General features: G+C 43.7%; 1 protein-coding gene across 3 annotated transcripts; it reads left to right on the top strand.

Annotated features, from left to right (window-relative positions):
- Positions 1 to 24,926: 24,926 nt before the first annotated feature.
- Positions 24,927 to 56,919, top strand: CD276 (CD276 molecule). Of its 3 annotated transcripts, none has more exons than XM_082254698.1 (8): positions 24,927 to 25,184; positions 34,598 to 34,658; positions 39,563 to 39,910; positions 42,560 to 42,856; positions 47,318 to 47,464; positions 47,647 to 47,685; positions 47,998 to 48,030; positions 56,787 to 56,919. In XM_082254698.1, exons 2-8 carry the CDS (start codon positions 34,616 to 34,618, stop codon positions 56,810 to 56,812), a joined length of 933 nt encoding a protein of 310 aa, XP_082110824.1. In that variant the 5' UTR covers positions 24,927 to 25,184; positions 34,598 to 34,615; the 3' UTR covers positions 56,813 to 56,919. The 3 variants fall into 3 exon arrangements, with proteins under 3 accessions (XP_082110824.1, XP_082110825.1, XP_082110823.1); XM_082254697.1 differs by having other exon boundaries at positions 24,929 to 25,184; positions 47,644 to 47,685; positions 56,787 to 56,918; XM_082254699.1 differs by lacking the exon at positions 47,647 to 47,685.
- The last annotated feature ends 15,170 nt before the right edge of the window (positions 56,920 to 72,089 follow it).

Below are 72,089 nucleotides of genomic sequence, written 5' to 3'. Positions count from 1 at the left end.
TTCCTCATTCTGAGAGATTGGGAATTTTCATTGTTGCAGAATATTTCAGCCATCTGATATATTCTTAGCTTTTGCAAAGTTGCATGAAACATGAAAGAAATCAAATAAAGAGAAAAGAGATTAATACTTTGAAGCCATTTTGTACAAGCAGCCATATTTGCCACCTCAACAACATGGCTGTTTGCTACAGCTTTTTGTCCAGTACGTGATATCATTACAATGCCCACCAGGTGGAACTTGATTTTGGCAATGATGCAGCGGCTGCACATGCAGCAGAGGGCCATCAACAAGTACAGTACCTGTGGGAGTATGACACAATGATAGGCTCAGGACGGCTTGTCTTTTTCCCCACGCCAATGGCTGCTAATAAAGGATGCATACACTGTACTGTCACCATTTGAGGAGGCAACAATGATGGTGAGCCGTGAGAATGCATGGATCAGTGACACAATCCCTGTTTTTTACCTGCTTGAGCAGGCTCTGCATGGCATTATGGACAGGGCACTCGAGGCAGAGCAGCGGGAGGAATAGGGGGACTTCCTTTCCTCTCAAGGCCAGATTTATGCAGACATCATTCTTGCCATGCCGCAGAACACACAAGAGGAGAGGGAGGAGGAGGAGGATTCTGTCAGTTTAGGAGGCATTGAAACAGAGAAAGACATACATCAGCCCTTAACAGATGGTTATTCATCCCCAGAACCTTTGGGGGTAGTACATGGCTGGAAGGAGGCAGTTCAAGATACTGTAATCCTCAGTGACCCAAAGGAATTTGCTTCTCATGCTTCCGCAAACTTGCATTGCATGGGCTCCCTCATTCTCCAAAGGACCCAAGAATACATGGCATCAAGGAGAAGGATCATTATTGGTTGGCAACCCTCCTTGACCACCGTTACAGGGGGAAAGTCTCGGAACTCATCCTGTCACTACAGAGGGAGCAGAAGATAAAATCTTTGAGGACACCTTAACCACTTAAGCCCCGGAAGATTTTACCCCCTTCCTGACCAGACCCCTTTTTTCAACTTGGCACTTCGTGAATTTAACTGACAATTGTGCGGTCATGCAATGTGGTACCCAAACGAAATTTACGTCCTTTTTTTCCCACAAACAGAGCTTTCTTTTGATGGTATTTGATCACCTCTGCGCTTTTTATTTTTTGCGATATTAATAAAAAAAGAGCGAAAATTTTGCAACAAAATTACATTTTCAACTTTGTCTTTTAAAAAATATCCAATATATTCAACTTATGTCATTTTTTTTGGCCAAAATATATTTAGCTATATGTCTTTGACAAAAAAAAATTCAATGAGCTTATTTTTATTGGTTTGCGCAAAAGTTATAGCGTCTACAAACTATGGTGTAAATACTGAAATTTACACAGCTTTAATTTCTGACTGCCTATCTCATTTCATGAAGTGCTATAATGGCAGGGCAGTACAAACCCCCCCCCCCCCCCCAAACTACCACTTTTTGGAAAGTAGACATCCTAAGGAATGTTCTGAGAGGCATGTTGAGCTTTTTTTTTTTACACAAAGTGGTCATTGAAATTATATATTGCTCACACATGCCATGGGTATATGTGTAATTACACCCCAACATATATTCTTCTGCTGCTCCTGAGTACAGGGATACCACATATGTGAGACTTTTTGGGAGCCTAGCTGTGTACGGGAGCCCGAAAACAAGTCACCACCATCAGAATTTCGAAGGGCGTACATTTTTCATTGCATTTTCTCACTACCTATAACGGTTTAGGAGGCCCTGAAATGTGAAGATACCACAAAACCCCCCAAAATTACCCCATTTTGGAAAGTAGACACCCCAAGCTGTTTGCTGAGAGGCATGGTGAGTCCATGGAATATTTTATATTTTGCCACAAGTTTTGGGAAAATTACAATTTTTTTTTTTTTTTTTTTTTTACACAACGTTGTCACTAAAAGATAAATTTCTCACACATGACATGGGTATATGTGGAATGGCACCCCAAAATACATTCTGCCACTTCTCCGGAGTATGGGGATGCCCCATTTGTGAGACTTTTTGGGAGCCTAGCTGTGTACAGGACCGCGAAAACTAATCAACACTCTCAGGTTTTCTAATGGCTTAAATTGTGCATGTCACCTCTGCACTACCTGTCACATTTTCGGAGGCCCTAAAATTCCAAGATGGCACAAACCCCCCCCAAATGACCCCATTTTGGAAAGTAGACACCCCAAGCTATTTGTTGAGAGGCATGGTGAATGCATGGAATATTTCATATTTTGCCATAAGTTCCGGGAAATATATATATATATATATTTTTTTTTTTTACACAAAGTTGTCAGTAAATGATATATTGCTCACACATGCCATGGGTAGATGTGAAATGACACCCCAAAATACATTCTGCTGCTTCACCTGAGTACAGGGATACCCCATGTGTGAGACTTTTTTGCAGTCTAACCGAGTACAGGACCCTGAAAACCAACCCCCACTTTCAGGCTTTCCAAGGGCGTAAATTGTTGATTTCACTCCTGACTACCTATCACAGTTTCGGAGGCCATGAAATGCCAAGACAGCACAAACCCCCCCCCCCCCCCAAATGACCCCTTTTCGGAAAGTAGACACCCTAAGCTATTTGCAGAGAGGCATGTTGAGTGTTTTGCAGATCTCACTTTTTGTCACAAAGTTTTGGAATTTGAAAAAAGAGGTAAGAAAATGCATTTTCCTGTTTTTCTTCATTTTCCCAAAAAAATGAGAGCTGCAAAATACTCACCATGCCTCTCAGCAAATAGATTGGAGTGTCTAATTTGCAAAATGGGGTCATTTGGGGGGGTTTTGTGCCATCTTGACTTTTTATGGGCTTCAAAAGTGTGATAGGTAGTAAGGAGTGAGATCAACAATTTACGCCCTTAGAAAGCCAGAAGGTGCGGATTGGTTTTCCGGGTCCTGTACGCGGCTAGACTGCCAAAAAGTCTCACACATGGGGTATCCCTGTACTCAGGAGAAGCAGCAGAATGTATTTTGGGGTGTCATTTCACATATACACATGGCATGTGTGAGCATTATATCATTTACTGACAACTTTGTTTAAAAAAAAAAAAATTCCCGAAACTTGTGGCAAAATATAAACTATTCCATGGACTCACCATGCTTCTCAGCCAATAGCTTGGAGTGTCTACTTTGCAAAATGGGGTCATTTGGGGGGGGTTTTTGCTATCTTGAAATTTCAGGGCCTCTGAAGATGTGACAGGTAGTCAGGGGTAAAATCAGCAATTTACGCCATAAGAAAACCTGAAGATGTGGATTGGTTTTCGGGGTCGAGTACACAGCTAGGCTGCCAAAAAGTCTCACACATGTGGTATCCCTGTACTCAGGAGAGGCAGCAGAATGTATTTTGGGGTGTCTTTTCACATATACCCATGGCATGTGTGAGTAATATATCATTTAGTGACAACTTTCTGTAAAAAAAACAACAAAAAAAAAAAGAAATAATAATTTTCCCGACACTTGTGGCAAAATATAAAATATTCCATGGACTCACCATGCCTCTCAGCAAATAGCTTTGGGTGTCTACTTTTCAAAAAGGGGTCATTTGGGGGGTGTTTGAACTGTCCCGGCATTTTATGCTCAATCTTATCCACACATCACCCACTCTTCTAACCACTTGAAAACCAAGCCTTTTCTGTGACTTTTTGTTTACATGAAAAAATATATTTTTTTTTACTAGAAAATTACTTTGAACCCCCAAACATTATATATTTCTTTAAAACAGAGGCCCTATAGAATAAAATGGGGGATGTTGCAAATTTTTTTGTCACACGGTATTTGCGCACAGATTTTCCAAACGCAATTTCTGAGAAAAAAATACATTTTTTTTAAATTTATTGCACAAATACACTGTATAATTCCAATTTGTTTAAAATGTAAAAGATGATCTTATGCCGAGTACATAGATACCAAACATGACATGCTTTAAAAATTGCGCACGCCTCTGCAGCGGCAACAAATTACGTACATTTTTAAAAACCTTTAAAAGTCTTTACAGGTTACCACTTTAGACTTAGAGGAGGCAAGAATTACTGCACTCGACCTGGCGTTCGCAGCAATACCTCACATGCATGCTGCAATTGCGGTTTACATATGTCACTAGACCAAAGCTTGCGTGCGCCATTGCGCGCAAGCACGGGGGGACAGGGGGGGCTTGATTTTTTTTTTTCTTTTTTATGTTATTTTGACACCTTTCCTTTCATTTTTTTTTTTAAATCATTTTTATTGTTATCACAGTGAATTTAAATATCCCCTATGATAGCAATCTGTAGTGACAGGTACTCTTTTTTTAAAAAATTGGGGTCTTTTAGACTCTAGATCTCTCCTCTGACCTTAACGCATCTGACCACACCAAAATTGGTGTGATAAAATACTTTCCCAATTTTTCCAATGGCCCTGTTTATTTCTGGCGAAACAGAAGTCATGAAATGCTCGTAGCTTCCGGTATCTTAGGCCATAGAGATGATTGGAGCCATTCTCATCTCCAATTAGCTCTATGGTTAGATAATTGAACCACCGGCTGCACTCTCGGGTTAACCGGTGGGACAGGAGAGCCAGAGAAAAAATACGGAAGGCTGCGGAAGGCGCCGGTGGGGGGGGGAGTCCCCTCCCACTGCATGTAAAAGCAGTCTAGCGGCCAATTACCTGCTAGGATTGCTTTTACATGTAAGCCGACCGCTGGCTGGAAAACACTATACCAAGATGATGCCTAAATCTGCAGGCATCATCCTGGTATAACCACTCAAAGTCCAGCAACGTACCAGTACATTGCTGGTCCTTGTTTGGCATATAGGTTTTTTTTTTTTTTTCATGCAGCCTGTGGGCTGAACGAAAAAAAAAAGAGAACCTATCAGAAATCAGCACAGGAATAATGTGTAGTATTACTCATCATTAACCGCCCAAACAACCACCCACTGAATTTAATGATGGGTATACACGACACTATCCACGTATACCAAAATAGGATTTTAACTGCAGTGCTGAAATCAGAAAATCACCACAGCTGCTGCCAGCAAAGGTATCCATATATGCTGAGCGCAAACGCTGTTTGTGTCAGAATATATAAAATCAATATCGTGGCAGCCGACGAGTACCTGCAAGAGAAACAGGTCACAAAAGAATGAAAAAACAAACAAAGTACATTAAACGTACAGTAGGAAGAGTAGAAGAACATATAAAATGACTGACACAACAACAGTTTTTGGATCCTTTTATTTTTCTTTCTAACTGTTATTCCTTGATTTGAGACTGCGATCTTCCAGCTTGGGTCTCTCAAAATGTCGATGGACATCCAACATCTTTCGAGACCCTGTGTTTGTGTGCCCTACACTGTGTCGTGCTGTATCCTACACTAAAACTCCACTAGTGTATGGTAGCGCTCAAAACATTCCCCGATGCAGAGACCAGGTTGGTCAGGACATTTGGGACAATAATAACGGGTGTCACGCCTACATCCGCGCCTGCTACAGACACGACATCGTCTTTGGGTAGGGGTACTCGGGAGGACATAAGGAAAATGTCTCTCATGCAGCCGGCTCACTGCATCTGGAAGGGGAAGTTGGGCAGGCATGCCTCCTGGGTACAGGTAGGCAAGGATGATCGCTTCCTGGAATTCCCGGAAGGATCCAGTTCGTCCTGACGCCCTGTATAGGACAAAGGCGTTCAGCATAGCCAATTGGTAAAGGTAAACAGACACTTTTTTGTACCAGCGTCTGGCTTTACGGGCAACTAAATACGGCGCCAAAAGCTGGTCGTTAAGGTCCACCCCTCCCATATTAAGGTTATATTCGTGGACACAGAGGGGTTTCTCCATAACGCCAGTTGCCGTAGGGATTTGGATCGTCGTGTCTGCGTGAAGGGAGGACAGAACATAAACATCCCGTGTATCCTTCCACTTCACCGCAAGCAATTTTGTCAGTTTTCAAGCAGGCTCTCGCCCCCCGACTAAGACGGGAATTTACAAGCCGTTGGGGGAAGCCCCGGCGATTAGGTCGCATGGTGCCACATACGCCAATTTGTAATTCAGAAAGATGACTAAATAGTGGCACGCTTGTGTAAAAGTTGTCCACGTACAAATGGTACCCCAAACAATCTTGCCGCTGCTCCCTATGTAGTCTGGGCAGTTGGGGGGCTCCACACAGCTATCTTTTCCCTCATAGACCCGGAAACGAACTGTATAACCTGTGGCCCTGTCACACAATTTATACAGCTTGACCCCGTACTTGGCACGCTTGCTGGGGAGGTACTGTTTCATAGCAAGGCGGCCAGTAAATTTAATCAGGGACTCGTCAACGCAGACAACTTGTTCAGGGGCGAATTTGGGTTGGCGGCGATTAATTGTCGTGCATATAAATTTGATTGATCCACAATAGATCTGTAAAGATCTTCCGTGAAGAACAGCTCAAAAAAGTTCAGGGGCGTAAAACCAGCTGTCTCCACGTGGATTCCAGGTTGAGCAGTGAATGGGGGAAGTACTGGCGCTGTAGAATCAGTGGGTTGCCAATTGGGATATGCCAGCGCATCAGGGAGGGCACTATGGGCTCTACGGGCCTGTCTACGAATACGCGGTGGCTGCGGGCCACTACTTGTGCTAGCCACCGCACCAGCTTCAACTGCACTTAGGGGACTCGCCACGTCACCAGGTGATACTGCAGTGCTGGTTGTACTAGGTCCAGGGTGTACTAGGCCGCTGGACTTTAGAGGCAGTAGAGTGAGGCCTCGGATGGAAGTACAATTTACAGGAAGGGCAGGGATAACTCCTGGACTTCTCAGGTCTATTCACACATAATTTTTTTTACAGCAAACAGGCTAGAAAAGGATCCATAACTCCACTGGTGGTACCTTTGGGAGCGCCTTTTTCCTCCCAGGTTGATTCTGGCCTGCTGCACCGGGCTTGTGCCCGGTTCTTGACAAGGCTCTTCCTAAGTTTTCTAATTTCTAATGCCTTTCTGGTGAGGATTGAGCTGCACTGGTCTGAGTGAGGGCTAGGCTGTGAAAGAAGCTTGAGGTGTATGTGGCCCTGGAGTGGCAGTCCAGAGGTGCCATAATTCTCACAGTGGGGGAGCTCACCTTGGGCTTTTGGTTCCATGGCCATTGCACCCTGCACACACTTTGTTTATACATATCCATAGGGCTTGGATTTTTGGCTAGGACCAGAAGAAGTTTTTATTCCTGGCCAAAAGGCCTGCCATGGTATTTCACTATGGCACAAATGCACTTATGTGGGACTTCTAACAGAAATCTACTTTCAAAGAAACCTGTACATTTGGCAACCCAAAGCCTTTATATTTATGTAGTGCTAGAAGGTTTCTTTGCCCTGAGAGCAATAGGTCATGCATGCACATCTGTTCAGCAACAGGAGAAATCATCTGAGAATTCTTCTGACAGAAGGGGTATTTTGCTCACCATGGAAACACCCTTTGTTGTGAGTGTGATGTTTCCATAGCGGGTCTGCCCACTTTCTGGAGCCAGTTAATTTGGTGTGTGTTAACTGCAGCAGGTCAGATATCCATTAAATTGTATGAGTAGGCATACAGCAGCTGGACAGGGGTCTGAGAGGGCATATCCATGCCATTTAGATTAGTTCCCCATTCAGTATATGATTGTTAAAAATGGTGTATGTGGACAGATATCTCTCTACTGTCATAAAAGAGTAAGATGTAGCTTAGCCCAAATAGAATTCCACAGATACGGACCAGAAAAAAAGCTTACAAAGCGTCTTCTTTTATATATATATATATATATATATATATATATATATATATATATATATATATATATATATATATATATATATATACACACAGTCAATTCAATCAGTGAAGTGGTTAATCAAGGCGTATACACGTTTCCTTTCTGCAGGGCCTGCTGAATACTCAGCAAATCCATCCTGTGACTCACAGATGTGGTCACTGTCTTTTCCTGCTCATGTAAATGTGCCAGATGCACTTTTAGTGGTGAACTCCACATAAAAAGGGTCAAGTAAGGCTATGGGACTCTGCCCTTATGTGTAGGTGTCCTCTCTAAAAGCAGGAATTCTCAGTGTTTGAAGCCACTAATGCACAAATGTCAAATATTTGTATTAACTCTATATACAGTATATATATATATATTTAGATAGAATCTGACTAATAGATATTTCCCTATTATTTTGTTCTGTATTGTTGCAATCCGACATCCTGTATGTTAACAAGTCACTCAGTTATGAGTCACTTAGCTGCCTGTGGGAAGAGATGACTAAGCCATCCTTATTTGTGTGTATCTAAATATATGATATATGGAATACTAAGTGAAATTATTTACAAACTTAGAGACACTATACTAAATCCTTATTTTTCAAAAACCATCCATATACATCCACTACTTAATGGCCTTGTAATCTATTTTTAGTTAAATAGTTTCCTACTGTGTTTTTCTGCCTCCGTGTAATGCCCTCCAAAAGTTTTGTTTTGCCCCTCACTTCTGTTTGTTAGTAGCAAGTAGTGCACGTTAGTTGTAGTCACATGCATTGCTATATGCACACTACAAATCCCAAAGTCTATAGTCCCAAGTCCATCTCGGGAACGAGCAAGAAAGGGTGGCTACTAGGTTCCTACTTACATTGGGACCAAGGAGAAGGAACATAAGCACCCTCTAACTGGAAGTCAGACCCCTGCAGCAAGAAAAAAGTTAGGAATACATATTTTAATTGTTTTTCTTTTCTTTTTTTTTTTTTTTTTTTAAGCCAAGGTTGCATTTACTGTAGTTTGACTCAGAAGGAAAAGCCTACTAGTTGAATACTTATTATCCTTCTATTATTCTTTTGCACATACAGGTGCATTTAAAAAAATAGAATATCATCAAAAAGGTTATTAATTTCAGTAATTCAATTAAAAAAAGTGAAACTCACATACACTGTAACTGTCCTACCAGCTGAAATCCTATAAATGCTGGCATGCTCATCTTCTAAATAGTTCAGAATCTGCACCTATGAAAATGCATGCTAATGGTTTAACTACACTACAGCTTTCCCCAACCTTCATTGCTGCACTTTCTTGCTGATCGCACCCCACCATCCACACTGTGTTCTTTGGTCATTTTCTCCCCCACCATCCATACCAAATACTATCTGATTTATTTAGCACTACACACTCTACAATCTCCTTGTGCTTTGTATGGTACTTCAACCAAATCCTGTCACTGATGTTTTGTGTTCTTGTGTCTTTGGCATTCTATGCTCTCTTTTCTCCACAATACTACGGTATTTTTTTTTTTTTGTGATATGCTGTCTGCAAACACCTTCTTCACTGTCCACTGGCTACCATAGCAGAGCTTAACCCTCAAGCAGATAATACATGCTATCTGAAATCTCATAAATACAATAAGCAGCTCCTCTCTCCCCTCAGCAACAATAGGTTGATATTCTGCCTTCTCTTCTCATCCCACTATCAGTTCCTGTTATTCCACCCCACCTCAACCCCCAACCATCTACTCATCTGCCCTCCAACAATGTTCAGACCCATATACATATTCTCTCAATGGTCCATGATCAGGCTCCCTAAAGTGTTACTAGACCCACAACAGTAAAATCAGTCTGTACAGTATATGCAGTAAAGCATGCTTGTTATACTTGCTGTGGAACCTAAGGGGTTAACCCTGCGCATTGTGTAAAAAGGCTGGCTGATTGTGTCTTCTCTGATACCCCCCTTCCACAGTCCCCAATCCATCTCCTGATAGTACAGAGCCTTGAGTGCATTCTGCACATGCTCAGTTTGGTGTGTATTCCTAGGGAGTTTTTTTTCCCCTGGGAGTGTACATGTGATTATCACAAGGCCAATTAGCAGTGTCCAGAAAGAGGGTCAGGGGTCACGCAGCCTCATAGGACAGTCAGAGGAGAATAGAAACTCCTCCTACAAGCTTTAACCAGTGCTCGACCAGACACCGATAGAAGTCACAAGACTGCTATATACTGCCGATTAGAAAAGGTATTTTGCAGTTTATATTTACTTACATTATTGAATTTCCATGTTGTGTGTACTGTGGGAGACCAGATATAGTGAATGCAGGGTCCTAGGTTTAGTAACACTTTAAACCCCCCTTTGCATGACTATAGTGCACCATCTTCTCTCCTTTCACAATCCATGACAGTCTCCTCAACTTTTACCTTGGCTTCTCCTTGACTAGCTCACTGTCTACCACCTCTCTATTTCCTTCATCCATGATTATCTACTTGGGGAACTAATACAACCAAATTCTGATTCCCAGTATCTCACATAGTGGTGAATTTGAGGTTGCACTAAAGTCAAGATACAGCAGAGGGTATGCATTTCTGGAATTACACATAAGGCCTTTTTGATACATGTTTTGCGTAGCACAAACAAGCCTTCTTAGAAGAGAAGGTATTCACAGATTTCATTCCATGCAATGATTTAGGTTAGTAGGCAGAGTCATGCAAACCATTCCTTTATTCACCATGGCTAACTCTACTTCCAAAATGATTGGTGTTTAGCACAAATGCAGTTTAATATTATGGAACAGTTTATTCCAAACGGCATACAACTGTTTTAAGCTTGTGGGCATCATCAGTGAAGTGCGTGGAAAGAATGGTTTTTATGAAGTAGGACTTTGGGATAAGTAAGAAAGGGAAGCATAACTCAGGTTATGGTGAGTCTAAAGCAGGGGTACTCAACCTGTGGCCCTCGGAGCCCTCAGGACTCTCTGATGTGACCCTCAATCTCAAACCAGCGCACTATTATTATATTCTGTGGGATTGGTGCTCCTTCTGAATCGCACCAAAACTCTTATGTGCAGGAGTTTTGGTGTGCATTCAAAAAGTGCACCATGCCCACAAGATATAATAGAAGTCTATGGCAAAGCACAGCTAACCCACAGGAAATCTGCAGGTGCACTGCACTGCACCCACAGTGCGGGTAAACCACAGCACGTTGGAGTGAAAGCAACCTTATAGAAAGCTCAACACAGAAAGAGCTTGTTTACATTTACAGGTTGGAGGGTGGTAAAAACCCATAGTTGAGACATGTTTTTACCACACCCCCTCAACCACTGGTGTAGTGTAAAGGGGTTGCAATGGCCTATTCGGCCTCTCTGTCACATTCTGTTTTACACATGGACAGGAGGGGCGACATATACAAGAACCAATTTTTTCCATTTTCCTCCTGCAACCGCTCTCCCTTCTGGCAGCATTTAGTGGCCGCAGGGAGGAAATGTTTATTATGCTATTCAAAATAAAAATCAAAAAACTAAATTCTGAACCATTTCATTGTGGCCTGTGACCGGATACCAAAACACTTAAGTGGCCCTAGTTCTTCCAAAGGTTGAGCACCCCTGGTCTAAAGGAACCTAAAAGTCCCAAGTTCTATGTAAAAGCCCTCGTTTCCATTCACTGCATTGATGATAGTAAACATGCCTGAAAAGCTGTATGACTTATATGAAGTTTGAAATAAATGGCTTTCTAATATTTGGCTTTATCTGTGCTATACACCTGCAGTTCCATATGTACAGTGAGCTATATCACATAAACAATGATTTTCATGACTATACTCTTTAGCTTGAAACGAGAATAATTTGGGATATGCAAAGTTTGAGACATGTGAAGCCATTCTGTTCTAAAAAGGCTTTACTGTGTACCATAACCTTGTGAGTCATTCTTTCTTGATCATATTTTTTTTGTAAATTCTGAGATAAAAAGTGAAGTCAAGTTGTCAGATTTTGTGTGGGTGAAATTCAGAATTTTGCAATAATTGTGGGAAGAGGGGATGGCGCACTGCGGTGTAAAAATTAGCCATACTGCATGAATGAAAATTGCTGGCAAGAAAGTGTTAATGAAAAATAATCATCAATGTTTTAATGGGTAGGAAAAGAAATTAAAATAACAGCCAAACCAGTCCTGGAGTCTCCGGTATCTCCCTGGGGTGCTGTGGGAATGCGGGGGATGAACCGCATGCTTCTGGTTGCCGCAACTACATGTTTTAACTTGACCAAGCGCATGCGCGCGAAACATGTAGTTGTGGCAACCAACCTAAGTTCCGGTCAAGCGTTCCACCGAAGTTCCGGTCGTCACTTCTGGTGACTTCATCCAGGCGGCAGTTCCGGCGATTGCGGTGGATCCGGTTCCTAGTCTATGTAGCGGCCGCACACAGTACCTACTAGGTCCTCTCCAGCCGCATTGACGCCCCCCTGCACCGCTGGGGTTTCACATCATCTCTCCCCCTTTGTTACCTTCTTTGGGTCTGGCTCGTCCTGTTTCCTATAGCATGGGATTCCCACAGCACCCCAGGGAGATACCGGAGACTCCAGGACTGGTTTGGCTGTTATTTTAATTTCTTTTCCAACCCATTAAAACTTTGATGATTATTTTTCATTAACCCTTTCTTGCCAGCAATTTTCATTCATGCAGTATGGCTAATTTTTACACCGCAGTGCGCCATCCCCTCTTCCCACAATTTTGACAGTTTACACATCATCCTGTGCTTGGGATTTGGCAGCCTGGGTGTAACAGTATTAATTTATCTTTGGCTTTATGCCCCTACAAGAACTTTATCCAAAGGACTAGCGCCTGGACCATTTTTTGTTTGATTCGAATTTTGCAATAATCCCACTATAAATGCGAGAATTTGATTACAACTGAGCTTGACTTTAAAGTATACTGGTTAATGGGGTATATAAATTCCTTAAAGAAGTATGTCTGCCTACAGAAACCCATATTGCTTATGGTTGGTGAGAGGTCTGGTGGGGAATTTGAATGGATGTAAACTGGAAGTATACTGGAGTATGAGATGTTTAAGCATAATTTAGATAGATATTCCCTCCACAGGTGCATCCTGAAATTTAACTTGTTTCCGTCCTTATTTATGGATGGGGTTAATATCTTCCTAGATACCCTAAAATATATTTTTTTCCATGTAAAATATAAATAACTCTGTGTGGTTTTATTAGGTTTATCTTGGGGACATTAATTGATTAGTAGGGTGGAGAAAAAATGACACTATCCTCAGGAGAATATTCATCTTTACGGACAATAAATTAAGAATCGATTGAATGAGGGACTATTGGGAGGCACAATGGACACCCATTACCCTACTAGTACACCAGTGCCAAGTCCCACAATCATTAAATATATAAATCACAAAAAGGTTTGAACCATAGTTCATGGACTTTATGGGCAAGACTTAAACCAAAAAGTAAAATACAAAATATTTATTGGTACAGAATATAAAAAATTTACATGAAAAGACAGCTACATTTAAAAACATAGTAGCATTGATCACCATTTAACCAGGGCAACGGTGGCCCAAAATCAATAATGTTAATAGAAGATACAATATTCAAACAGTAGAGGAGTCCACCATCCCTTTATACAAGGCTTGACATGTTTCGCATATGCCGCTTCCTCAGGAGCGACAGATGCTAATATACAATTGCTACCTAAGAATAAAAAAATAGTAATACATTTACAATGTGAAAAATTCATACAAGAAAAATGATGTAGATGTACCTTTTCAGTGCACTTACTGTACATTGTAGATTGGTCAGGGACAATATTCCAAGTGTGTCAGCCACGTCTGATACCAAGAAAGGGGAGAATACATCTAAAGTACCTTCACACTTTATAACAATATAATATGTAGAAAGTAAGTCTATGGATAGAGAAGGGTATATACTAATTTTTGGACTCAAACAATAGAACTTTGAAGAGAGTTTTGATCAACCAACGTCACAGAAACCTACCAGAAGGTAAGTCCACAGGGACAATAACCTTACCACCCAGAATATAGTGTGGATTCGCCAGATATGATCTGACCCTCTCAAAAAGGGGATTAAAATTATGAAGCATAAAGGGGCATAAAACCTAGTTTGGTATTCCCGTTGTAATCTGTATAGGCTGATAAGTATATAATAAATTGGAATAGGTAAAAGGTTTTATTATTAAATGTAAATAGCAAGGGTGAGGGCAGATGCCCTTGTGAGGTGTTATTCTGGAGAGGGTCCCAGTTCGGGTCAGGGTATGGGAACTGTATAGAAGAGCAGGGGCTAGAGTACAGTTATGAAATGCATGACAGAAATTTGCCTCAGTGACCAAAGACATTCAGCACCACGTTGCATCCTCTTCTGCAAAGTACCCAAAAGTAAAACCCATTCAGTTCCGGAGGCTCATCTTGGAAAGGAAATTAAGTTGGTGGTTAGTCATCAGTTCTTTTAGACTCTTAAAGTGAAACTGTGCCCAGACTATGCGCCCTAAATAATTTTCATATTCTAAACAATCAGTAACTTAAGTGCACTTTAAAAAAAGCCTTCAATCACCAGAGTAGCTTTAGGCATTGAGGAAAATATTTTTCCCAAATTTCACAACAGAGGTACAAAAATCTCAGCTTTTAAATTGGAGCAGATCTTGACAGTCTGTCAGCTTTCTAAACAAGCAGCAGGTATTATTTCTAGAAACCGACTAAAACGATTCACACATAAGCAATTTGAAATGCATTTCCAGAAGCGTTTCAATGCTTGGTACCAGATTTCCATGTTATTCTACTGTGCCTGTTAACATCTGAGCAATGTGTTTTTCACATATTGCTCAGAAGAAGTACAAGAGCTCCTTTCAGGCATGATTGCGTGTTTTTACCCCAGTAGACTTCAAACACCTCCTCCATCTAGTAGCTAGTGTATCGGTACCCCTGAAAGGGCCATTTACTGATGATAATGAAAGATGATAAAAGCACAGTCACACAGATGATGATGATGATAACCAGAGGTCTTCTCCTGATTGTGCATAGGCTGCCAACACACACGCTTGCTGACTTCATGCACACGGACTCAGTGACCAGTCTAGGGGCTGTCTTTTTTTTTTTTTTTTTAAAGTTTAAAGGAGTTGTAAAGTCTCAAGGTTTTTCCCCTTAATGCATGCTATGCATTCGTTTCCTGACGCCTTCTAGTGAGGTGATAGTAGACTAGATCCCAAAAAGGGTGAGGTCCAAGGGGTATTTCTGTAGTTACAGGTAGGACTCCAAGGTTCTGCCACAGCCAGGATCCCAATGAACAGCAAATGAACCAGTGGCATAACTTCAGAGATGCAGCTTACCCAGCTGGGGAATCCCTTAGGTCAGATGTGTAGGCTTGTGCTTCCAAAAAAGGCAGACTAGGCCCCAGTGAGACTTCTGGGCCTAGTTTGATGAACATTCCAACAACAGCTCATCAGGCCTCAGCCTGAGGCAAGAGAGTGATCACATGACCCTCCCCAAATATTTATACCTTTCCCCATCATGCCCTAATGGCTATTTTTTAGGAATATGTATTGATTAATGTTTATAGTCTAGGAAAAGGTGGACTTTAAGGTCTGTTTTTTTTGTAGGGTTACAGGTTTACAGCTTTTCTAGTGCTGGGGGACATACCCTTCCTTCAAAATTAGATGGGAAAGTAAAAGGTTATAAAACTCCTGGTACCCTTGTGATAACTTGTTATAAAACTTAGCGGTTGTATCCTCAAAAAAACAAAAAAAACAAACCCTACAGGACAAAGGCATAATGAGCTAGTATGCATCGCATACTAGCTCTATGTGAAATACTTACCTTGGAGCGAAGCCCTGACACGGTCACCCGGACTCCGCTGAGGCAGCCAACATCTTTGCTCGGTGTCTCCGGCGCTGTGAGTGGTTGGAGCCGTGATGACATTACTTCCGCGCATACGCACGGGAGTTCACTTTCTGGCAGGGGGCTGACAAGAAGCTCTGAAGGTCCGCTGGACCTTCTGAGCACATGTCCTGCTGGTGTCAGAGGCTGCATGCAGGGTGAATATCTCCTAAACTGTGCAGGTTTAGGAGATATTAATTTTACCTAAAGGTAAGCCTTATTATAGGCTTACCTGTAGGTAAAAGATAAAAAGCGAAGTATATTACCGCTTTAAGAAGGCGGGAGATGATGTTGCTTGAGAATGTTTTCTAGATAGAATTCATCTAGTCCCAGAGTCTTACTGATTTTAAAGTTGCTACTGAGGCTTGGGAGCTCTACATGGGACAATCATGGTAAGCAACAGAAAGAAAAGCTGGCCAAACACTAGTTGATTTCTAAATGACTGTTCATACGAACATTCGTATAAAAATTCTTAGCAGTATATTTGATGACTTGACGAATGTCGTTTTAAAATATTTCAGAATTTCATTCTCTTTTAACATTCAATTTCGGAACTAATGAACTTTGCCAAACAAGAACCACGTTCAGAGTTAGAAATGCATGTGTTCCAAGAAAAATTTCCATCCTGCTCTAGTCACTGTGGTCAAAAATAAACCCCATTTTGACCCCACTAATGGTTAGAAACTGGAATTAATGTTCTGAAAATTAGAATTTTCAAACAAAATTCTACTAGTGTATGACCAAGACCAACTTAGGAAATCTGGCAAAGCAGCTAGGAGCATTGCTACTGTACAGAGAGGAAATCAATTATAGAGGTCTAGGTAGGGTTCTATTAAAATTCAGTTTATTATCTGAGGATCCAAAATTACATTCCCCTTTTTATCTTTTAAAGTTAAGGCGGCTTTTGCAGTCTTATCATCTTGCCGTTTCCAAGCGTAGCATGTGCCTAATTACCCGTTTCATAGAATTTTTGTCTAGTGAAAGTCAGTGCCCTCTCTGCTTCTCTCATTTGGAGGTCTTTTAAGATCTTTTAATTCCTGGGGTGCTTTAGTCAATTTGAGCACAGAAGGAGGAAATCAATAAAGTCCTATGGAATGTCTTTAATAGTTCAACCGTTTGTTGTGCTATTTGTAAATCAAGAATGTGCATTTTTTTATCTTATGACAGACAGTTAAAGGATACCTTCTAAAGTAACCTTTGTGTCCTTTCTAGATTATTGATGGGTTCCCAGCCTAATGGTCACTGAGGTGAAAACAATTCAGTAAGGTAAAACAAGAGGAGTTAGGTTATATTTGGGTCCTATAAAAGGGATTTTTTTTCAGTTCTCAGGACTGAAGCTTGAGGCGGACATTAGATTAATTAGAGTCAGGGTGATCAGAAAGGTGTCTGACCAGGAAATATTCCCTAATGAGCTGTGTTGGGTCAAGGTAATTAAATTGGAGAAACTAAAAAGAAATCAACGTAGGAATACATAACATGCTTGGGAGAATAAGATGTAAAATCTCATTCTGTAAAATCTATTTCTCTCTTAACATCAGTAAGTGAATATCTGGAAACAGCTGAGTGTGATAAGCAGCTTGTCTAATTTTGGTTTCAAAATAATGAGGTATTTTCCCGTCCTTTAGGAGCTCCTGTACATGGTCAGTAAAGCCTCGTACACACGCAACGATTGTTGGCCGTGAATTTTCGGCCAACGTCCGATCGGCCGATTTTCGGCTTGTTAGTAAGATGCTTCCGACAACCGACTGGGACTTTTCTGCCGAACAAAATCTGGTGTGCATGCTATAAAATTTTTGTTGGCCGTCAACAGAAAGGCCGATTTTCCATCAGTCAGTACAGATTTCGGCAGACAAAAATCAGATGAGCAAGACTGGGCATGCTCAGAGAAGAAAAAACACACGGAAAGTAGACCAGAACATGACATCACTTCTGAAGTTGGTTTTTGTTGGCTGAGAAAATTTGTGTGCAGTCTAGAGCACATTTCAACCAACACAACAACACTGGACAAAAGACGGCCGATCGGTCGGCCAACAATCGTTGCGTGTGTACGAGGCATTAGAGCCATACACATCCCAGATCAGTGTATTCAGCAGCAGGTACTGTCAGGGTGTCTCTGGTTTGGACAGGAAGCCTATAAAAATGAATAACAGGCCAACACAGACCATGGCTGTTTACATGTATCGCACATACAGTGATTACCCGTGGGTAGGGCTGATTCACACCACAAAAATGCACTCCAGATCAGTTCTGGATGTGTTTCTGCATGCAGGTTTTTTATTGTTTTGTTGACACAGTCTGGTACATTTTTCATGCGTTTCCAGATGCTTTTTTCTTTTCTTTTTTTTCTAGGTCAGTTTACACAACATGCAGTCCAGTGCATTTTTTTCTGCATCAAAAGCGCATGGATAGTAGGTTATATTGTTTTCATTGGCATAGTTCACACCAATGCAGTCAGTTCCAGTGCATTCCAGTTTCAGAAAAAAAAGTAGAACATGCTGCATTGTTTTCTGTACTGGACTGTACTGGAACAGGGTAAAATGCATCAAAAACACAGCAAATGTTGCATTGGAACACACATGTTCGTATTTAAGGTTAAGAAAGAAGAGGGGGGAAAATGCACTGGGCAGTATCAAAAACACATCATAAATGCACTGGAACGCATCAAAAATGCGCATGCAGAAAAACATCTGGGATGCATCCAAACTGCGTTTCTATGGTGTGAACTGGCCCTTGCTGTTTTTTTTTTCTTCACTGTACTGGGGTTCAATGTGTTTTTGATGCGATTCAGTGCATTTTTGATGCATTTTACCGCATTCCAGTACAGTCCAGTGCAGGAAAAATGCAGCATGTTTTACTTTATTTTTTAGAACTGAAACCCCCTGGAACTGACCGCACTGGTGTGAACTATGCCGTTGGAATCCAAATAACCTACTATCCATGTGTTTTTTGATGCAGAAAGAAAAAACGCACTGGACTGCATGTGGTGTGAACTGGCCCTCAGGGACAGAGAGTTCACATCCAGGGAGTGCACGTCTGTCCCTTATTGTTGGCAATTGCACCATGTGTGATTACATGTGAACAGCTGTGGACAGCCATAAACAGTTATGCCTCGTACACACGCAACGATTATCGGCCGACCGATCGACTGACTTTTGTCCAGAGTTGTGTTTTGTTGGTTGGAATGTGCTCTAGACTGCACACAAATTTTCTCGGCCAGCAAAAATCAGATTTTTTTCTGCCGAAATCTGTACTGACTGACGGAAAATCGTCCGTTGTGTTGATGGCCAACAAAAATTTTATAGCCTGCACACCAGATTTTATTTGGCCGAAAAGTCGGAGTCGGTTGTCGGAAGCATCATACTAACAAGCCGTAAATCGGCCGATCGGACGTTGGCCGAAAATTCCCGGCCAATAATTGATGCGTGTGTACGAGGCATTAGATATTGGGTCCTTTCACACAGGCTTTCTGCCCGGCGGACTCCGTTTTGCTCAGTGGGGGATCGATCCGCTGATCCCAGCTGAGCAGGCGGATAACAGCTCCGTCTCCACTCACTGTGCAGAAACGGACCTGTCAGAGCCCCACTCTTCTCTATGGGAGATTGGATGATAACAGATGGATAGAAAATAGGGTTACTATCCGTCTGGATTTCATGGACAGGATCGGATCAGATAGCAGCGGGTGTCAGCGGACATGTCACCGCTGACATCCGCTGCTCCATAGGGCTACATGGAGCATCCGATCAGGTCCGCCTGAAAAACTGACAGGCGGCCCTGATCGGAAAGTCCGTGTGAAAGGGGCCTTATACAGGCTTCCGATGCACGGCTGATCAAAAACACTTGGCATTACCCATTGCAATCTGGGGGGGTGTACGGCCCTAATCAGCTGTGTGATTCAGTCCTAATGTTCCCATGATTGCTCCTCTGCCCGCGATTCCAAACTGCACTAAAATTGCAGCAAAACCATACTTGCCAACTGTCCCGTTTTTTCCAGGACAGTCCCGGCAAATAGGAGCCTGTCCCGGGTAATTTACATTGCCCCGGGAATGTACTAATTTACACTTTGCAATTACTTACTTTATGTACTTATTTACACTTTGCACTTTATTTATTGTTACATATTACATTTTTTTATATGGTCACACTTGAGCACATTTTGACACTTTAGAATTGCAGGGAATTGTGATGAGAATTACTTTAGGCAGAAGTAGTGCAGCTGAATGGGAGAATTTTTCCAACTCTTCTACTTTGGCCTCAAGTTTAAAATTGCCTTTTCAATTTCCTGTAATTCTCTCTTTATTGAGTAGGCCCTATAATCTGATGATAAGTAGGCTGAGATTAATTATGTGGAGTGGGCGGAGCTTCAGGTAAGTGGGTGTGGTAAGTAATTGATAGCTGTGCTGCAAAGTGTCCCTGGAAATTTTTTTCAAATGTTGGCAACTATGCAAAACGTGCAACATTCATTTGGATGCCAATTGCGACATTTGCGTGTGTAAAACGTGCTTGGCTCAGGGCCAAAATTTGATCCTTGAGCTTCTTTGCCACAACAAACGTGCATAGGCCCGCCCATTTAACTGAATGGGCTGCCCTATGCACAGCACGCAAAATCGTGTGAAAATCGTCCACACAAAATCGCGAGTGAGAACTTGGTACCCACTAAGCAAAATGTCAATGGGGCTTTAAGGAAACCTGTATCGTACCTCCCAACTTTTTGAAATAGGAACGAGGGACACCTATTAGCATACTTATGTTGGCATAAGACACGCCTCCTGTCATGCCCCCCCCCCCCCCCTTAAAGGTAAATTATACAAAAAAAAAAAAGGATTAGTTAAACCTACCTTTGCCTTTTTTTACCACTACTATTCATTTACGGTATATTGACTTTTGAAATTTACAAATGCCGCAATTTAAAAAATGGATGAAAGGTTTAGCGCTGGGAAAGATAAATAGTGCATTTTATATACAACTATATAGAACAGAACAAAATGAGGGACAAATGAGGAGGAGAGTGGAACAGAGGGACTTTGTTCTGAATCAGGGACAGTCCCTCGAAATCAGGGACAGTTTGGAGCTATGCTGTATAGAAAGAAATGCTGGGACTGCCACTGCTAATCTCATTGGAGGGCAATGGAGTTATCAAATAGACCCCTGATGTCTCCATAAAAAGTACCTGTCACCTGTTCAAAGTTATTACAAGGAGGCTTGTTCACCCACTTGTAATAGCAATAAAAGTAAATAAAAAAAATGAAAATCACCCCACTCCCCTGTGCTAATGCAAATCTTTAGGAGAGACATAGATTACATTGGTCACTTTTTCATATTTGTTCATTTTATTCATTCTTTAGTGTTTCATTTTGTAGAACACTTGTTTAGCGCACCTGATATTTTTTATTCAAATGTGCGCATATGTAAATATTGATTACACCTCACATGTGAGGTATTGCAGCAAACGCCGTTTCTTAAGCTGGCCATAGAGGAAGTGATTTTGGTTGCAGGAAAGAAAATCGCTTAATTCCCCCATCCACACAGGCGGGGGTCCTTAGCACACAGTGATTACTGCTAGTGGCTATAACAGCCGCTAGCAATAATTATAGGCTGGTTGCACCCAGGGCCACTGATAAGGCAATACAGCCAGCCCTCCTGTACAGGGCCCAGACCCCATCAGTTCAAAAGGGGGGCCCCGGCACCTGTCAAGCAGGAGGGCCGGCTGTATTGCTTTGTGAGTCTTGTGGCCCCCCCTGCGGTACTGCCAACTTTCTCCCTCCGGCTGCACTGCAGAGGGATCAGTTTTAGTATCTGTGGCCCCTTTCATCTGCTGTTCACCCCCCCCCCCCCCCATGTGCGCCCCTGCCAGCTTCCATCCTCTCCCCTGCCAGCAGCTGCTGCGAGTACACATGGGGATTTTTCAGGATGGAGAGCAGGGAAAAAGGCTGGTAAATATGTCTTCCTTTTCTGAATGAACATAGTGAACAATCGGTAGTGATCGCTTCTGTGTCAATTCATCACTGAAGCATAGTAAACTGTTTATTATGCTTCATTTTGTGAATGAACAGGGAGCCTTAGAGCACTTCCTGTTCATTCATCTGTGAATCTGAGGCTGCAGGGAAAGGGGCTGATGAATCTGTGTTCTCAGTCCCTTTCTCTGTAACAAATCTGAGACATTAGGGGTCTGTTAAAACCCCTGATATTTAACACATGCTCCCCAACATGGCACTAGACTTTGAATGCCATTCCAAGCCTGGAATTACATTCCCAAGATCCACAGGAAGAGGGTGCAGGTCAAAACGCCCATCCAGAAGGATACATGCAATAAACAAAGAACACTCCGGACTACATCAGTGTCACAGAGACCTGTGATCCTAAATAGGAGGATCACAGGCGCTCTGTGTTTATTCCAGATAGAACAACGGTCTGCTGTGCAAAACATTTAAAAACTGCTCGGACAGCAGAAGGTTAACCACTTGCCGACTGCTTACTGTATATAAATGGCGGCAGAGTGGCACCTACAGGCAGAATCACATATATATATATATATATATATATATATATATATATATATATATATATATATATATATATATATATATACACACAGTGGGTACGAAAAGTATTCAGACCCCCTTACATTTTTCACTCTTTGTTATATTGCAGCCATTTGCTAAAATCATTTAGGTTCATTCTTCTTCCTCATGAATGTACACATAGCACCCCATACTGACAGAAAAACACAGAATTGTTGACATTGTTGCAGATTTATTAAAAAAGAAATACTGAAATATCACATGGTCCTTAGTATTCAGACCCTTTGCTCAGTATTTAGTAGAAGCCCCCTTTTGATCTAATACAGCCAGGAGTCTTTTTGGGAAAGATGCAACAAGTCTTTCACACCTGGATTTGTGGATCCTCTGCCATTCCTCCTTGCAGATCCTCTCCAGTTCTGTCAGGTTGGATGGTAAACATTGGTGGACAGCCATTTTTAGGTCTCTCCAGAGATGCTCAATTGGGTTTAAGTCAGGGCTCTGGCTGGGCCATTCAAGAACAGTCACGGAGTTGTTGTGAAGCCACTCCTTCGTTATTTTAGCTGTGTGCTTAGGGTCATTGTCTTGTTGGAAGGTAAACCTTCGGCCCAGTCTGAGGTCCAGAGCACTCTGGAGAAGGTTTTTGTCCAGGATATCCCTGTACTTGGCCGCATTCATCTTTCCCTCGATTGCAACCAGTCGTCCTGTCCCTGCAGCTGAAAAACACCCCCACAGCATGATGCTGCCACCGCCATGCTTCACTGTTGGGACTGTATTGGACAGGTGATGAGCAGTGCCTGGTTTTCTCCACACATACCGCTTAGAATTAAGGCCAAAAAGTTCTATTTTGGTCTCATCAGACCAGAGAATCTTATTTCTCACCATCTTGGAGTCCTTCAGGTGTTTTTTTAGCAAACTCCATGCGTGCTTTCATGTGTCTTACACTGAGGAGAGGCTTCCGTCGGGCCACTCTGCCATAAAGCCCCGACTGGTGGAGGGCTGCAGTGATGGTTGACTTTCTACAACTTTCTCCCATCTCCTGACTGCATCTCTGGAGCTCAGCCACAGTGATCTTTGGGTTCTTCTTTACCTCTCTCACCAAGGCTCTTCTCCCCCGATAGCGCAGTTTGGCCGGACGGCCAGCTCTAGGAAGGGTTCTGGTCGTCCCAAACGTCTTCCATTTGAGGATTATGGAGGCCACTGTGCTCTTAGGAACCTTAAGTGCAGCAGAAATCTTTTTGTAACCTTGGCCAGATCTGTGCCTTGCCACAATTCTGTCTCTGAGCTCTTCGGGCAGTTCCTTTGACCTCATGATTCTCATTTGCTCTGACATGCATTGTGATCTGGAAGGTCTTATATAGACAGGTTTGTGGCTTTCCTAATCAAGTCCAATCAGTATAATCAAACACAGCTGGACTCAAATGAAGGTGTAGAACCATCTCAAGGATGATCAGAAGAAATGGAAAGCACCTGAGTTAAATATATGAGTGTCACAGCAAAGGGTCTGAATACTTAGGACCATGTGATATTTCAGTTTTTCTTTTTTAATAAATCTGCAACAATGTCAACAATTCTGTGTTTTTCTGTCAGTATGGGGTGCTATGTGTACATTCATGAGGAAGAAGAATGAACTTAAATGATTTTAGCAAATGGCTGCAATATAACAAAGAATGAAAAATTTAAGGGGGTCTGAATACTTTTCGTACCCACTGTATATATATATATATATATATATATATATATATATATATATATATATATATATATATATATATATATATGTGATTCTGCCTGTAGGTGCCACTCTGCCGCCATTTATATACAGTAAGCAGTCGGCAAGTGGTTAACCTTCTGCTGTCCGATGTGTGTCATTTGCCTGGGAAGAGCAAAGCGGGGAAACCGACACGTGTGTCAGGCTGCTCCTATTGCCCCCTGACACCGGCGATCGATCCCCGCTGATGTAAACACAGCTGTCCGTCCTTCTCCCTGCAATGATCACAGAGACCATGTGAGCCTGCTATATAGGATCACATGTCTCTGATCATCTCACAAGCCCCACTACCATACAGTTAGAATCACTCTCCTAGGGTCACCTTTATCACCAATAGGGTTAACCCCTTCCCTGCCAATGGCATTATTACAGTAACAGTGCATATTTTTAGCACTGATTACTGTAGTAATGTCACTGGTCCCCCCAAAAGTGTCAAAAATTTCAGTTAGGGGTCCGATCTGTCCGCCGCAATGTCGCAGTCCTGATAAAAATTGCAGATCGCCGCCATTACTAGTAAAAAAATAAAAATTACATAAATCCTTCCCGTAGTTAGACGCAAAACTTTTGTGCAAACCAATCAAAATACGCGTATTGCAATTTTTTTTTTTTAACAAAAATATGTAGCAGAAAACAAATTGGCCTAAAATGTTAAAAAAAAATAGATTTTTCATTGTTTTTGGGAATGTTATATAGCAGAATGTGAAAAATATTATTTTTTCAAAATTGTCGCTCTTTTTTTGTTTGAAAAAATAAAAAAAAAAAATCGCACAGGTGATCAAATACCACCAAAGAAAGCTCTGTTTGTGGGGGAAAAAAAGACATATTTTATTTGGGTACAGTGTCGCCTGGTCATTAAGGGGGAAATCCTTCCGGTCCAGAAATGGTTAAAGGGCATTCTATTATAGTCTATACTGAGGAGGAACATGGCACACAGCCGTTGCCTGGCACTGCAAGCCGGAGGCGTTCATGAGAATAGCGGCGATTGGTTGGTGAGAGGGAATGGAGTCTTCCAGGAATTATAGAACGCTCTGTGTTCGGGGAAAGCTGCCACCTCTTCAGGGGTCTTTGTCAGCCGAGGCTCGTCCAATGAGAGCGGTGATCCCCCCCTGTGCCCCGCCCTGTGGTTGTAGGATGGGAAGGCAGACGGGAAGCAGAAGGAGCATGGAGAGCCCGCTGTGTGGGAGAGGCTGAGTGACACTTTCCTGTGCTGGGGGACACGGGACACCCTCCGCCCTCTGTGCCCGCAGCCAGCAGGTAAGTACCGGGGTTAGCGGGAGCATAGAACATAGATAGCCCGGCCTGACACAGACACGTCTGCCGCTATTGTTATTTATATGCCCCCCTCCCATTACATTGCGCTCTATGGGCTTCAACGTGGCTGCGCGCTCCTGTGTTCATTGCACTGCAACAAGTCAAACTTTATTTATTCATTTCACTGTCCAAACACTTTGTTTAAAGGGACAATGGAGGCTCTAAATCCTAAAAACATTTACTTTAAAGTGGTAATGAACCCAAAAGCAGAACCTTTCTTATATTGCAGCTAACCAATACTTAGATGTGATGGCTGCATTTTCCTTTCTTTCCTCCAGATCCAGCCAGTGAGTCTGTTGTTTTTCAGCACAACAAGCTCTCTTCCAGATGTATCCGCTTACAGCAGGCATGTCCAACCTGTGGCCCAGAACCACAGGCAATGCGGCCCACTGCCCCCTGACAATTTTTTATTTTTTTTTGCACGGGAGGAAGGAAGTCGAGTCGGGGGCACAGCCACAGAGGCTGCCTCGGAGGGGATCATCCACTAGTTGTGTTAAATTAGTACTGGTGGGGGCAGCAGCACGGGAAGGGGGCGCGGCGGCGTTTTATTACTTATATACCTTAACTATAGTATATATTTTATATGCGGCCCAAGAAATTTTCTCTAAACTCAATGTGGCCCAGAGAAGCCAAAAGGTTGGACACCCATGGCTTACAGGGATGGGACAAACCATTTACCACTGACCGGGGGGTTTACACTGATCAGCTTTTCTTTATGTCAAACCTTTATCCCAAAAGGGAAAAGCGGTTTGCTTTAACTGATTATAAAGTATTGGCTGGATTTCAGCTTTCTTTTGTTAGTGTATTAAAATCTGCTAGTCCATCTAACACCCCCCCCCCCCCCCCCGGGCTGTTCCTCCTGTGCTCCTCCATCCAGAGTGGAGGCACGCTAATACAGGAGGTGTGTTACTGGCAACACCAGGTGAAAACGGAGGAGAAAAAAACCGAATGCATTCACCACATGTAATGATTTGTAAACAAAAGCTCAGTTACACTCAGAAATACTTATAAAATAAGTTATTAGTGGCATCCATCCCAAATTGATTAGAAGAAACAGAAGGAAAAATAAACCCGGCTAAGGGCTCTTTCCAAAAAAGGCGGGGGTATATATAATACATGTCATTTATGTGAAGCAAAAGATCTATACATTTGCTTCAAATAAAATATATTGGATGTATTATATATACTCTACGTGGATTTTTAAATTCCAGGCATCTTAAACATCCTATCTCCCCCGCCTTTTTTGGAAAGAGCCCTTAGCCGGGTTTATTTTTCCTTGTGTTTCTTCTAATGATTTGTAAGCTGCAATATATTCCTTTTCTTGGTTTTGGGTTTAATACCGCTTTATTGCTTTCTCTGAAAGCTTCGGCTTTTTAAAAAACAAAGCTGTTATACGTACCTGCTCTGTGTAATGGTCTTGCATAGAGCAGCCTCGATTCTCTTCTTTTGGATCGTCCACTGGAGACCCTAGCTCCTCCCCCCGATCAGTGCACCCAATAGCAGGCTGCTCAGACCCCCCCTCCCCCCTACTCTCTCATCGTTGGCTCACTGGGTGTGATTGACAGCAGTGGGGGCCAATGCCTCCCGCTGCTGTCTCAGCCAATGAGGAGAGGGAGTCCTGGGACGGCCAAGGCTCTCGTGCACATCGCTGGATTGTGATGGGGCGCAGGTAAGTATTAGGGGGGAGCAGCACATAAACGGTTACCTTCAGCCTTTACAACCACTTTGATTAAAAATATTTAGGAAACAGTTACTTGATCTAGCACTGTGTCCATCGGTCCTCTCTCCCCACTCACACAAGCTTTGCTGAGGCATTGGGAGCCATTGCCTCCTGCTGCTGTCGGTCAAATCCTGTGACAGGTGGGCAGGGCAGAGCTATGCTGTTTGTGTCTATGGATGCAGGCAATGCAGTTTAGGATTGAGCAAGAACGAGCAAGTGGCTTGCTATGGGGGAACCTGAGGAGAGGAGGAGCAGCCGCAGGGAACCTGAGGAGAGGAGGAGCAGCCGCAGGGAACCTGAGGAGAGGAGGAGCAGCCGCAGGGAACCTGAGAAGGGGAGGAGCAGCCGCAGGGAACCTAAGGAGAGGAGGAGCAGCCGCAGGGACCCTGAGGAGAGGAGGAGCAGCCGCAGGGAACCTGAGGAGAGGAGGAGCAGCCGCAGGGAACCTGAGGAGAGGAGGAGCAGCCGCTGGGAACCTGAGGAGAGTAGGAGCAGCCGCAGGGACCCTGAGGAGAGTAGGAGCAGCCGCAGGGACCCTGAGGAGAGGAGGAGCAGCCGCAGGGAACCTGAGGAGAGGAGGAGCAGCCGCAGGGAACCTGAGGAGAGGAGGAGCAGCCGCAGGGAACCTGAGGAGAGGAGGAGCAGCCGCAGGGAACCTGAGGAGAGGAGGAGCAGCCGCAGGGAACCTGAGGAGAGGAGGAGCAGCCGCAGGGAACCTGAGGAGAGGAGGAGCAGCCGCAGGGAGCCAGAAGAGAGGAGGTTCAGTGATTCTCTGTGCAATTCCATTGCACAGATCAGGTAAGTATAATGTGTTTATTTAACCACTTGCCAACCAGTCACTGGCGGCAAAGTGGCTTGATTCCGTCCAGCGACGCAGACTCTTCCCCGATCGTCAGGGAATCGAGTCTGGAGATCCGCCCGCTTGTGTAAACAAAGCGGGCGGATCTCCTAAGTGACAAACAGTGACAGATTGCAGGGTTCAGCATAGCTGAACATCCGATCTGTCCCTGTGTCACTCAGTCACCTCCCCCCACACACGTCGGTAAGCACCAGGCATACATTAACCCCTCCCTCTCCAATAAAATTAACCCCTTCCCTGCCAGTGTCATTTTTACAGTAACAGTGCATATTTATAGCACTGATTACTGTAGAAATGTCACTGGTACCCCCAAAAGTGTCAAAAATGTCAGTCAAGGGTCTGATCTGTCCGCCGCAATGTCGCAGTCCCGCAAAAAAAATCGCAGATCGCCGCCATTACTCGTTAAAAAAAACCCACCAAAAATGACAGAAATCTTTCCCTTAGTTAGTAAATGCAATAACTTTTGCGCAAACCAATCAAAATACGCTTATTGTGATTTTTTTTTTTTTTCCAAACATAGGTAGCAGAAAACAAATTGGCCAAACATTTAAAACAATTTTGATTTTTAAATTTTTTTGGGGGGGAATTTCATATAAAAAAATGTGAAAAATATTGTTATTTTTTCAAAATTTACGCTCTTTTTTTTGTTTATAGCGCAAAAAGTAAAAATCGCACAGGTGATCAAATACCACCAAAAGAAAGCTCTGTTTGTGGGAAAAAAAGGACGTACATTTTGTTTGGGTACAGCGTCGCACGACCACGCAATTGTCAGTTAAAGTCGTACAGTGCCAAATCGCAAAAAGTGGCCTGGACGTAAGACAGCAAAATCCTCCGGTGGTAAAGTGGTTAAAAAAAAAAAAAAGATTTTACAATCACTTTAAACCCAAAAACAAACATATTGCAGATAACCAATTTTTTGATATGGTGGCTCTCTTCATTTTATTTTTTTTTTAGCTTTCTTTCTTTTATTTTTATCTGGTGATCTGACCAGTAAGTCTGTTGTTTTTTTTAACAGAACAAGTTGTGCTACAAATGTAGCAGTTAGAGAATTTGGAGAAATCATTTACCACTGACAGGGGTACCTACAATGATCAGCTTTTATTTATTGTTGCAAAACCTTTATTCCAAAATTAAAAAAAGAGAAAAACTCCTTTAACTGCTCATGAAGTTAAGCCGGCCATAGATGGTTGGAACCTTGGCAGGGACTGGCCAAGAATCGAACCATCTATGAGCAAGCAGGGGAGGAGGGAGGGATTCCCCCCATCAACACTGACTGTGTTGATGTAGGAATCCAGTAATTTTTCTTTCCTGCAACCCGTGATTGCAGGAAAGAAAATCATACCATGTATGGCCAGCCTTACCTGGAGTTTGGCTTCAGTTTGCTTGTGTATTTAAACCTGCCAGTATATCTAACACTTCCCTTCCCACCTCCTGACTGACAATGCTGCTGTCCATAGGTGTCTTTGGGCTCTTTTATCCGGAGTGGAGGCACTCCAAGACTAAATTTAGACTTGCAGTTGGGGGTTGATAAAAATGTGCCATTGTTAGCACCCCCCAAATGCTGTAAATGGCAACAGACATGGATGTTTACATGAAGCAGTCATGATGCTTTCTTCAGGTCTACAGCAAAAACTAGACGAAATATAGTGATTGGTGGGCGCCAAGCCTGTCAAACACCACCCATTCAAGCAAACGGGAAAGTGCCCTAAAAACACCCTGCAACAATACACACAGTTAAGGCCTATTTGTTGGCAGGAGACTTACTGGCAGGGATAACCAACCATACATAAAGGAAAGAAAGTCTAAGGCCCCTTTCACATTGCCAGACAGTTCAGGTCCACCTGTCAGTTTTTTTTGAGGTGGACCTATTCGTACCATCCATTGCTCTCTCGATGACACACACTGGAATCTGATCCAATCCTGACTGCTAAAAACCCACGAATAGGAATCCATTCCCCGTTCATCTGGCAGATCAGATCAGATGACAGTAAGGCGGAAACCGACAGGCGGTCTGTTTCTATCTGACCGCCCCATAGAGAACAGCGGGCTGTGTCATCCACGTGCTCAGGGGGGATCTGAGAGATCCCCCTGCTGAGCAGGTGGATCCGCTGGTGGCCATTGTGAAAGGGTCCTTACAAGGAAAACAAATGCAGCCACACATCTAACAACTGGTAAGCTGCAATATATGATTTGCTTGTTTTTGGGCTTAAAGTTAGGATCGACCGATATCTTTTTTTTCAGGGCCAATACCAATACAGATTTTCCGGATTTAAAAGACCCAAACCCTTCTTCTGCACTTAAAAGCATTCAAAACGCCTAGTTTGGCTGTTTTGAACACTGTAATTTTTTTTTTTTAAATCTGGTGCCTTGAGTGTCGGTTCACACTAGTGCGATGCTAGACATCGCATGTGATTGGCACCATATTGCTGTGAAGATCACATGCGATGTCTGTGCGATGCGATTTCAGCCATACAAACTATATGGCTGAAATTGCAAAATGGTGCAGGACCTTTTTTTGATTCGCACTGGAATCGGATCGCATGGGTGTTCGCATCTATGCGATCCCATTCCTGCACCATTTCACAGTTCCCACTGCGATCTGCGAACCAATCTGGGGGTGTCATTAACTTTACATTGACACACCCCAGCAATTCGCAGATCTCAGTGTGAACCACTGTGCAATTCTGGTGCAATGCAGGAACCGGCACTGAATCGCAGGGTTTCCCGCATCGCACCAGTGTGAATCATGACTTAACCACTTCCCGCCCGCCCTATTACAAAATGACGGCGGGAATGTGGTTGTGTTATCCTGACCGGACGTCATATGACGGCGGCAGGATAACACAGCTCAGAGCGGCGATCGGTGATGCGAGGTGTCAGTCTGACACCCTGCATCTCCGATCTCGGTAAAGAACCTCTGACGGAGGCTCTTTACCATGTGATCAGCCGTGTCCAATCACGGCTGGTCACATAGTAAATAGGAACAGCCGTTGATCGGCTTTCCTTAGTTCGTGCCTGACAGGCACGAGCAAAGGAGCGCCGATCGGCGGCTCCCCTGACGGGGGGGGGGGGGGGGGTCGGCACTGGTAATCAGATCATTGATTACCAGTGCAGACCCTCGGGGGGGGGGGGGGGGATGCCACTAGATCCACCAGGGATGCCCACTATGGCCCCAGGGATGCCCACTATGGCCCCAGGGATGCCCACTATGGCCACCAGGGATGGCAATCAGGGCTCAGGGAGCCCCCCATTGCCTCCCCCATCAGTGATGCCCACCAGTGTCCTCCCTATCAGTGCTGCCCACAAGTGCCCATCATTGCCATCCTTTAGTGTCGCCCACCAGTGCCCATTATTGCCCACCAGTGCCGCCTATCAGTGCCCATTAGTGCCCATCAGTGCCGCCCGTCAGTGCCGCCTATCAGTGCCCATTAGTGCCCGTCAGTGCCACCTATCAGTGCCCATCAGTGCCACCTATCAGTGTCCATCAATGCCGCCTATCAGTGCCCAGCAGTGCCGCCTATCAGTGCCCACCAATGCTGCATATCTGTGCTACCTATCAGTGCCACCCCATCAGTGCCTGTCAGTGCAGTCTCATCAGTGCAGGAAAAAACATATTTATTTACAAAATTGTATAACATAAACAAAAAACCTTTTTTTTTTTTTTCAAACTTTTCGGTCTTTTTTTATTTGTTTAGCAAAAAGTAAAAATCGCACAGGTGATCAAATACCACCAAAAGAAAGCTCTATTTGTGGGGGGAAAATGACATAAATTTGGTGTAGGTACAGTGTTGCATGACCGCGCAATTGTCATTCAAATTGCAACAGCGCTAAAAGGGGAAAATTGGCCTGGGCAGGAAGGGAGGGAAGTGCCCTGTATTAAAGTGGTTAAGGCTTCAGTAACCGGAAGTGATGTTCATGACATAGCTTCCGGGTTACTACATCGGAGACCTGATCAAAGCCGACTCCGGCTTTGTTAGGGTCTTCGGTCAGCTGGCGTATGTGCCTGCTGGTCGCTCGGACATCCCAGTGGGGCGGGAGACCTGGGCGTCCTGTCCCGCTGCTTGTAATAACAGCCGAGCGGCTACTTAGCCGCATGAGTTGATAAATCAAGAAAGCTGACTGTCGGCTCTAAAAAAACAGTACCGGAGTGATGTCTGTAGCTGCAGGCATTACTCTGGTACAACCAGAAGCAATATCGGTCATATTTGCAAGTTTTTACCAATACTTCAAAAAAAGTGAATATCGGCCTCAACGATAATCGGTCGATCCTTAAAAGTGTTTACCTTAAAAAAGAAAAAAAAAAAAAAGAACATGTTACTCTGAACATTGCTTGTGCTGTTTAATTCGACCCCCTGTATCACCTAAAAAAAAAAAAAGAAAAACTGGCTGATCCTGCCTGTTTTTGCCCTCCCCCTTAAACTGACCACGGTTTGTCATGTCTGCTGAGCCCTGACACCGTGGTCAGTTTACGTGCCTCCATTATCCACAGCTCTCTTCTGTCCTCTCCCCTCTCCCTACCTCCCTAAAAAAAAAAAAAAAAAAAATTCGAATTTTACCTTATATCAGAGCGTCTTTCGGTACTCGCCTGACTCCTCGGCTCTCTCCTCTCCTCCCTGGATGTCAGTGGGGATGCTCGGCCCCGCCCGCTATAGCTGTCAGCCAGGGAGAGGAGAGAGCCGAAGAGTCATGCGAGTGTCGCGAGACGCTCTGATATAAGGTTGAAATCAGCACTTTTTTTTATATAGCTCAGTCAATGAGATACATATTGTTATATAACGGAGGGGATGGCATGAATAGGTTGTAGCTTAAAAGTAAATGTATTTAAGTCCAATGTTACACAAAGCATGTGATTGCTAAAATTCTAGGGCTCACTTCCATGGGCACAGAAGGCCGTACACCAACAGAATTCAGAGTATTTCTGTAAACAGAGGTAGAGATGCTGATGATGTTATTACTGATATACTGTATAAGGCAATAGCCGTATGTGGACAATGAAAAGAATCTCCCAGACGGCAGCTGAATGGCTCCAGGGATGAGTCTTTGGTTTTGTATGACTCTGTGGGGTACACAGCTGACAGCGACTTAAGCCAGCCTTTGCTGGATCAACATTTGGCCGGTTCAGCAGGAACTGGACACATTTTGACCCATGTATGGACAAGACTGGTTGTACTGAAGTCGATCGTTGGATTAACTTCAAAACAACAAGCCTGTCAGATTATTTTCTATGCGATCACTGCTGGCAGCCATAGCTTCTAGCAGTGATTATTGTATTCTGAGGATGGGAAAACCTCCCGCTGTCAAAAAACAATACCATGGGATGGTTTCCCCCATTAACACGGGACAGTGTTGATTGGGGGGGCATTCAAGCTTTTTTCTTTCTTTTCACCCATGGTGTAAGGAAAGAAAGCGAGTTAAAGCAGAGCTCCATCCAAAAGGGGAAGCTCTGCTTGTTTGCTGCCACATTTGTCACTTTTTGGGTGGGAGCAGGTATCTGTTTTTGACAGGTACCTGCCTCCACTTCCGGGGAACCTCGCTTCGGCGAGGTCCTCCGAGGTTCAGCACCCCCCCCCCTCCTCCTTCCCTGGCCGCTGGCCATTCACAAGCGCAGTAGGGAGCCAGCTGTGAAGCTGCAAGGCGGTGGCAGCACCCGAGAGCCGATTGGGGTGCCGACATCGTGGGATCCCTGGACAGGTAAGTGTCCAAATATTAAAGTCAGCAGCTACAGTATTTGTAGCGGCTGACTTCTGATTTGTTTCTGGGGTGGGGGCGGAACTCCTCTTTAATGTATGGCCTGCCCTAGCAACCAGGGCTGCTGGGCGGAGGAGCTGCTGAACCCACACGGAGTATGAACAGCCTCAGTGCCGCCCCTCATAATGCCTCCAACAAATTCATGCACTCATTGCTACCAGGTACACACACTGACAATTGTTATCTGGGGGCAAGACAATATTGTAAAGTATTTGCACAACACTCTTTATAATTTCTAGGAATTATTTAGGTTGTATTATCTTCATTATACTGACTGTGATGAGCAAAGATTGGGCCTGATAAACTGTAATTAGCGGTTGTAGAGGAATGCGAAGTGTCGCACAACACATCTGATTATGGCGCATTGCTTTTTTACATACACTATTATGTCACACATTAACATATTGGAATTGCGGGCAGAATCTTGCATTTCTGGCCGCGACTCCAGAATCGTAACAAAACGTGCGGTGCGTTTTGCGGTGACATTATTTGTAGAGATTGTTGTGAAACAAATCACACCAAAATCCTGGCAAAACACTCAATGCCAAACGCACCCAGCTCAGTGCCAAGATGTAATACATGAGCTTCTTTGGCAAATTTTTGTAGAAGAGGGAGGCCCAAAAGCGCACCACAAAAACATGCAAAAAAAGTGACATGATAGCGTCACTCAGGTGTGAATGGGGCCTTTTTAGGCACAGAAACCGTGAAACTGTCTTGCAACATCATCTTCTTGCCTCAATGCCACAGATTTCCATTGTGCCAAATATTTAAAAAATTCTGATTTTTTTTTTTTTTATTTGGCACAGAGTGTGGGACTTTTGTTCAACGTGTCGTATCTTGCTGTTCTAGTTTCAGCTTCCTGTTCAAACCCCTCAGTTTTAACAGTTATTTGCCGCATTGCCTAAATCACTATTTCATGCACCAAAGATTTGTTGCATTTCAATAGTTTATCAGGCCATTTTCTTTCCTACTTCCTCTGTTGTCCTCCTTTGATGATTGATGTCCTGTCTGCTTTCCTTTGTTTTGTAGCTCCTATTGCTCTTAGACATGGATATCCTCTGTCTGCTGCTCCTTTTTCCTGCCATATGTCGTAAGTATCAGGTCTCCGGTGTCCACCATACAACAGTTATTTGGGTTAATAACTAATCTTTCAGAAACATCAGTACAAGACTGTGCTTCATTTGAAATAATCAGACATACCTACAATTAGGAATAATTTTGGAATGGTATTCTTGTTGACTTATAAAATTGTTTCCGTAAAATTTCACTAGGGCAAAAAAGTCCAGACCATTTATTGATAGTTAATTTTGATAGTATACTCACACTATGGTCTCCTGTGTTATAGTCTTACTAAATCTGTGACAAATTTAAATTAACATAGATTGCATATTAGATCAGAGTGACCTTAAGGCGGAGTTCCACCCAAAAGTGGAACTTGCGCTTTAACCACTTAAGCCCCGGAAGATTTTACCCCCTTCCTGACCAGGGCCTATTTTGCGATTCGGCACTGCATGACTTTAACGGACAATTGCGCGGTCGTGCGACGCTGTACCTAAATTAATTTGATGTCCTTTTTTTCCCACAAACAGAGCTTTCTTTTGGTGGTATTTGATCACCTGTGCGATTTTTACTTTTTGCGCTATAATCAAAAAAACAGCGTCAATTTTGCAAAAATAACAATATTTTTCACATTTTTTTATATGAAATTCCCCCCCCAAAAAAAAGTAAAAATCAAAATTTTTTTAACATTGTGGGCCAATTTTTTTTTTTTTTTTTACCATATGTTTGGTAAAAAAAAATCACAAAAAGCGTGTTTTGATTGGTTTGCGCAAAAGTTATTGCGTTTACTAACAAAAGGAAAGATTTCTGTAATTTTTGTTGTTTTTTTTTTTTTTACGGGACTGCGACATTGCGGCGGACAGATCGGACCCTTGACTAACATTTTTGACACTTTTGGGGTTACCAGTGACATTTCTACAGTAATCAGTGCTATACATATGCACTGTTACTGTAAAATTACACTGGCAGTGAAGGGGTTAACTTTTTTTTGAGAGGGAGGGGTTATGTGTATCCCTAGGGGCGTGATTCTAACTGTGATTGGCTGTGGCTTGAGGTGTAGGAACAGTGATCAACGGTCCTACATAGTAGAACCGTATGATCACTGTTTCTACACAGGGGAGAATGACAGGCGGCTTGTTTACATCAGCCGCCTGCCTTTTTCCCTCTGCACCGACGATCGCCGAGTTCCCTCCCTGTAATCTTCTGGGACAGGTCACAGGTCCCAGATGATTGCCCATCCACTCAGGACGTGCAGAGGGACTCGCGCATGCGCAGTGCACACCCAGCTGTGAAGCCACAAGCTGTCACAGCCGGGTGCCCACACTAGTGATGCCGGGGGAGAAGAGGGAGAGAAGCGAGGCAGCCGCCAGCCGCATTGCTGAATTGTGGGACAGGTGAGCGTGTGTTTATTTAAAGTTTATTAAGACCCCGTTCACACTGGGGCGACCTGTCAGGCGACCTGGTCGCCTGACAGGTCGCCTGCCATAGAGTAGCTGTGGACCCGTTCTAATAGGAGCGACACAAGTCGCTCCGACTTAGAAAAAGGGTCCGGAGCTTCTTTGGGGCGACCTGGAGCGACCTGCATTGACTTCAATGATATGAAGTCCGTGCAGGTCACCACCGCAAGTCGGCTCGCCCCAGTGTGAACAGGGTCTAAAAGTAAAACTTTTTTTTACAAAAAGTGTAGCTGCTGACTTTTATTAAACACAAAAACAGGTGGAACTCCACTTTAAAAAAAAAGAAACAATATCAAAATAAACCAAGCGTTGCTTCTATATTAAACACAAAAATTTGTGTTTTTACAACTAAATTACTTAGTGAATGGTTACTTCAAAAAGTCATATACATCGATGTACAAATAATGAATAATATTATATAAAGTGCCAGTACAAAAAGTCTTAATTTATATAGTCCATAAGTGCAAACAAAGTGCAAGTGCTGATGAGTCCTTCAAGTGAATATCCGCTGTGCAGTGCTCCCCGTTTGTATTCCCCAGTCACCGATAGTTAAGATCAAATTGGCATGTAGGTATCCTGATATGATGTAGATATGACACTTCTCTCTTCCTCTCTTAGGGTCCTCAACGATATAGTGTATTCATGGCATAAGGTTCAACAAAAGTAAAAAATCTTCATAATAGCATAATACTGTTTGGTTTATTTAAAAAGTGTGAAAGCAATTACACTTACAAAAGGAATAATAAATAAAACATGTATATGGAGTCAGAGATATAAATATATTTTCCCTTTAAAAAGACAGTATAAAAAAAAAAAAAAAGATGTAAATACATATTAAAAAGGAAAGTGCCCCCAGCCCCCCGTGCTCACATGCAAATGTGAACGCTCATGTATGTAAACGGTGATCGCACCACACATGTAAGGTATTGTTGCAACCGTCTGAGAGCAATAATTCTAGCACCAGACCTTCTGTGTAACTCTAAACTGGTAACCTGTAAAAAACGTTTAAAATGCTGCCAGTGGAGATTTTTAGGTACCATAGTTTGTCGCTGTTCCACAGGTGTATGCAGTCATGAAGTGTGACATGTTCCATATCTATTTACTTACCAAAAAATTGTGTTTGTATGCACAGTTCATTAAAACTTTTTTTTTTTTCCCTAAAAATATGCATTTGATAAACCGCTGCGGTTGTGTGTCAAAAAAGTTGCAATACCCACTTTCTTTTTTTTTTTTTTTTTTGGGGGGGGGACATTGCTTCAGAAAAAATATATTGTTGGGGGTTCTAAGTCATTTTCTACCAAAAAAAATGCAGATTTTTACATGTATGTAAGAATTGGTCTGGTTTTGCAGTGGTCAAGAAAGCCCATGTTGTGTACATGTATATGTATTATTTATATGAAAGTGAGTACACCCATAAGTCAAAATGTCCAAATTGGGTCCAAAGTGTCAATATTTTTTGCGGCCACCATTATTTTCCAGCACTGCCTTAACCCTCTTGAGCATTGAGTTCACCAGAGCTTCACAGGTTGCCAATGGAGTCCTCTTCCACTCCTCCATGACGACATCAGCTGGAGCTGGTGGATGTTGGAGACCTTATGCTCCCCCCACCTTCCGTTTTGAGGATGTCCCACAGATGCTCAATAGGGTTTAGGTCTGGAGACATGCTTGGACAGTCCATCACCTTTACCCTCAGCTTCTTTAGCAAGGCAGTGGTCATATTGGAGGTGTGTTTGGGGTCGTTATCATGTTGGAATACTGCCATGCGGCCCAGTCTCTGAAGGGAGGGAATCATGCTCTCCTTCAGTATGTCACAGTACATGTTGGCATTCATTGTTCCCTCAATGAGCTCAGACCATGACACTCCCACCACCATGCTTGACTGTAGGCAAGGCACACTTGTCTTTGTACTCCTTACCTGGTTGCCGCCATACACGCTTGACACCATCTGAACCAAAAAAGTTTATCTTGGTCTCATCAGACCACAGGACATGGTTCCAGTAATCAATGTCCTTAGTCTGCTTGTCTTCAGCAAATTGTTTGTGGGCTTTTTTGTGCATCATCTTTAGAAGAGGCTTCCTTCTGGGATGACAGCCATGCAGACCAGTTTGATGCAGTGTGCGGCATATGGTCTGATCACTGACAGGCTGACCCCCCCCCCCCCCCTTTAACCTCTGCAGCAATGCTGGCAGCACTCATATGTCTATTTCCCAAAGACAACCTCTTGATATGACGCAGAGCACGTGCACTCAACTTCTTTGGTTGACCATGGAGAGGCCTGTTCTGAGTGGAACCTGTCCTGTTAAACCGCTGTATGGTCTTGGCCACCATGCTGCAGCTCAGTTTCAGGGTCGTGGCAATCTTCTTATAACCTAGGCCATCTTTATGTAGAGCAACAATTCGGTTTTTCAGATGCTCAGAGTTCTTTGCCATGAGGTGCCATGTTGAACTTCCAGTGACCAGTATGAGAGAGTGAGAGCGATAACACCAAATTTAACACACCTGCTCCCCATTCACACCTGAGACCTTGTAACACTTACAAGGGGAAAATGGCTAATTGGGCCCAATTTGGACATTTTCACTTAGGGGTGTACTCACTTTTGTTCCCAGCAGTTTTGACATTAATGGCTGTGTTGAGTTATTTTGAGGGGACAGCAAATGTACACTGTTATACAAGCTGTCCACTTGCTAATTTACATTGTAGCAAAGTGTCATTTTTTTTTTCCCAGTATTCTCTCATGAAATAAAATATTTACAAAAATGTGAGGGGTATACTCACTTTTGTGAAATACTGTATACCTCCCAACTCCCACCACCAGCACTGAATATACCACATTATATATACCTCCCTACTCCTACCACCAGCACAATAATACACCTCCCTATTCCCACCACAAACACAGAATATACACCCCCCATCTCGCCACCAGCACACTATATACACCTCCCTACTCCCATCACTAATACATTATATACACCTCTTCTCTCCCACCACCACCACAGAATATACACCTCCCCTCTCCCACCACCACAGAATATACACCTCCCCTTTCCAACCACCAACCCAGAATACACACCTCTCCCCCACCTGGGCAGTAGGTACACAAACGCTTCAATTGTAGTTTATACACTTCCTTTCAGCATTTACAAAGAATCAAATATCCTGGGTGCTAAAATACAGCCACTACTGACCATATGGCAGGACAACTACAGTGGTGGGGTGCACCCTACACTTTCAGAAACTCTACCCTACATCATCTGAAGTGAAAAAACAAACTGAATATTAGATATACTTTAGATAATAGATATATTTTTAGGTAATACAGTTTAGTTGTTGAAAAGTACTGATTTATAAGATGCATTTTATATGTATAAGATGAACTGTCCAGCTTGCAGCGAAGAGATTAGAAAGTATTACTATTGATGTAAACAAACAGTTAACTGTTCTTTCCTCCCTTCTTTTTCCTGCACATCTCTCCAGGAGCCATTGAAGTTCGTGTCCCTGATCTTCCTGTCACTGGAATCCTGGATGAAGATGTCATCCTTCCCTGCTGGTTCACTCCCTCGGCTGGCTTCTCAGTGCAGAATCTCAGTTTGTTTTGGAAGTTAACAAGCTTACAGCAGGTTCATGCTTTTACCCGTGGACAAGAGCAATTGGAAAACCAGGAAACAAACTTCATCAATCGTACACAGCTTTTTCTAAGTAAACTGCCAGAAGGCAATATGTCCCTTCTTCTCCGCAAGGTCCAGCTCTCTGATGAAGGCACCTATACATGCTTTGTTAATGTTGGAAACTACAGTTCAGCTGCTGTGAGTCTGCAGGTGGCAGGTATGCATCATTTTAAAGTGTTTGTAAACCCTTACATATACCCAGTGAAGTGACTGGCCTCAGGTGTTACACAGAGATTAAACAAATCATCCTACATAAGTGGTACCTGTTGATCTGCATGTATCTCTTCTCTGAGGGCTGATTGGAGGGAAGAAACACCCCACACCCCACTTCAGACGCAGAAACAGTCAAGGCTATCAATCGGCTGCAGATCCCTCCCCTGTCACCATTTTTGCTGATAGGAGAGGAACAAAGCTGCAGACAGAAATTACACTTTGTGCGGCAAATGGTTAAGAGCACTAACGCATATATATTTGTCATTTTGCTCAAATGGATATACCGGGGCCATGGCTGCAGCTGTCAGCCTTAAGGCTAACTCCTAAAAATCTTCAATGACGTCACTTTTGGTGCGACTGAGTCACGATCAGCTGGTGTGACGTCAGCACTGCAAATGCGCAGATCGTCGGGGGTCAAGGAAAATTATAGAACACCACGATGCTGGTACACCGAAATACTTTTCTGATTCCCGTCCTATTGGTAAACTTGGGTAAACAGCAGCTGCTCACTGGAATTTTATAACATGTCGGCAAAGACCCTTTCATAGAACAATGGAGGAAGATCAGCTGCTCCCGAGTTCACAAGTGATCACGAGTGATTGTAATTCAGCCACACACTGGAAGTTCTGTCGTTGGAGATTTTGATGAGTTGGATATTTCGTACATCAGTATTAAAATTTTCAGCCGGCAATTCCCTAACTTGTAAAAGTGATCTGAGCGGCTGAATAGCTGCTGGATCACTTTTACAAGCAACCAATATTTAATTCTCAAGGTCCTCGACTAAAAATAAATTATGTTTGGGGGTACTAAGTAATTTTCTAGCAAAAAATACAGATTTTTTTTTACTTGTAAACAAAAAGTGTCAGAAAAGGCCGGTCTTCCAGTGGTTAGTTGAGACAAGTACACACTACAGAGATATGTTTTGTTCATATTTCATTTATGAGATTTATAACCACTTTAACCACTTGCCTTCTGTGCACTTAAACGCCCTTCCCATCCAGGCCAATTTTCAGCTTTCAGCGCTGTCACACTTTGAATGACAATTGCGCGGTCATGCTACACTGTACCCATATGAAATTTTTATCATTTTTTTTCACACAAATAGAGCTTTCTTTTGGTGGTATTTAATCACCTCTGGGTTTTTTATTTTTTACAAAAAAAAAGAAAAAAGACAGAAAATTTTGAAAAAAAAAAAAAAAGTTTTTCTTATTTTCGGTGAGTAAATTTTGAAAATTTTTCTCCTTCACTGATGTGCGCTGATTAGGCTGCACTGATGGGCACTGATAGGCTGCACTGATGGGCACTGATAGGCTGCACTGATGGGCACTGATGAGGTGGCACTTATGGGCACTGATGAGGTGGCACTTATGGGCACTGATGAGGAGGTACTAATATGCCGCACTGATGAGCACTGAGAGGCGGCACTGAGAGGTGGCACTGCTGGGCACTGAGAGGTGGCACTGCTGGGCACTGAGAGGTGGCACTGCTGGGCACTGAGAGGTGGCACTGCTGGGCACTGATAGGCGGCACTGATGGGCACTGGCGGATGGCACTGGACACTGACGGGTGGCACTGATGAGCGGCACTGATGGGCAGCACCATCAGTGCCCACACTCAGTGCCCATAGTGCTGCCAGTCAGTGCTCATCAGTGCTTAGATGAGCAGGCACTGATGGGCACTGACTAGCAGCACTATGGGCACTGTGGGCATTGATGGGGGGCACTGATGGCGGGCACTGATGGGGGGGCACTGTGTGTGTGTTTTTACCTCTAGTAATCAGGGCACTGGTGATCAGTGCCCTGATTACATTCTCCTGTGTCCCCGGCGCTGTGAGGCTCCCCCTCCTTCCTCACACTGCAGGCTCCGTGTGAGGAAGGAGCGCCGGCGATGAGAGATGATCTCATATGTTTACATATGAGATCATCGCTCATTGGACGGCCCGATCACGTGGTGAATGGCCGCTGTGATTGGCCATTCACCACGATCTGTGATCGGCCGTGTCCAAGGGACACGGCCGACACAGATTTCCCCCGCAGCGCGCTCGCGGGAGAGCGCGGGGGGCGTGTCACTGGGAGGCCGTTTAAAAACGGCCTCCCGAAAATTTGAGTCCGCGCTGCAGCCGTATATAGGCTGTAGCGCGGATGGGGGAAGGTTAAGGGCTCATTCACACAGGGTGCTTTACTGTGGGCCCTGTGCAGGTCCGTGTTTTTCCAGCAGAGGGATGCACAGGTATTGTGTGCATCCCTGTGCCAGCATCCCATTAATTTCTATTGGAACATCCGGCTGCACGTACAATGCCACTGTGCCCTAATATGGCATGTGGGTGAGTGCAAGTGCAGGTCCCCTAACAAACCCTGCACCCACACTAACCCGCATGTCATATTAGGACACGGTGGCTGTGTCCATGCAGCCATATGTCCCAACTGAAATGAATGGGATGCGGGCACACAACACCTGTGCATCCCCGTGTCAGGGAAACCTGGACCTGCATGAAGCCCGCAGTAAAGCGCTCAGCATGAATGAGCCCTAACAGTGTAAACTAGCACCTGCTTTGTTAGTGTAATAAAGGATGCACTTCTTCTTTTCTGCACAGCCTCCTTCACAAAGCCAATTTTGCACCTGGAACCTAGCGAGGGCCTTAAACCTGGTGATCATGTAACAGTGACATGCCATACTTATCGTGGGTACCCAGAGGCCGAAATAATATGGCAGGATGGAAAAGGACAAAACCTGACAGAAAACATCACAACTTCGCAAGTGGCCAATGAAGAAGGCTTGTTCCACGTTCAGAGCTCTGTCCATGTCATCTTGGAGACCAGCGACACATACACTTGCTTGGTATACAATCCCATCCTGCAGGTGGTGACTCATGCCTCTCTGAGTGTGACAGGTCAGTATGGAATGTACAGTGTTTTGTTCTGGTCAGTGCAACAGATATCCAGGCTTTTAGATTTAACGATGTACAGATATTCATAATGTATTGCAATTCAAAATTTTCTAGACTGTTTTATTTCTTAAATATCATCCACAGTTGTTATTTTGGACTAACACAAAGGTGAATTCTTTTTACCCCCATTAGAAGCTTTCCTAAAATGGAACTCCACCCAATTTCATTTTTCCTAAGCCGGCCATGGATCGAAATTCACTCAATTCAGCAGGGACCAGCTGACATTTGATCCATGTATGTGCAGGCTGATTGTACCCAAGTTGATCGATCAACTTGGATACAACCAGCATGTTTTTTTTTTTTTTTACACACGGTTACTGCCAGAGGCTATAGCTGTTAGCAGTACCCATTATATTCTGCTGCTGGCCAGGAATGCTCCCTGTGCCCCCTGCTGGCAGAATACAATAGCGCAGCAGGAGGTATTTTCCCCATCAGCACTGACTGTGTTGATGGGAGAATCGAGCAATGTTCTTTCCTTCCACCTATGATATTAGGCCTTAGATATGAGGAGGGAAGGGTTGGGGCATTTGTCATATTTTTAATGCTCTGTACCCCTGCTAGGGAGACTTATTTTTTTTGGCCCTAGTTCTTACAGAACACTTCTTAAAAAACACTTTTTTATATTTTGGTCTAATTTTGCCTTTTTCAATCAGGGGGCCTTCAGGTTTCTTCAGGGGAGCCTTGGCAAAATGCCTGAAAATTGCCAAAAATTTGTATACAAACCAGCAGGTGGATCGAGCTTACCCTTTGGTTACACAAAGCCACAGGTTTGCATTATGCGCCATTACAACCTTCTAGCCTCTAGCATTGTAACAACCAATGATGTCGTCGGATAAGATGTCAGGCACCTGCACAGTCTTGTTCGCCCCTCTTGGTCAGCACTGGAGTCCCATTAGCTAAATGATAGAAAAAAACTGAGGGAGAAGAGAAACCTTGGAATTCTAGTTAGTACCAGTGAGCAAAGGTGTGTTCAACCACTTAAGGTTTTACCCCCTTAATGACCAGTCCATTTCTTGCAATACACCACTGCGTTACTTTAACTGACAATTGTGCGATGCTGTACCCAAATAAAATTGATGTCCTTTTTTTCCCCCCCACAAATAGAGCTTTCTTTCTGAGGTATTTAATCACCTCTGCGTTTTTTTTTGTTTTTTTTTCTGCTATAAACCATAAATTCTGAAGGGAAAAAAAAAAAACTTTTTTGCTTTCAAATTTTTTCATCAATTTAGGCCAATATGTATTCTGCCACATATTTGGGGTAAGAAAAAATCTGGATAAGTGTATATTGATTGGTTTGCGCTAAAGGTATTACATCTACAAACTAGGGGATACATTTGTCATTTTTATTTTATTTAATTTTTTTACTTGTAATGGCAGCGATCAGCGGTTTTTAGTGGGACTGCAACATTGCGGTGGACAGATCGGACACCTAACTGAAACTTTTGAGGGGACCAGTGACAATACTACAGTAATCAGTGCTAAAAATATGCACGGTTACTGTACTAATGGCTCTGACAGGGAAGGGGTTAGCACCAGGGGCGATCAAAGGGTTAAGTGTGCTCCTAGGGAGTGCTTTCTAACTGTGTGGGGGATGTACTCAATAGATGAACACAAAGACCTGTTCTCCTAAATATTAGCAACACAGGATCCCTGTGTTCATCTGTGATGGCGGTTTGCCTTGTTACATATGCAGACTGTCTTTCTGTCTCTTTGGGTGGCTGGCGGACATTGCGTCCTCCAGACCTTCTGATTGGCTCTCCCTCTGGCCTCTGGTGGCATGCACCTGCCTCTACTGTCTATTAAACGAAACGACGTACAGGTACGTCGTTTTGCGTAATAGAGCTGACCTGCTGCAGTAAAACTATGGAAGCTGGTCGGCAAGTAGTTTAAAAGAAACAATACCCACGCCGTGCTAAATAAACAATTACTGTGTGTGTGCTAGCTAGCGATATAGTGCAAACATTTTAGGCAGGTATGAAAAAATGCTGTGAATTACAAGTACTTAGAAATAGAAGTGTTTAAAAGCTTATTTCCATCAATTGCCAAAATGGAAAGTAAATGAACCGAAGAGGAATCCAAACCAAATCAATATTTTGTGTGACAAACTCGACGATGTTCAAATCAGGGCTCTGTTTGGGCTAAATCATCACTTCAGCAATCCTTGTTTTTCTTTACGGTGAAGATGGCTCTTCACACGCCTCCCAGATGGTATCGTATAATGGATAACAATCTGCCTGTATTTCTCAGCATTGAGGACAACATTGATCCTGACCAAATCCCCCAACTCCATTTGCAGAAATGCAGCCCCAAACTTGCAAGGAACCTCCACCAGGCTTCACTGTTGCCTGCAGACACTCATGGTTGTACCGCTCTCCAGCCCTTTGGCAAACAGCCTCCTGCTACAGCCAGATATTTCAAATTTTCAGAGCACCTGCGGCCATTTTTTTGGCACAGCTGGACATCTTCCGATGTCAAAGTGATGTAAGCCTGATGTGTCTTTCATCAGCTGCATTAGGTTTCCTTGGTCAACCAAAACGTCCACGGTCCTCAACGAGGCCAGTTTCTTTGTGCCTCTTCAAAAGAGCCAGAACGGAACATCTTGAAACCCCAGTCTGCTTTGAAATCTTTGCCTTGGAGAGACCTTTCTGATGCAGTATAACTACCTTGGGTCTTGTTCCTGTGCTAAGTCTTGCCATGGTGTATGACCTGTGATATAAAACTGCCTTCCACAACGTCACATGAGTAGCAGAGTTTGGGTCCTTTCACACGGGGTGGACCGTTTTTTGATCCGCTCCGGTGCTTTTTTTTTTTTTTTTTTTTACGGACACGGATGACACTTGTGTCATCCGGTCCGTGTGTCCGTTTATCATCCCATCCATTTGCGGATGATAAACGGAGATAATGTATGTCAATGGGATTGCGGATGTCAGCGGATGACACCCGCTGACATCCGTTTTTGCGTCCGTTCGGTTTTTTTAAATGGAAGAAAAATAGGGCTCTCTTCCGTTCCAAAAAATGGAACTGATAGGAAAGGACGCAAATCGAATATCAGCGGATGGTCATCAGCAATCCCATTGACATGCATCATGTCTGTTTTTCATCCGCAAAAAAATGGGATGAAAAACGGACATACGGACCGCCCGTGTGAAAGGACCCTTTGGCTGTTTAAGCCTCCTACACAGTTGTTTCTGTTAATGACTGTGTTTCAACTAATATATGAAACTGATCACTATTAGCACCTGCTTGGTATAATTGGTTAATCATACACCTGACTATAATCTTTCAAAATCCTTCACTTTGTGCAAGCTTAAGATTTGATGCTGATGAAGTCATAGGGTAGTCACACCTAATACTAAGATTTGATTTAGATTTTTCTTCTGTTCGCTTACTTTGCATTCTGTAAATTGATAAAAATAAACAATTAAAATATTTATTTTTTAAAGCATTCTTACTTTACAGCATTTCTTTCCACCTGCTTAAAACTTTTGCACAGTGCTGTACATGTATAAATCCCTAATAAACCAAATGATATAACAACAACCAAAATCACTGTTGTACCTAACAGATAACCTAAAAAAGGTATGTTTGCTTTGGAAGAAAAAAATCACCTCTTAACGTTGTCCTACACGTGTGTGGATGTTGCTGTGTTAGGTAAAACTGTTTTTAGTATATTACATTTTAGAATAGGATGCCTCAAGATTGTGCAGAGTTTTATAGGCGTCTTCACTGAAGAAAGGTTGAGAAACATTGGTTTCAGTGTTTCTCAACTCCGGTCCTCAGGGCACACTAACAGGCCAGGTTTGCATAAAAACTGAAATACATCGCAGGTGATATCATTTGCTGCTCAGTGATTGCAGTATTCTAGTCTGCATCTCCCTAAAGGCCCATACACATGATACGAAAATCGGGAAGTAAAATTTCGTCCGACGAACGATCTGCCGATTTTCGGATTGTTAGTATGGTGCTTTCGACAGCCGATTGCAAATTTTCAGACGACAAAATCTGGATGTGCAGGCTCTAAAATTTTTATCGTACGTCAACACAACGTCCGATTTTCGTTTAATTGGTACAGTTTTCGTCTGAAAAAAATCGTAAGAGCAAGACTAGGCATGCTCAGAAACGAAAGAACACATACAAAACAATTCAACACATGACATCCCTTCTGAAGTTGAATTCTGTTGTACGAGAATTTTCGTATGAAACTAACCTTCACTTTCCACATGAGACTAGCATGCAACAAAAATCGGACGCAAGATAGTTCGATAATCTGATTGTGTGTACGGGCCTTAAAGTAATACTTAAAATCTGGCCTGTTAGTGTGCCCTGAGGACCGGAGTTGAGAAACACTGGTCTAACTGATGCAACGAACTTAACCTGAACTGAACTTCTACCTTACATCTACAGGGCAGCATCTCTCATTCCCACTTGTGGCTTTGTGGGTGACAGTGGGGCTTTGTCTCTGCCTCCTGGCTCTCCTTGTGGCACTCGCCTGTGTATGTCGAAAACAGCTAAAACAGACCTGTGAGGAAGAGCAAGAACAAGAGGAAGCAGGTAATAATAAGCATAGGATTTGGCAGTATTTTGTTTTCCATACAGGAGGTGGTGATAGATATCTGGGATGTTTTAGAGGGAGAAACATGAAGCTGATAGAAGTGCTAGAATTCTATAGGGAGGCAGACCAGCCCAAACACTAAACCTGTCACTGAATATTCAATTTCCTTCCTTCTTAGCAGGAAACAAGGAACAAGAAGAAAATGGAGAATTGAAGACAGGTATAATTGTTAAACTCCATAGGTGTATTTCATTTCTCCATTTAAAGACTATTTTTGTCTTTAGCATCATGTTCATAAGCCTTCCGCTTTATATTTCGGTCATATCTATTTTTCTAAATTCCTTTCTTTTATATACTTCATTTGCATTGTATCTTTCTTTGGCGTGACCCATGTGCAACATGTAAAATCTATTAACCTATCCTCAGCAGTTAAAAATCATCTTTCATTGATCTGCCTTCAGTACTCTGTCAATTAGGCATTATTGGTATTTTCTTGTCTTCTCTTCATTCTATCAATTTTTATGTTTTACAGCCATGCAGCCCCTAAATGCCAGCTCAGCAGAAGGTAAGATGGTAGAATCTTCAAAATGTTGTTTATGTAACAAACTGAATCATGCTTTATAAAGCCCCTTTCAAACTTGTGCGACCTGAAAGTCGTGCGATTTTTGCCGCAGTTTTTTTTACTCGACTTGAAGCAATGCCTGTGTAAGCTTGATGTCTATGGACCTCAAGTCGGACCAAAGTAGTGCAGGGACTACTTTTGAAGTCGCACAGATATGAATGGTACCCATTAGAAATCCATGGGGTACAGCTTGTTATTCGACTTTGCAGTCCCAAGTCGCAGGACAAGTCACACAAGTGTGAAAAGCACCGAAGGACTATTAAGACATATGAACATAAGTCAGATCACACTTTTTGAACATGTTTAGTATTGGAATTTGTAACTGTCAAGTAAACCCAATTTAAAGTCCAATTAATCGCTCAGGTAAAATCAGCTAAATGGATTCCATTTGCAAAACAAAACTGTTCAATGTTCAATGTCTTTGTAGTTAAGCATGTCCCCTGACAGCAGCTACAGAATGGGAGCCTTGCTGTCTGTGGTAAAACAGTGATCTCTTGGCAGAAGCCCAACACCCCCCTTCTGAGTCATACCTATAGCTCTGCAGTCAACAAACCTCATGCTCCCTGCTAATTAGATAGCTCTGGCGCTAATTCAGCAGAGGTTTTATCAAACCTCTGCAGAAATACTGCTGTTTCCACACCGAGAGCAAGGATCCCACATGGCAGCTCTTGGTAGGGGAAAAGCTTTTCTTTGCAGGCTCTAGAAAGGAAATGTACTACAAGGCTCCGTTCACATATATTCTAAAGGGATGCGTTTTGAACCGCATCTGATTCGCATAACATGTGAACCAACAGTCTTCTCAATGCAGCCGTTTCACACTTGCGGGCGTTTTTTCAGTCTGGTTCGGGTGCGGTTACAAGTACAAATTTTCACCTGAATCGGTAAACAGAGCCGCACCAGACTCCCGTACTAAAACCATGGCCGCATATATGTGAACCCAGCCTAAGACATTGAGTACAGATTATAAACTGTGCGAGAGAAAAAAAAAAAAAAATATATATATATATATATATATAATGTAAATAAATAAATTTTTTTTTTTACTACTATTCATACATAAATATATAACTGCTTCAAGAACTTATGAGAACACACTATATTTTAATGATAACTCTACTTTTAGTGCAGTTATTCTTTAAAGTGTCTTTAAAACCATAAACAAGTCCTAGTTGCTCCCTTTTTTGATCTGTTTTAAATATACCACTAAAAGTGTTTTGTTACTATATCTGTTCAATAAGTGCAAAAAAAAATAAAAAATACCTGTTGATCGTGTCAGAAATTCAGAGATGTCTAGTTCACACTTCCTTTATCTCAAGGAGAGTAATTAGCCCTCTCAGTCCTCATCTTGGAACTACAGAATGAATAGCCTTTGTGTGATGAGAAAGAATGGTGGGTCTGAGTAGTGTGATAATAGAAAACTGTTTATGGCTGACACCTCTCAGACCACAAAAAATGCTGTGTTGTAAGCCCACAACAGAACTTGGGAGTGGAGTGCTTTTCTGGCAGAAAAGCAGGTATTTTTCTGTACTTGCAGAGTCTTTAACCACTTAAAGGGTAACTCCACTTTCATGAGAAAAAAAAAATTGCAAATATAAAAAATTATACAGCGTATACAATTGCGACACAATGCAATATGGCTACCTGTGTACAGAACGCCCCCCAGAAACACAATTTCCTGCCTTTGTGATTGACTCACTGATTTTCCCAGAAGTCTACACAAAGATGCAAATTTAGATTTTTGGCATCCCCTGCAACAAAAATGATACTCCCAATAGGAAATAACGTCTAAAGGGATGCAGACTCTGAAACTTTCCTCCATTAGAGCCCTGATTCTGCAGCAGCTGATTGATAATTAAGAAACCACTCCCATTAGGCTTCTTTCACACTGTCCGCCTCCGTAGGCGGATCCGTGCTGCTCAGCGGGGGATCGATACACAGATCCCTGCTGAACAGTCAGGTGACCGCTACCTCTCCGCTCTGTGAGCGGAGAGGGAGGTGTCAGAGCCCCATGCATCTCTATGGGGGAATCGGATGAGAGCGGACCGCCTGTCCGCTCTCATCCGATCCCATCTGATCCGATCCCGTGGACGGATGGAAAATAGGGTTTCCATCCGTCCGGATTTCACGGACAGCATTGGATGCGGATGGCAGCGGGTGTCAGTGGACATGTCTTCGCTGACATCCGCTGCCCCATAGGGATGCATGGGGGATCCGATCAGATCCGCCTAAAAAACTGACGGGCGTATCTGATCGGATCGCTTTTGTGAAAGGACTCTTAGACTCACTCAGCACAGTGAATTCTTCAGAATAATAGAAGGTAGGAATCTGCAACAAAGTTTATTAAAACCCCCTCAATGTACATAGATCACCCAGAGGGGAATGTTTTTTGTTTTTTTCTCCACAAAAGTGGAGGTATGCTTTTAGCTTTTTGGGTGTGTCCTTTAAATCCAAGCATTGAAAGTGTGAAAACAGGCTCACAGCTTCAACAACTGTGCAGCAACAGATCATTTCTTATAGTGACCTGTTGCTGGCTGCAGTCAGCCAGATAGAGATCAAAATAAGAGCGACGTCAAAGAAAAATTAAAGTGTACTTACTAAACCCTCCCCACACCCTCAAATGACATATCTGTAACTTTTCCATTGATAAATGGTAGGATAACAAACGTGCACGAATGGTCCAAAAAAAGTATGTGCCGTGAACAAAAATAAAACAGATTTTTCAATTTTAATTAAATAGGAGAAAGTTTTTTTCAAAAGATGTACTACAATGTATCTTTTTCGTATCCTATGTCTATTTTTCTTTAGAAGCACCTGTGTAAAATCACTCCAAAAAGCAGTTCCATGAATTACACCTCACAGGTACACTTACGTTTTCAGGTCAAAAAGGGCTTAACTTGATAACCCCTCAGTGTCACGGTTATTTTGATCTTCTCCTCAACTCGGGCAATAAAAAAAACAATTAAAAGCTCCACCTAGTGTGATACCCTTTAAAACTATTACATTTATTATAAAAATAAGCCAATGGTACTCAGAACTGCACCAGTTACAAGTAAAAATGTCAGAATAATCTGCTGTTGTGCACCAAGATGTATAAATAATTTGTGTGTTCTGCCGCCCAGAGACTCCTTCAAATGTGTGCCCAGACCTCCTGACCCATGTTTTATTGCACAGAATTTTTTTTAACGGGATCCCTCATCCTGTGTGATGAAATGTGTACCAGGATGGAGAGGTCTGAGCACACATTAGCAGGAATCTTTTGGTGTAGCAGGATGTCAGAAGTGTGGCTCTCTACTGTATGTAACAGGAGCTCTCACTGGAGATTAGAAAGCTCCTAAAGTAGTGAATACATGAGGATGCTAAATTATAAACTAAAAGTTTGGGGTTTAAAGGATAAGTTCACTTTCAGAACAGAACATGTTGCAGCTCAACCCCTCTCCTTGTGCCAGCAGTGACAATTTGAATGCGGGGGCTCTTCCCACATTACCACGTAATTTTCTTTACAGTTTTCTGTGAATTAATGTCTTCAAGTTACGTCAGCAATTGCAGCTGATTGCCCTTAGTTCTCAACAAGCTACCAGGGTGCTGGTAAGCGCTCTGGTAGTCCACTGATTCTTCCTGCTCTTGGGTAACTACCTGCCCATACGAGGTATGGGTGGAAAGCAATGCTGAGGGTCTCCCGGAGACTGAGATTGCACCCATAATCTGCTGATTGTGGGTGCAATGCTCTGCAGGCTCCAGAAAAAAAAAAATAATGCACATTTTATTTACCTGCAAAAAATGTGCATATTTATTTATTTTATGGTGAACTTATCCTTTTTTGCTTTTTTTTTTTGCTTTTTTTTTTTTTTTTTTAAATGGAAAGTTTGTTTGTATTATATACAGTGGGAAAAAATAATTATTTGATCCTCCTGTAGATTTTGTAAGTTTGCCCACTTACAAAGAAATGCAGGGTCTATCATTTTTTTTTCATAGGTTTATTGTAAATGATAGAGACAGAATATCAACCAAAAAACACATGATACAAATGGTATAAATTGAGCTGCAGTTCAGTGAGTAAAATAAGTATTTGATCCCCTGCCAACAAACTATAATTCTGGCTCCCACAGACAGGTTACAGTATGTCCTCCTGTGGTACACAGGTTAGTCCTGTCAATCTTAGTGACTGGTTATGTGTATAAAAGACACCTGTCCACAGAATCTTTCTTCTATTCAAACCTCACTGGCAAGACCAAAGCGCTGTCAAAGGACATCAGGGACACAATTTTAGACCTGCACAAGGCTGGAATGGGCTACAAGACCATCGGCAAGAAGCTTGGGGAGAGGGAGACAACTGTTGGACCGATTATTCGCAAATGTAAGAAATACAAAATGCCATCAATCGCCCTCAGTCTGAAGCTTCATGCAAGATTTCGCCTGATGTGGTAAGGAGGATCATGAGAAAAGTGAGGGATCAGCCCAGAACTACATGGGAGCAGCTTGTGAATAATCTCAAGGCAGTTGGGACCACAGTCATCAAACAAACCATTGGTAACCATATGCCGCCATGGATTGAAATCCTGCAGCGCCCACAAGGTGCCCCTTCTCAAGAAGGCCTGTCTGAAGTTTGCCAATGAACATCTAAATGGTTCAGAGAAGGATTGGGAGAAAGTGCTGTGGTCAGATGAGACCAAAATTGAGCTCTTCAGCATTAACTCAATGCGCCGTGTTTGGAGGAAGAAAAATGCTGACTGTGACCCTACAAACACCATCCCTACAGTCAAGCATGGAGGTGGAAACATGCTTTGGTACTGTTTCTCTGCTAAAGGTACAGGTTGACTTTGCCACATTGAGGGGCCATGTATTGTAAAATCTTGGATGAGAACCTTCTTCCCTCAGCCAGAACACCTGAAGATGGGTCGTGGATGGGTCTTCCAGCATGACACTGACCCAAAACATACAGTGCCTTGCGAAAGTATTCGGCCCCCCTTGAACTTTGCAACCCTTTGCCACATTTCAGGCTCCAAACATAAAGATATAAAACTGTAATTTTTTGTGAAGAATCAACAACAAGTGGGACATAATCATGAAGTGGAATGAAATTTATTGGATATTTCAAACTTTTTTAACAAATTAAAAACTGAAAAATTGGGCGTGCAAAATGATTCAGCCCCCCTTAAGTTAATACTTTGTAGCGCCACCTTTTGCTGCGATTACAGCTGTAAGTTGCTTGGGGTATGTCTCTATCAGTTTTGCACATCGAGAGACTGAAATTTTTGCCCATTCCTCCTTGCAAAACAGCTCAAGCTCAATGAGGTTGGATGGAGAGCATTTGTGAACAGCAGTTTTCAGTTCTTTCCACAGATTCTCGATTGGATTCAGGTCTGGACTTTGACTTGGCCGTTCTAACACCTGGATATGTTTATTTGTTAACCATTCCATTGTAGATTTTGCTTTGTTTTGGATCATTGTCTTGTTGGAAGACAAATCTCCGTCCCAGTCTCAGGTCTTTTGCAGACTTCATCAGGTTTTCTTCCAGAATGGTCCTGTATTTGGCTCCATCCATCTTCCCATCAATTTTAACCATCTTCCCTGTCCCTGCTGAAGAAAAGCAGGCCCAAACCATGATGCTGCCACCACCATGTTTGACAGTGGGGATGGTGTGTTCAGGGTGATGAGCTGTGTTGCTTTTATGCCAAACATAACGTTGTGCATTGTTGCCAAAAAGTTCGATTTTGGTTTCATCTGACCAGAGCACCTTCTTCCACATGTTTGGTGTGTCTCCCAGGTGGCTTGTGGCAAACTTTAAACAACACTTTTTATGGATATCTTTAAGAAATGGCTTTCTTCTTGCTACTCTTCCATAAAGGCCAGATTTGTGCAGTACACGACTTATTGTTGTCCTATGGACAGAGTTTCCCACCTCAGCTGTAGATCTCTGCAGTTCATCCAGAGTGATCATGGGCCTCTTGGCTGCACCTCTGATCAGTCTTCTCTTTGTATGAGGCTGAAAGTTTAGAGGGACGGCCAGGTCTTCGTAGATTTGCAGTGGTCTAATACTCCTTCCATTTCAATATTATCGCTTGCACAGTGCTCCTTGGGATATTTAAAGCTTGAAAAATCTTTTTGTATCCAAATCCGGCTTTAAACTCCGGCTTTAAACTTCTCCACAACAGTATCTCAGACCTGCCTGGTGTGTTCCTTGTTCTTCATGATGCTCTCTGCGCTTTAAACGGACCTCTGAGACTATCACAGTGCAGGTGCATTTATACGGAGACTTGATTACACACAGGTGGATTCTATTTATCATCATTAGTCATTTAGGTCAACATTGGATCATTCAGAGATCCTCACTGAACTTCTGGAGAGAGTTTGCTGCACTGAAAGTAAAGGGGCTGAATAATTTTGCACGCCCAATTTTTCAGTTTTTTATTTGTTAACAAAGTTGGAAATATCCAATAAATTTCGTTCCACTTCATGATTGTGTCCCACTTGTTGATTCTTCACAAAAAATTACAGTTTTATATCTTTATGTTTGAAGCCTGAAATGTGGCAAAAGGTCGCAAAGTTCAAGGGGGCCGAATACTTTCGCAAGGCACTGTACAACCAAGGCAGCAAAGTGGTGACTCAAGAAGAAGCACATTAAGTTCATGGAGTGGCCTACCTAGTCTCCAGACCTTGATCCTATAGAAAATTAATGTAAGGAGTTGAAACTTTGAGTTACCAAGTGACAGCCAAGAAACCTTACGGATTTAGAGAAGATCTTCAAAGAGTGGACCAAAATCCCTCCTGAGATGTGTGCAAACATGGTAACCAACTACAAGAAACCTCTTACCTCTGTGCTTGTCTCTCCGCCAAGTACTAAGTCCTGTTTTGCTTGGGGATCAAATACGACTTTTACTCACTGAACTGTAACTCAGTATTCTGTCTCTATCATTTAAATTTTCCTAGGATAAGTGGGCAAATGTACAAAACCTGCAGGGGATTAAATTATTTTCACCACTGTACAGTACGTAAATGAGGCTAGCCATATTTGCTTATTATATAAGCAGACCTGCTACATATTAGGTCTGATTTACTGTCACAATACAAGTCTCAGCTCATTGAAAACAATGTACAAAGTGAATGATCTCTCACATTTGGTAAAAAGAGGGGCAAACTGATTTGATTGAAAATTGAGCATTTGCTCACTCTAGTGGTTATACTACAAATTTCTGTATTTAATAATAAAAAAGAGCGCACGTTTAAAAATGTGAAGTCACATTAAAGATACTTGCAGGTTAACACTGCAATATTAGCTCAAAATTCGCTGAATATACAATCTAATTACCCTTTAACCACTTGCCGACCGCCGCACGACTATCTACGTCGGCGGTCAGCCCCTCACAGGCAAACTAACGTAGGGCTACGTTGCTTGCTTGTGAGGGTCTAGGGAGCGAGTGCGCGCCCCCGGAGGCGTGGTCACGGACCCCCCCCCGCGCGTGTGACCAGCGGACCCGATGTCCGCCGGCCACTCGGCGATCGGCGGGGGAGAGGGAGAATGTCAGGCAGCTTGTGTAAACAAGCTGCCTGTCATTCTCCTCGCTGTAAAGACACTGATCATATGGATCTACTATGTAGATCCGTTGATCAGTGTCCTTACAGCTCAAGCCACAGCCAATCACAGTAGAAAGCACGCCCCTAGGGACACACACAGCCCCTCCCTCCCAAATAAAGTTAACCCCTTCACTACCAGTGTATTTTTACAGTAACAGTGCATATATATAGCACTGATTACTGTAGAAATGTCACTGGTAACCCCAAAAGTGTCAAAAATGTCAGTCAAGGGTCTGATCTGTCCGCCGCAATGTCGCAGTACCGCAAAAAAATCGCAGATCGCCGCCATTACGCGTTAAAAAAAAAAACAACAAAAATGACAAAAATCTTTCCCTTTGTTAGTAAACGCGATAACTTTTGCGCAAACCAATCAAAATACGCTTCTTGCGATTTTTTTTTTTTTTTTTTTTTTTTTTTTTTTTTTTTTACCAAACATAGGTAGCATAAAACAAATTGGCCGAAAATGTTAAAAAATTTTGATTTTTACATTTTTTTTTGGGGGGAATTTCATATAAAAAAATGTGAAAAATATTGCTATTTTTGCAAAATTGACGCTCTTTTTTTGTTTATAGCGCGTGATCAAAAAATCGCACAGGTGATCAAATACCACCAAAAGAAAGCTCTGTTTGTGGGAAAAAAAGGACGCCAAATTTGTTTAGGTACAGCGTCGCACGACCGCGCAATTGTCCGTTAAAGTCACGCAGTGCCGAATCGCAAAATACCCCCTGGTCGGAATGGGGGTAAAATCTTCCGGGGCTTAAGTGGTTAATTCATACCCGTTGAGAAATATGTAGGATACTATTACAGATTTGTCCATTTGAAATGCTAGTTGCTTATCATGCATATGCTTGGTATTCAACACTTCCTGGGCCACGAACATGGAACAAGTATATTGATAGAGAATTCAGATTTTTTTTTTTTGATACCCATTAAAGCTAGACCCAGCCAGGCAACTAGTATGTTCAGGAGGTGGCCTGCAATGGCAGCCCCCATGCTTCTCTCATTGCAGGTATACTTTTTAATCAAAACTGAAAGTTTATAGTATTATAATCAAAGGTAAATTTTGGAATAAAAAAATAATAGTTGTGTCTTTAAGGATCTGCAAGCATCTCTTTCTATTTTTACAGGTGAAGATACTTCTTCCTTAGAGTGAGCACATTCATGTCAATCAAAGCGATTTCAGCATTTTGAGCTTTACCCAATACACACTGGACTCGGTGCTGGAAAATCAAAGGACTCCTTTTACAGATTTCGCTAGGCATGCGGGACTTGCCTATCTGTGATCCTAACGTGGTCCATTTTTTGCAGGATTTTTATTTGAGGATGTTGTCATGGGCATGTGATGAATACTTTAAACAGCTTTTCCACCTTCAACTAGTTAAAAACCTTTTGAGTATGTCCCTCACTGGAAAGTGGCAGGGGTTCCCCACTCTTGTCCCTTGAAATGAACTTCTTAAGTAGCTATGGGGCTGCTACTGTTTGGAGTTGATCAGCTTTTATGGCACAATGCAGCCCATTTTCAAACCTCTATTTGCTTTCATTGGGGGATGGCAAGGCCAGGTTAGACCAAAAAACAGCTGAGTTGCCTTAAGCAGTTGTAGCCTTAGAGCTGCTGCTTAGCTAGTTTCTCGGTACAATGTTTTTATTTTTTTATTGAAAACAAAAATAGGAAAAACATAACGCAGTATAATGCATATGTGAAACAAGTAATTCCCACGCAGGGGAAATAAACAGTAAAGTAATATAGTGATCACAGAATAGTTACATACGTTTTGAATGTACAAGGCTACAGATCTACTTTATCTGTCTAATGATGCTGGAATCTGGACTTGGGGACCCAGGGCTGAGTAAAAGGAGAGGGAATGGAGAATCCCATCCACTGGAGTTGCACGATTGTAATGCCAGTGTGGGGGGGAGGGGGGAAGCTGGGAAAGTAAAGAAAGGAGGAGGAGAGAAGCAAAGCAAGACTATAAAAAGGAAAGCGGTTCCTGCAGGTTAGATAACGCACACTATGGTGGCTCGAAGCGCACATGCTAGTCGGGTGCAAGGTTGGAAGGGCATAAAATCACTATGGGGCCCACAGTTTGAGGAATTTGGAGTGGTAGTCTTGGATACTGGTGATCTTCTCATGAATCTTTAGGGTAGTCAGGATGCTTGTCACGTCTGCAAACAAGGCTGAGAGTTTCTTCTAGGCTTTTGCTATAGCGCGTTTGGCTGTATGTAGAAGAACTTTGAAGGGGGCAGTTTGTACATCTCGCAGATCGAGTGCCAGGACGGAAAAGAGCGGGATCCCAGAAAGTGACAGACCTAAGAAAATCTGTGGGTAGGCCACCAAGAGAAGGTCTGGGGCTGTTCCCTGTGGGAAGAGAGGGTTATTCAGGAGTGGGAAGAGAGAGAGGAGAAATGGAGACCTCAAGTTACCAGAATACTTGGCTAGTTTCAAACAGTGAATTGGTGAGAGTCTGAGCTGAGACCCATTTACAGCAAGGGATAGGAAATGCATGCAAGATTTTCCACATTTTAGTTGCATGTGGAAAACCTCTTTAATTTAGTAATCTAGGGCATAGCTATGTTTATTTGCAATGAATAGGGTCAGTATTGTGAACACTGTATGGATATGGAGTTTTTTGTAGTTGAAATGATTACTTTTGTCACAAGAGAGTACATTATTATTATTTTTATTTTTTCCAATTCACAGAAGCCATCAACATGCCTTACCCTTTAGTAGATGAACTAGTGATTGTAAAATGGTTAGCATAAACAAACCACAATTTTTGTATATTGTATAGTCTGTTTTGTTCCAAAAGTGTAATGTAAAATGTAAGTTACTGTTCCCAGTGTTTCTGCTGGTCCAGAATTCTGCATGGGAGCACACTGAGGGTGTTCTGTGACTAAGAATAAGCAATGCTGTGCCTTTACTATATTGCACATTCCTATGGCAGTAAGGAGTTAATCTGCCAGGGAGCCAAAACTACGTGGATTTTACTGTTTGTATGTTTTTTTTTTGTTTTTTTTTTTAAATAAACTGCTTTACTTTAATGGTCCATTGATTTGTGTTTTTGCCATGTTTTCAGGAAATACCTTAAAGTCTTAGGGCATTTATACAAATAAGTCAAATTCTTAAATTAAACTTTGGTTTTTCAGTGTGGAAAGTACTGTATATTTAAATTTTTTCTTAGAGTGTTGTAGATCCTTTGCATTAATGGTGATTGGGGTAAGCTACCCTTGAGGCTTGAAGTCTTTGGTCCGATGCACAGACATTAAAGGAAAAGTTTGGGTTATATAAAAAAAAAAAGCAAATGCACATACTCATTTCCGTGCTGCAGCGTCTGTCCCCTGCTGGTTCTAAGCCCAATGACAGATGATTGCTCAGTTCTCTGCCCTGCCCCTCCAGCACTCACTGGAACCTTGGGTAGGTGGAGGAGAGGCGGCGGGAGCAGTTGGCTTATGCTCATAGCAGCACTCTAAGAGGCTGAGCCAGCTGCCAATCGGGCATCTGGATGGATCCTGACAAAATGGTTAGTATCCTTCTAGAACCTGGAGTGGCTCTGTGACCTCAACTAAGTAAGTGCTCTCCTGTGACCCACAAGAGCAGTATGGTTTAGAAAGCTTTAGCCATACTTCCTTTTTTAATTTACTACATAGGTAAACTCGGATGAAGCCCCCACATTTTCTCTAATTACTGTATTTCATGAGATAAAAATGTAAATTCATTATCAAGTAGTGCTCCAGGTATGAGGTATTTTAAAGTGATTGTAAAGACAGAACGTTTCTTTTTATCTTAATGCATCCTATGCATTAATATAAAAAAACACCTGTGTGCAGGAGCCCCTCTAATTCTTACCTGCGGTCCCTCTAGATCCAGCTATGTTGCAGGAATGTCTCGGCTGCGTGGGACTCCCCTCCTCGGCTGAGACAGCAGCGCAGTGTCATTGGCTCCCGCTGCTGTCAAAGGCAGTCAGCGAATGAGGAGAGAAAGGGGGAGTGGCCAGACCATGGCTCCGTGTCTGAATGGACAAGAAAACACACAAATGTAGAGTGCTAAAAAACCACTGGCATATGAAGGGTGAATGCAAAACTACCAGACTGGGGAGGGGGAAGAGGAATGGGAAATCTCAAAGAAAAAAAAAAAAAGGGACTTCTATATAAAAATAAATACCAGTAGATAATGGATGTCCAATGGCACCGAGCAGCTCTTCTCAGAAGTGAGGAAGACTCTGAAGCAGAAAAAGACAAAAAGAAAGGCGCTCTAAGTGCAGACAAATTTATTGTAAAATAAAAACAATAGCTGTAGCGACTCGCAAGATGCCACAGTATTCTGAATGGACACAGGGAGATGTGGCTCGGCTCAGGTGCCCCCATAGCAAGCTGCTTGCTGTGGGGGCACTTTAACAGGAGGGAGGGGCCAGGAGCACCGAAGAGGGACCCGAGAAGAAGAGGATCCGGGCTGCTTTGTGCGAAACCATTACATAGGGCAGGTAAGTATAACATATTTGTTATTTTTAACAAAAAAAAGACTTTCCAATCACTTTAACAACTTTTGGACTGGAAGGCTGTACCCCCTTAATGACCAGGCTATTTTTTTGCGATACGGCACTGCGTTATTTTAACTGACAATTGCGTGGCCTTGTGACGATGTTCCCAAATAAAATGTGTCTTTTTTTTCCCCCCACAAATAGAGTTTTTTTTTGTGGTATTTGATCACCTCTGCGGTTTTTATTTTTTGGGCTATAAATAAAAAGAGCGATCATTTTGAAATAAAAAAAAAAAAACATTCTTTTCTCTTACGTCCTCCGACAGTCGCCGCCTCCTCTAAGTCATCACTATTGGGTATTGACTTCCTATCCGTAGGAATAGCTAGGCATATAGACTTAGTCAAAAGACAAAAGGCATTAGCATATACACACCCATGGGGGCTGTCCAATACCCCCCCCTGCATCACCACTCCCAACTGAGTTTTACTTTGCCTAGCGTCAGGAATAGTCAGGCTTCCCTTGTGCTGGGGCTTCAGTCTCAGCCTTCCTAATCTTTTATTTGATTTTCTTTGAAAATGTCAGTTTTTCTCTTACTTTACTAGCTGTTTATTTTGTCAGCTCTAGTGTTAGTCTTCTCTTCGGATGAAGATGGATCTTGCGGTGCTGGGATTCGGACTGACCGCCCTGGTTCTCCAGGGCAGAAGGGTCAGATGGACCCCCAGCCCGCCATCGAGCGTTCAGCTATGGTTCGCCCTGGCACTACGAACGACCCATCCCTGTTCGCTGCAGGGATGCAGCCGTGAGGTGGCTACCTCACAGGACTCGTCTGCGGTGCTGCAGCGTAATGTCCCTGGCTCACGGCACTCCCTGTCAGATGAGGACAGCGGTTTTCCGTGCATAGAGGCTCCCCCATGCCATCTGGTACAGGTAAGTACTTTTCTGTGTGGGGCCTCTGTCTGGGGTGGCAGTCTGTGTTGCTGTGTGTCCCCATGTCTGTGCCTGTGTGACTCCCTGTGCGATCCCTGCGGGGTTCGCTTGTGCAGATTTGTATGTTTGCCGGGGGTCCCTTTCCCTGTGTCACCTTAGGTGCATGTTTGGGGGTGCAGACGTCTGTGCTTGTGCGGCGACCGCAGCGGGGCAATTTTGCGCGGTCCGCCATATTTACTGTGGGCACACGTGTATAGATCCTCTGGGGCGATTATGCATGTCATTTTGGCGCCATCCGCCGCCATTTTGTGGGCGGTGGAACGATTGGTCCGACCGCATGTCGGCGGCCATTTTGGCGTAGCCTCCAATGCATTCCTATGGGGCAGCCATTTTCCCGGGGCCTGGCTTAGTCCAGCCCTCTCCAGCAGCATTCCATCAGCAGCAAGGACACTGGTAGCAACGCTCTGCGGGCTCTGCAGGTGATCACTCTCAGTTTTTCCCTCTGTATATCGCTTCTGGCTCAGTTTCTTTTCTCCTTTGGGGGTCTTTCATCACTGTTGCAGTAACGGTGGGCTGCGCACACCGCAGCGCTGTTAAAGGGGACAGTACATCTTTTTTGCACTGTAGTTGTTTTCTGATAACTTGAGCCATGGATTCTCAGGAAAGCAAGTTTCCTCCAGCTCTAGTGGGGGGTCCCAGTTCTCCTGTGGCCCCGCTGCGCCCCGCTCTAATTGCGGCGGCGAATAAGGAATTGCTGATGTCTGAACGGGCTGCGAGTAGGAGTCCCAGATTGTCTCTCTCTTCTGATTCAGATGGGGATTTGGCTGCTGCGAGCGTGCCCTTTTCAGGGTCCCGCTCATCCTTGGACCCCTTGGGGTCTGAGGGGGAGGCTGAGATGGAAGGGGTTGATGCCCCCTCCCGGGGTCGCCTGCAGTATGGGCGACCATGGATGATTTGATTGTGTCTATTAAGGACACCTTACATTTCGAGGATGAGCCCTGTCCTCCGGGTGTTGTGTCCCCGTTTGGGACGCACAGGACCCGCAAGTCTGCGCAGGTTTTTCCCTGCCCAGAAGAATTCCATGACACTGTTAATGAACAGTGGCGCACGTTAACGTCCATTCCTGGTACCTAGTTGGTTTGGGTTGCTTTATCCTTTTGATCCGGCTACGGAATCACGATGGTGTGTGCCTCCACAGGTGGATCACACTGTGGCCGTGCTGAACAAGGCTACCTTGGTTCCTACTGAGGATGCCCCAGTTTTCCGGGGTCCCACGGACCGGCGGTTGGAGTCCCTATCTCGCCATTCCTATGCGGTGGCGGGTTCATTGCTCAAACCCGTTTTCGCGTCCGTTCTCGTGGCTCAGGCGGCTGCTGCTTGGACTAGGATGCTTAAGCGCAATCTTGTGTCTGCTGGTGTTACACCTGCCCGGCTGAAATTGGTGGATCAAATCCACCAAGGAGTCATGTACGTGTGTTATGCAGCCTTGGCCGAGGCTCCCTTAGTGGCTTGCCTCTCTAGTGTCGCAGTGCTTCAACGGCGACTGATTTGGCTGAAGAGCTGGTCGGCCGACCAGTCCTCAAGGGAGACGGTTGCTGATTCTCCCTATGATGGCTCTCGCCTTTTTGGCGAGGCGTTGGACACCCTGGTAACAGGCGTCACGGGGGGCATGTGCTCTATGATGTCCCAGAACCCGAAGACCAAGTCTTTTCGAGGCAGGCGGGGTTCTGCGTCTGGTTCTAATCGGGGGTCCTTTCGGGCCCATCCCAAGGGCAAGACCTTCCAGGCCCAGGGCACCCAGAAGAAGCCCTGGGCAGGTGAGCAGGAGTCCGGCAATGCCGGCTCGGCGGGTCAATCCGCCTGTACCTGAAGGGGCGCCCTCACCCATTTCAGGGGTGGGGGGACGTTTGCGCGGTTTCCTCCGACCTTGGCTGCTCCGGCTATCGGACAGGTGGGTCCAGGAAATCGTTCGATCGGGCTTCCTGATCAAATTCCTTTCCCGGTTGGCGGACAGATTCTTTCCCTCCAGTCTTCATCTGCTTCTGGGGCGTCTGCAGGACTCGCATCTCGCGGTGCAGGACCTGCTTGCTCAGGGAGTGTTTGTCCCGGTAACTCATCGGGACAGGTTTCGGGGGTTTTTATGTTCGAATCTGTTCACTGTGCCCAGGAAGGAGGGCAAAGTGCGTCCTATTCTGGACATGCAAGCGCTGAACCGCTTCGGGCGTGTTCGGAAGTTTCGAATGGAGTCTATCCGTTCGGTTGTGGCTTCCTTGAGTCCAGGAGAATTCCTGGCTTCGGTAGATCTAAAAGGTGCGTACCTGCACATCCCTATTTTGAGGGTCATCAGCGGTACCTTTGGTTTGCTATCACAGGGGACCACTACCAGTTTGTGGCGTTACTTTTCGGTCTCACTTCGGCACCCAGGGTGTTTACCAGGGTGTTGGCACCGGTCCTGGGCCTACTGCGATCTGTCCATCACGGTACAGACACTCCAGGAGTTCGGTTGGACCATCAACGTTCAGAACTCAGCGTTGTCTTCGTCGCTTCGCCTTCCCTATCTGGGAATGGTTCTGGACTCTGCCCAGGCAAAGGTGTTCTTGCCGGAGGACAAACTCCAGACTTTGCGGGACGAACTCAGGTCCCTCAGGGACAATCCGTCCTCGTCACTCAGGACCTGCATGCGGGGCCTGGGGTTGATGGTGTCGGCCTTCGAGGCGATCCCCTTTGCTCAGTTCCACACGCGGGCTCTCCAGACGGAGATCCTGGCCAGGTGGGACAGACTTCCTCAGTCCTTGGATCTGGATGTCTCCCTGAGTCGCCGGACCAGATTGGCTCTTCTATGGTGGATCCAGTTCCCGTCGGTGGCGGAAGGCAAGTCCTTCTGTCCGTTGGTGTGGACAGTGGTTACCACGGATGCCAGCCTGTCGGGCTGGGGTGGGGTCCTGGGCAACCTGTCTGCCCAGGGAACTTGGGCGGAGGAGGAGTCCTCCCTCCCGATAAGTGTACTGGAGCTACGAGCGATAAAACTCTGTCTCTTCCAGTGGTCGGAACGTCTCCAGGGCTTGCCTGTTCGCGTACAGATGGACAATGCTACCGCGGTGGCTTACATCAACCACCAGGGGTGCACCAAGAGTGCTCGTGCGGCCCGGGAGGTGTCCGACATTCTGTCTTGGGCCGAGACTCATGTCCCGGCGATCTCGGCAGTTCACATTCCGGGTTTCGAAAAATTGGCAGGCAGACTATCTGAGCCGCCAGACCCTGGACCAGGGGGAATGGTCCCTACACCCGGAGGTCTTTAAGATGCTGTGTGCGAGGTGGGGATCCCCAGATGTGGATCTGTTCGCATCTCGGCTAAATCGAAAGGTGGAAAGGTTCGTGGCAAGAACGTGCGATCCGTTGGCGGACGCCTCGGATGCGTTGGAGGCCCCGTGGCATCGGTATCGTCTGATGTACGCCTTTCCTCCGATTCAGTGGTTATCCCGGTTCCTGCGCAGATTGGCCTCGGAACCGCACATGGTGATTCTGGTGGCACCGGACTGGCCACGCCGGTCCTGGTACGCCAACGTTGTTCACCTGGCAGTGGCACCTTTGTGGCGCCTGCCTCTGCGGGAAGATCTCCTGTCTCAAGGTCCGATCTTCCATCCTGCTTTACAGTCGCTGGCTTAACGGCCTGGCTGTTGAGACCCAGGTCTTGAAGGACAAGGGTCTATCCCCTGAGGTTATCCCTACCCTGATCAAGGCTAGGAAATCCTCCTCTGGTAAGATCTATTACCGTACCTGGAAAGCCTATTTCACCTGGTGTGAGTCCAGGGGGTTCTCCCCTCGTTCCTACTCGGTGTCGAGAGTTTTGGCTTTCCTCCAGTCTGGAGTGGATCAGCGCCTGGCGCTGGCCACGATAAAGGGCCAGGTGTCCGCACTGGCTGTCCTTTTCCAACGCCCTGTGGCGTCTCATTCCTTGGTGCGCACCTTCATTCGAGGTGTGCAACATTTGGCTCCTCCCAGGAAGGAGCCTTTACCTCCGTGGGACTTGACCTTTGTTCTGTCCGTGTTGCAGCGTGGTTCCTTTGAATGTATCAGGGAGATGTCTTTGCCTCTGCTGTCACAGAAGGTTGCCTTTCTGGTGGCGATCACTTTGGCTCGCAGGGTGTCGGAGCTAGCGGCGTTGTCTTGCCGCTCCCCTTACTTGATCATTCACAGGGATAAGGTGGTTTTGCGACCACCCCCCTCCTTCCTTCCCAAGGTGATCTCTGAATATCACCTTAATGAGGACATTGTCCTGCCTTCGCTTGTACGAAGCCTAAACATCCAAAGGAGATTGCTTTGCATTCCTTGGATGTTGTCAGGGCGATCAGGGTTTACCTGTCGTCTACGGAATCCTTTCGGAAGACGGATTCTCTCTTTGTCCTTCCTGAGGGACCTCGAAAGGGCATGGCTGCATCTGCAGCGACTATTGCCAAATGGATCAGACAGACCATTGAGCAGGCTTACGCCTTGAAGGAACGGGTTCCGCCCTTCCCTGTTAAGGCGCACTCTTTGAGTACTTCCTGGGCCTGTTGGCATCGGGCCTCGGTGGCCCAGGTGTGCAAGGCGGCGACTTGGTCGTCGGTGCACACTTTTTCCAAGTTCTACAAAGTAGACGTTCTGGCATCAGCTGATGCTTCTTTTGGCCGCAAAGTTCTCAGTGCGGCTGTGCCATGATGGACCCTTGAATTTTTCTCTGGGTCCCTGGCTGTTGGCATTTGCTTTCCTGGGCTGTTGCTCCTGTTGAGCATTGTTTTTTCGGTTGCCCAGTTGGTTCTTACGGTGCATGTAACAGGGTTCATACGGTCATGAAAAACCTGGAAAAGTCATGGAATTTTAAAATGGCAATTTCCAGGCCTGGAAAAGTTTTGGAAAATAATTTAACCCACAGAGTTTTGGAAAAGTCATGGAAATTTGTTTCACAATCACTGTATATTCGAATATGCAGAAAAGAGAGAAAGGCGCCACTCAGTGTAGCAGATGTAAATTAATATTATTGACACATATTAAAAACTTACATGGAGGTAAACATCTATCTTCATAGCTCTGCGTCCCTCCCTGTCCGTGGTGTTTCCATTCCTGAACTGGCCAGCAGCCGGGAGATGACACTAGGGGAGAACCAATCAGTGGACCCCTGAAGGAGCAGTTCACACATGCTCCGAAACTGGTTACCGCCCCCCCGCGTCCATGCGGCCCTCCAGTGAGGTATGTGCTTCACCGCTGCCTCGATCTGACTGAGTCCCCTGATTGGCTCTCCCCTAGTGTCATCTCCCGGCTGCTGGCCAGCCTCAGGGACTGAAACACTGCGTACCCGGAAGGATATCGAACTATGAAGATAGACGCTTACCTCCATGTAGCAAGTTTTTAATATGTGTCAATAAAATTATTTACATCTGCTACACTGAGTGGCGCCTTTCTCTCTTTTCTGCCTGTTCGTGGGACTGTTGCTTCGGCCTAACAAAAAGCTGCCTTTGATGTAAGCGCCGCATTTGTGCGTCTGTGCCATCCATACCAGTCCGGCTGCACCTTATCCATCATGACTGCCTGAACTGAAGCTTTATCCCCAAGCAGGAGCGCCCATCAAATATTTTTCTTTCCCCAGTATATTCGAATATAGTTGATAATATTGGTTAAATTACAAAGTTACATAGACATTTCATGAAACATTAGGTCATTAATATTTACTTGAAATCATGGAAAAGTCATGGAGTTTTATTGGTAAAAATGTGTACGAACCCTGATGTTCCTTTCTCTGATGTGGGTACTGCGTTGCCTTTTCTACGGTTGCGTCTCCCACCCCTCATGTCTATACTGCTTTGGGACATCCCAATAGTGATGACTTGGAGGAGGCGGCGACTGTCGGAGGACGTAAGAGAAAACTGAATTTTTGTAAAATCTTACCTGTAAAATTCCTTTCTCTTAATCCTCCAACTATGCTACCAAACTGAGTTGGGAGTGGTGATGCAGGGGGGGTATTGACCAGTGGGACAGCCCCCATGGGTGTGTATATGCTAATGCCTTTTGTCTTTTGACTAAGTCTATATGCCTAGCTATTCCTACGGCTAGGAAGTCAATACCCAATAGTGATGACTTAGAGGAGGCGACGACTGTCGGAGGGCTCAGAGAAAGGAATTTTACAGGTAAGATTTTACAAAAATTAGGTTTTTTGCTTTCTGCTCTAAAACACAGACAAAAAAAGAAAAAAAAAAAAAAAGGTAAAAAAAAAAAAATCACAGTAAGTGTATATTGATTGGTTTGTGCAAAAGTTATAGCGTCTACAAACGATGTAATATTTTTTATAGCATTTTTATTTATTTATTTTTACTAGTCATGGCGGCGATCAGCGATTTATTTTTTTAGCTGGATTGCAGCGGGCAAATCTGACATCTAGCTGACACTTTTGACAGTTTTTGGGGCCCAGTGACATTATTACAGTGACCCGTGCTAAAAAAAAAAAAAAAATGCACTGTTACTGCACTAATGACACTGGCAGGGAAGGGATTATCAGGGGGGACCAAAGGGTTAAGTGTGTCCCTAGGGGATGCTTGCTAACTGTGTGGGGGTGACTGGAGGAGGGCAGACATCAGTGTTCCTGCTTAACTGGAACACAAGATCTGTCTTCCTCCCTGTCAGGTCTATGTAAACAAGGCAGATCGCCGTTCTGCCTTTTCCAGGGATGATCGCGGGTGACCCTCTGACTTTCCCGCTAGCCAATCGCGTTTCGTGCAATAGAGCCACACTGCCACAGTAGACACACAACGTACAAGTACACAACGGGAGGTCGGCAAGTGGTTAAGGAATGTACAAATGTAGTATCCAATTTGGAGTAGTCTCTCTGCCTTTTTGGATCAGTTTCTAAATTGCAGTGCATAGAAACCTAAATATGGAAAAACACAGAATCCATTAGGGTTGATTTACTAAAAGCAACACTTCTTCCTTTTTCGTTTTGGACAGATGGAGATAGATTAGAACCCCTCTCTATTTGTCATTGAAACTGAAAGTAAAAAAAAAAAAATCCCAAATTTTGGATTTTTCCCAGAAAAGTAATAGAGGGGAAACCTTCCAATGGGGACACTGGTCCTGGGGGTCCCCAAGGGATTTTTTTAATTTGGAGGGATTTCCTCGCACTTCCTGTTTTGGCTATTGGATAGGAAGTGAAGGGTAATCTCCCCAATGATACTGTCCTTTTTTTTATTTATTTATTTATTTATTTTATTGGTGGAAGAAGGGTATTTATTTATTTATTGTATTGGTGGAAGAAGGGTTTTTATTTATTTTTTTTATTGGTGGAAGAAGGGTATTATATAAGTGTGTGATCGAGATCTAGATAGAGGCGTGTGTGTGTGTGTATAGATAGATAGATATTTTATAATATTTTCATTCAATATTTGACACTTATAGAGATATTTTGTATTTTACTTCATTTAACTTGTTTTTGATACACAACATGTATCATGTGAAAGCAGCTTCCCTTTTTTTGACTAGTATTCCAGTCACCTTCTTTCTCTTGTAATAGTACATATGCTGCAGGGACCACACTTTGAGTTGGCATATTTCTATGGTTTAAACCATTTTGCCTCTCTGTTGGCAATAAAAACTGACAAGGGTTCTAATCCTTATCCACTATATCCATCCCCCTGAATATCATGTCATGAGATAAAATACCGTATGGTTTCATGAGATAAATCCCTCACATTTTGATTAAATAATGTATGCTTTATTTTAGTATCTTTTTTTTTTGTTTTTGTTTTTTTTTAATCCCCATGAGCTACTTTTATCTCAGATTTTTAAAGAGGAAAATAACTCTTCTTAATTGAGTCCTGTGTGTTACACACAAACGTTTGCATGCGTTTAGCTGCATTAAAACTGGGCTAAATGGTCCCTGGATACACACATTTCCAATTTTTGTAAACACAGCTAGACACTGCTAAACATCCAGGTGTGCATTCAGTCATACCAAGGCAATACATGCTTCCAGATGTGTTTAGGAACTAACTCCAGACACATCTGTATGCATGTTTTTTTTTTTTATACCCATGTACACAATGAGTGCTTGGACTTCAGCTAGAAACTTACAAGGTTTGGGTTTCTCTTTCGTTCATTGATGGACACAGATCCTGATGTTTTTAACAATTGGATTATACTGCTCCCTACAGGAGTAGGACGCTAGGCAGAAAAAGACTGACTATGCCTATGGGCAGTCCTAGGAGGTATACTCCAACCCTCCCATCTGTGCTATAGGTACTCCGTTTTTTTTTTTTTTTTTTTGCTGCCTAGTCAGGGGTAAGGACCTATTTCCTGCCAATTTTTCCCCTTTAGATTTTTCCTGTGTTGTGTTTTTTTTTTTTTTTTTTTCCCCTGCAATAGGACTGTTCGCTTCTCCTGCCACCATTTCCAGATTGTTCAGACAGACGGTGACTCAGGCCTATTACATCAAGGGTCAGGTTCCTACTTTCCCTGTCAAGGCACACTCTACTTGGGCGCTCAGTGCTTCTTGGGCCTTCCATCGTCAGATGTTTTCAAGGCAACCACCTGGTCGTCGGTGCACGCTTTCACAAAATTCTATCAAGTGCATATGTTCATCGGCAAATGCTTCTTTTGGCTGCAATGTTTTGCAGGCTGCTGTTTAGAGGGCCTGTTCCCTCTTTGGGGGTGTAACGTTTTCAGGTGGGCTCCAGTTGTGTTTTGGTTGAGCTCCTGTTACCTGGTTGGCTACGGTTTAGCCTTTGGAATTTTTTCCTACTCTTCCTACCCCTCATGTTTGACACTGCTTTGGGACGTCGCAATGGTTAAGAAGATCAGGAGTTGTGTCCGTCAATGAACGACAGAGAAAATGGGATTTTTGATTTACTGTAAAATCCATTTCTCTGGTGTTCATTGATGGACACAGCAGCCACCCCTCTGTGGAGTTGTAATTCTTCTGACACTGCTTGTAACAAAACTGAGTACCTATAGCAGAGAGGGGGGGTATACCCCCTGGGACTGCCCATAGGCGTAGTCAGTCTTTTTTTTTTTCTGCCTAGTGTCCTACTCCTTTAGGAGGCAGTATAGCCCAATGGCTAAGAGGATCATGAGCTGCTTCCGTCAATGAACATCAGAGAAATGGATTTTATGGTAAGCCATATATCCCATTTTTTTTTTTTTTTTGTCTGATGCTTTTGGGTTGCTTCTGACTGGTTTACACTGCTGGCAACTACTGAGAAGGGTAAAAAAAGACAGACAAGAATAGCAAGGAAATTTTTTTTAACAGAACAAATACGGAAGCTTAAAATGGCCAACTAGAGCGTTCTACTCAGGTGTTGACAGTACATTCAGCAGCAAAGCATAAGTCCCTGCCACCTGATGATCTGACCGTACCCACCACCTGATGACACGAAAGGCATACTGTGACGTACCCTATTGAGGTCAGTAGATGGCATCTAATGGGAGCACAGATTAGCTGAAGGAAAACATGGCAGCATTAAAGCTGACCACATGAATAGTTGCACTAGTAAATGAGTGGGAGACACTGCTGTTTTAGACTCAACTTTGCATGCCTCTAAAGGGTTAAACCAAATTTCCTAGTGCAATCCAGGCCAGTGTTTTTCAATGTTTTTTTTCACTCACAGCCCTTTAAACAATACATCAGTCTCGAGGCACCCCCTCCCCCCCCTCCTACCAAACCACTCCACATGTAGATGCAGAGGCAGCAGCCGGGTACACATGCCACAGCAGGGATCATATATCCCCTGGCCCCTTCAGTGGGCACAACCACCTGCAGAACATGACCCATTCAGGTGAAAAGGGCTGTGCTGCAACTCCCCGCACACTGATACAGCATATAGTGGGTTAAAAGGCAGTGAGGAAGCGTCATATCGCCCCCCCCCTCCATTTGCATCCTGCCCCCCCTAAATACAGCCTGCCTCTTGAATACTCCCCCTGCTCAATCACAGCCTGCATCTTGACTCAGGCTGAACATACTATGGAATACAGGCTCAATGTGGGGTTGAGTTACTAAACTGGAGAGTGCAAAATCTGGTGCAGCCATCCATACAAAACAGCTTGAAGGTTTTTGTTTTGTCAAAGTTTAATTAAACAAGCTGAAATTAGAAGCGGATTGGCTACCATTTGCCAGATTTGACACTCTCCAGTTTTAGTAAATCAACCCCTGTGTATCTGCACAGTGTCCTGTAACCCCTTCCCCCCGTAACAGAGTATTTTCACAACTACTTTAAAGTGGTAGTAAAAACCCCTTTTTTATTTATACCTACGGGTAAGTCTATAATAATAAGGCTTACCTGCAGGTATAGTAAATCTTTTCAAAACATGCACCATGTAGGAGATATTTACTTTAGTAGCAGCCAGTGATGTCACCGGCCCATGCGCATTGTTGCTGTCCATTGAGAGAGCTGTGCCGCGACCATGACTCCCGACTCCTGGCTATAACATCACGGCTCGGGCATTCAAATGGCCGGAGCCCTCGAACCGGGAAGTAGGACTGGGTAAAGATGGAAGCCCTGGCAGTGGTGATGCATTGCTGGAGGGATCCATTTTTTTTTTTTTTTTTAAGGCAAGTCTGTCATGAGGTGCTACTATGTGATGCATATTAACACATTATCCTTCAGGGGCCCACTTTTTTTTTTTTTTTTTTTCAGTTTACTGTCACTTTAACCACTTAAGCCCCGGAAGATTTTACCCCCTCCCTGACCAGGGGGTTTTTTTGCGATTTTTTTTTTTTTTTTTTTTTTTTAACTGCGTGACTTTGACGGACAATTGCGCGGTCGTGCTACGCTGTACCTAAACTAATTTCCCGTCCTTTTTTTCCCACAAACAGAGCTTTCTTTTGGTGGGATTTGATCACCTGTGCGATTTTTTGATCATGCGCTATAAACAAAAAAAGGGCGTAATTTTTGCAAAAATAACAATATTTTTCCCTTTTTTATATAATATTCCCCCCCAAAAAAATGTAAAAATCAAAATTTTTTAACATTTTCGGCCAAATTGTTTTACGCTACATATGTTTGGTAA

The sequence above is a fragment of the Pelophylax lessonae genome, assembly GCF_965119305.1.
Source record: "Pelophylax lessonae genome assembly, chromosome: 4".
NCBI classification, from domain to species: domain Eukaryota; kingdom Metazoa; phylum Chordata; class Amphibia; order Anura; family Ranidae; genus Pelophylax; species Pelophylax lessonae.
Note: the sequence above shows the minus strand (reverse complement) of the source record. Positions and strands in the feature narration are given on the sequence as shown.

Excerpts from the sequence above, each read along its gene's own strand:
- CD276 (XM_082254697.1), top strand. The coding sequence starts at position 34,616 with ATGGATATCCTCTGTCTGCTGCTCCTTTTTCCTGCCATATGTC. Across the intron at positions 42,857-47,317 it reads TGCCTCTCTGAGTGTGACAG|GGCAGCATCTCTCATTCCCA; the intron begins GTCAGTATGGAA and ends TTACATCTACAG. Across the intron at positions 47,465-47,643 it reads GCAAGAACAAGAGGAAGCAG|CAGGAAACAAGGAACAAGAA; the intron begins GTAATAATAAGC and ends CTTCCTTCTTAG.